We start from the raw sequence: 63641 nt of genomic DNA on the forward strand, positions 1-63641 counted from the left end.
CTTGTTAATTCCCTAAATTATCAGCAATATGTTAAAACTAATTTTTAAGTAAGCAGTAGTACATAAACATATGAAGGAGCACTATTTTAAAAGTGTTACCTGAGGATTTACAGAAAGATGTTCATTTCATTAGAATGTAACAAGTTAGAGATATGGAGTAAAAATCCAAAAGGTCAAATAGGTTTTAAGTAGCATAAAAAGCTGACATATTATTATCAGAAATTGTTTAAATTAAAGCAAGCTCCAAATGTGGTTTAAATGTAATTTTAGTGGATTTATTTACTTTTTATAATATATTTCCCAATACCCTCATCTTTCCTTTATTTTTGCAATAAGCTATAAGTGATCTTGCAACACTATTCTGACTGAATTTACTAATTTTTAAATTAAATTTGTACCTCTATATGCAATATTGGGATCAGATATATTTTAACTTAGTAAAATAAATGTGCAGTTTTTTTTTTTCTTCTTCTGGGCTTTTAAACAATGTAAGAAGTAAATAAATGATTTAGTCTTTAAAGAAGTTAAGAAAAAAACTTGCCTCCATACAAACTAGTATTTTTTTTTAACTTTTAACTTTTTTTCCCCAATTACTTCATCTATTCATTTTGTTTTTGGTAACTCATTCTTGAATCAATGTTAATTATTTATATATTTCCATATAATTCTTAATTATATCAATACTCCCAATTTTATTGCATAGATTTGAATGTAATAATCTTTTAAAATGTTTCTATCTTTGTTGCATTGGTATTCTATTAATTTGTTTTATTTACTGTTTTTCTTTCAATAAAAAATATTTTGAATACTTTTGTATTTTAAACTGTTTATTCAAAGAACTAGCTCTTGGATTGAGTTATGAAGTCTTTTTGCTCTGTTGACAAGTTAATCAACTTATTAAGTAGTTTATTATTAATAAAGTACTTAATTTGCTTATTAACTTGCTTTTATATTTATTAGTGCATGTTTCTATATCTTATAAGATAATGACCAGTGGAATGAATGGTCTCTTTGTATTGATGCTCTCTGTAAATGCATAAAGATTGTTTCAAACCACAAAATCCTTGCCATTCGCCATTAAACAGAAGTGTTCCTGTATCTTAGTAAACCATTTCTCATTTACATTCTTCTCACTGCATTCTTTTTTTTCTCTTTAAAAGATCCATTTTCATCATTTATCTTAGAAATGAGGAGCAGGGCACCAAGGTGACTCAGTCAGTTAAGCCTTCAACTTCAGCTCAAGTCATGATCTCATGGCTTTTGGGTTCGAGTCCCACGTCAGGGCTCTTTGCTCACAGCTCAGAGCCTGGAGCCTGCTTTGGATTCTGTGTGTGTGTCTCTCTCTGCCCCTCCCCAGCTTGCACTCGCTCTCTCTCTCTCTCTCAAAAACAAGTAAACATTAAAAATTTAAAAAAAAAACGAAATGAGGAGAAATAATACTGTCTTTACAGCCTGTAATCCTGTACTGGAGCTGTATATAAATATCACTCAAATTTTCTACATTTTATAATCTTTTTATCAATCATTTTACTCCAAATGGAGATTAAAAGGTGATTTTAGACACCTTACCTACCATTTACAAGCTTTTGTTCAAAGTGTGATCCTATTGATATTCATTTTAAGTTTTATAGGCATACATTTCCTGTGATTAATGTTTCTCTTTCTCTGTATACTAATTTTTATTTACTTAGATTTGAGCTTTCCATGGAGTTTACCATGTAAGTAAATGGATAATGAAGAGTAGGTTTTTTGCTGGCTTTCTTTGTTTGATTGCTTCATTCATACATGGTGTTTTTGTTTTTAATCAATTTCATTCAGATATAATTTACATAAAACTGAAGGTACACACTTGTAAGGTACAAACACAACATACCAAACTTTTGGCATGCAGCAAAAGTGATAGTAAGAGGGACGTTTAGTGGTAAATGTCTACTTTAAGAAAGAATAAAAATCTCAAATAAACAACCTAACTTTATACCTCAAGGAACTAGAACAAATGAAAGAGATAGAAGAGAAAGAGAACACAAGAGAAAGAAAAACAAACTAAGCCTAAAATTAGCAGAAGAAAGGAAACATCGAAGAGCAGAAATAAATGAAATAGAGACTAGTAAACACAATAGAAAAGGTCAGCAAAACTAAGCGTTGGTTTTTTGAAAAGAAAAGCAAAACTGACAAATCTTTAGCTAGACTAACTTGGTTTGATGAGTTTTGTCAAATGTTTATCACCCCATAAACACCTCCATCAAGATATACAACTTTTCCAAATTTTTCATCAACCAAAAAATTTCCAAAAATGACTTTAGATCTATTCCCAATTCCCCCTCACTCATCCACACTCATTACTGGCTTCAGGTAATCACTGATCATTTTCTGCAACTATTTACTAGTTTAGAAACTGCCCTAGAAAAACTATTTAAATAGAATCATGTACTCTTTTGTGACTGAACTATTTTCACCTATTTTAATGTTTTTGAGTCCCACCCAGGTTGCTGTATGTATCTGTGGATTGTTATTTTATATCATGGAATAACATTCTATTGTCTATGGACATTTGATTTTTTTCTAGGTTTGGATATTATAAATAAATTTAATATGAAAACTTCCAAGCAAGTCTTTTTTGTAAAGAAATATTTCATTTGGGGATAAACAGCTAGGAGAAAAATTGCAGGCTTATATGCTATCAATAATTGCAGAAGTGTTTTCTACATTGGTTAATTTTATAATTTTACAAATATAGCAACATAGGAGTTGTAGTTGCTCCAAATTCTCACCAATATTTGCTATTATCAAGCTTTTTACAAGTTAGCCACTCTAATGGTGTCTAATAGTATCTCATTACAATTTAATATGAAATTACCAGATGAATAATGATATTAAGTATCTTCTGATGACTTTCCTATATCTCCTTTTGTTAAGTATCTAACACTTCACGTTTTTAAAATGAGTTGCTTTTTTTGTTGAGTTCTAAGGGTTTATATAAATTCTGGATGCAAATATTTTGATAGATACATGTATTGTGAATATTTTCTTCCACCCTGTAACAATTTTATGCTTATAAAAATTTGTTTCATTTTTTATTCAAATTTTATTTAAATTCCGGTTAGTCAATATACAGTGCAATATTGGTTTCAGGAGTAGAATTCAGTGGTTCATCACTTACGTATAACAACCTGGGCTCATCATAACAAGTGCCCTCCTTAATACCCATCACCCATCTAATCACCCATCTAGTAGCCCATCCCCTATCCACCTCTCTCCATCAACCTTCTTTTCTCTATCATTAAGAGTCTCTTATGGTTTATTTCCTCTATTTTTCCCCTTTCCCATATGTTCATCTGTTTTCTTTCTTAAATCCCACATATGATTGAAACTATATGGTATTAGTCTTTCTCCAACTGACTTATTTGGCTTAACATAATACATCCTAACTCCATCCACATTGTTGCAAATGACAAGATTTCATTCTTTTCAATGGTTGAATAATATTCCAGTGTGTGTGTGTGTGTGTGTGTGTGTGTGTGTGTGTGTACCACATCTTCTTTGCATTCACAAGTCAATGGATATTTGGGATCTTCCCATTATTTGGATATTGCTGATAATGCTGCTATAAACATCTGGGTGTACGTACCCCTTCAAATCAGTATTTTTGTATCCTTTGGATAAGTAACTGGTAGTGCAATTACTGGATTGTAGGGTAGTTCTATTTTTAAGTTTTTGAGGAAACTCCATGCTGTTTCCCAGAGTGGCTGTACCGGTTTACATTCCCACCAACTGTGCAAGAGGGTTCCCCTTTCCCTACATCCTTGTCAACACCTGTTGTTTCTTGTGTTGTTGTTAACTTTAGCCATTCTCACAGGTATGACATGGTATCTCATTGTGGTTTTGATTTGTATATCCCTGATGATAAGTGATGTTGCACATCTTTTCATGTGTCAGTTAGCCATCCAGATATCTTCTTTGGAAAAATGTCTATTCATGCTATCTTCCCAATTCTTAACTGGATTATTTCTTGGGTGTTTGATAAGTTCTTTACAGATTGTGGATACTAACCCTTGTTCAGATATGTCATTTGCAGATATCTACTCCCATTCTGTACACTGTCTTTTAGCTTCGTTGATTGTTTCCTCACTGTGCAGAAGCTTTTTTTTCTTGATGAGGTCCCAATGGATCATTTTTGCTTTTGTTTCCCTTGCCTCTGGAGATGGGTCTAGTAAGAAGTTGTTATGGCTGACGTCAGAAAGGTTGCTGCCTATGTTATCCTCTAGGATTTTGATGGCTTCCTGTCTCACATTTGGGGTATCTCATCCATTTTGAATTTATTTTTGTGTATGGTGTAAGAAAGTAGTCCAGTTTCATTCTTCTGCATGTTGCTGTCCAGGTTTTCCAGCACCATTTGTTGAAGAGACTGTCTTTTTTTCCATTGAATATTCTCTCCTGCTTTGTGGAAGCTAAGTTGACCATATAGTTGTTGGTCCATTTCTTGGTTTTCTATTATATTCCATTGATTTATGTGTCTTTATCCTCATACCATATTATCTTGATGACTACAGCTTTGTAAGATATCAGATTATGATGAACAAGATACCTGTATATCTGTAAGATACCAGAATCATGATGCTCCAGCTTTCCTTTTCTTTTTCGGAGTTGCTTTGGCTATTTGGGGTCTTTTGTGGTTCCATACAAATTTTAGGATTGTTTGTTCTAGTTCTATGAAAAGTGCTGGTGGTATTTTGATAGGGATTGCATTAAATGTGTGGATTGCTTTGGGTAGTATAGACCTTTTAACAATATTTTTTCTTCCAATCTATGAGCATGGAATGTTTTTCCATTTCTTAGTGTCCTCTTCAATCATAAGTGTTCTATAGTTTTCAGAGTACAGATCTTTTACCTCTTTGGTTAGGTTTATTCCCAGTATCTTATGGATATTGGCACAATTGTTAATGGAGTCAAGTCCCTGATTTCTTTTTCTGCTGCTTCATTATTGGTGTATAGAAATGCAATAGATTTCTGTGTATTGATTTTATATTCTATGGCTCTGCTGAATTCATGTATTAGTTCTACCAATTTTTTGGTGGAGCCTTTTTGGTTTTTCCATAGAGTGTCATGTCATTTGCAAATAGTGAAAGTTTGGCTTCTTCTTTGCCCATATGGATGCCTTTTATTTTATTTTTTATAGTTGTTGTTTTCTGGTTGCTGGGGCTAAAGACTTCCAATACAATGTTAAATAGCAATGGTGAGAGTGGACATCCCTGTATTGTTCCTAATCACAGAGAAAAAGCTCAGTTTTTCCCCATTGAGGATGATATTAGCTGTGGGTCTTTCATAGATGACCTTTATGTTGTTGAGGTATGTTCCTTCTATCTTTACTCTATTGAGCATTTTTATCAAGAATGGATGCTGTATTTTGTCAAATGCTTTTCTGCATCTGTTGAGAGGATCATGTGGTTTTTATCCTTTCTTTCATTAATGTGGTGTATCACATTGATTGATTTACAGATATTAAACAACCTCTACAGCACAGGAATAAATCCCGCTTGATTGTGGTGAATAATTCTTTTAATGTTTTGTTGGATTGATTTGCTAGTATCCTGTTGAGAATTTTGTTCATAATAATTTGTTGTAAAAAGATTTTTGTTTTGCTGAATTTCAACTTATCTATTTTTTGTGCTTATTTTTTCTTCCAGTATTTTTTATATTTCAGCTTCTATATTTAGATCTATTACTTATTTTGAAATAAAATTGTTTATGATATACAGTAAGGGTTAATTTTCACATTTTTAATATCAATATTTAGTTATGTCTGTCCCATTTCTTTTAAAAGAATGTATCATTTCTCCCCTTCAATTACCATACTGCCAGGATTAAAAAACACTTGAACATATACATGTAAATTATTTCTAGGTTATTTTGTTCTATTGATTTATATATGTATTTATAAATGAATATGACTATTTTTAAATGTCTTTAACTTTATATTATATCATAAAATTTTTCTTATTATGTCCATTTATTATATTATTATTTTAATTAGAGTAATTTCCAGTTCTAAGATATCCATTTTCTTTCTTTATTTGTAATTTTATTTCCTCTGTTAAGTTTCCTGCTTCCTTATTAAAATCGTATTTTTCTTTAATTATGTGAGCATATTTTATAATAGCTTCTTTAAGGTGTTTGCTAATGCTACTATCTGGATTATTTCAATGTCAGTTTTTATTGAGTGCCATTTTTTTCTGAACTATAGCTACAACTTTCCAGTTTTTTGCATATCTGGGAAATCTTTATTATGTCCTGGACAATGTAGATAGTATGTTGCCAAAATTTTGGATTCTGTCATTCTCCTCTGCAGACTGCTGACTTTTGTAGTAGGCAATATAACTACTGAGTGATTACCCCGTCCTACTCTAGGCTTGCTTTGATGCTCTGTTAGGGCAGGTCTCTGGAAAACCTAAAATGTTTCTCAAACCTCTCTAACTAGATGCTACTCAAACTGTCTTTCTTGCGTATCTTGTAAGGATTTGACTTAGACTCTGTAAGCATGGATCTAGAGTAGGTCCTATTCTAGGATGTGATACTTGCTTCTTACAGGAGACTTTTCTGAAGTCTCAGCAGGGTGTCTAAAGAGTGTTAATGAGGTACTAGGTATTTCTGACACTCTTTGAATACATAATGACCCCCAACATCACTAGACCTCTTAGTATCTTTGTTCTGCTCTCAGCTTCACAGCAGCTATTCTTGGTGACCCTCAAATAGTCTTATTCTGTGCAGGTGCTACCCAGGTGAAGACACATGAAACCCAAACAGGTTTCTGGAAATTACCTTCTTTCTTCAATTCCCCTCTCTGCTGCATTGCTTCAGCTTCCATTCACACGTATCTATGCCTCCTCATCTCAGCAAAACTGCTAGGTTCTGATTGGATTCTAGCTCATTAGGCTGTAGTCAGTTATTTCTCCAAGGAAACAACTGGAACAATTTGGGGACTTATGTCTTGAGTTTCCCAGTTCTCTAGACTTGCAATCTTCTTTGCCTTTTCTTCTCTGGTTCCTGGATTTCTAAACTAGAAAATGAAAACTGTAATACTGATCGATTTCTAAGTTCTTTCCCAGTTCTAGTCTTCCATGAGTCTGGAATATAGAAGTTACTTTGTTTGCAATGTAACTTTTGTTTTCCATGTTTATCAGGCACTAAAGGATTTGTAAAGAAATATTGATATATTTTTATAATGATAAACTATTCACAAAGATATATAAACAGCTTATACAAATATAAACTAATACTAAAGGGATGTCTGGGTGGCTCAGTGGTTTAAGCAGCTGAATTCGACTCAGGTCATGATCTCAGTTTTTTAGCTTGAGCCCCATGTTGGCTCTGTGCTGAGAGCTCAGATTCAGATTCTGTGTCTCCCTGTCTCTTTGCCCCTCCCCTGCTAGTGTTCTATCTTTCTCAAAAAAAAAAAAAAAAGTAAAGGTTAAAAAAATTTTTTTAATTAATATTGAAGAGTAAGTTACTTTGGGTTTATAAGTCACTTATGTTACCAATATCTTTCAATATTTCAATCAATTATTCAAAAAACATTACATCTGAGAAGTTGAAGAATGTACTCCAGCTACTTGATTGCCCTTAGAATGAAATAGCAGAAGAATCTCCTCATAATCACGGCAATTCAGTCTCATTTATCCAAGAGTATAATTGTCAGAGGTGATTTTGCACCTGGATTCATACCTAATATTGGACTCACAATTAAGAAAACACTATCTAAATTATTCAAATTAATGAATTAACTAACTAGGTCAAAAAGCACCTTATAAGAAAAAATTTTTTTCTGTTTCTTTCTACATTAAAGGAAAAGGCCAAATCAAAAGTAGAGTCCTTCCTTAAATACAATTTAAATGGAAAAACACCTATTTAAATATATTTAAAATTGATTTACTCCTATATGTTAAAGTAAATACTTTTATGAAATAGCAATAATCAAGCACTGCAAATAATTGAAAGTCTGTTGAATGTGGGAGAAAATATTAGCAATTTCTGAGCATATTCAGTGATTAAATCAAAAATAGATTTGAAAGGAAAGGTTAAAATAGTTGTATTTTAATTTGGATAATAAAAATTGCTCTCTCTCTCTCAAGGGAATTGGCAAATTGGCATTTTGGTCAATTTCCACTTCATAATTTACTTTTTATTAATCATAATATTTAAGTAAAATATTACTCTATTCTGCAATTCAGTTCTAGATTTAATAATTATATATATATATATATATATATATGGTTTCCTTTATATATTGTAAGAGAGTTAACTATTAATTTATTCACTAGAAGACTGGGCAAAATAAATTGGATTACCTATTCCTGTGTGCCAAAATACTATTTAAAAGAAGTTGCCAAGTGTGGAAAACTGGGATAGCTTTCAAAGATACTAAGTCTTGGAAGACTTAAAAATCACCCTACTCTCCCTTCACAAAATGTTAAAACCCTTTCTTATCTGTAATAGAAATCAGCAGCAATGTTAAAAAAACAAACTAAACAAAAGAATAGAAAAATAGATTGATTTAACAGAGTAGAGAGCCCAGAGTAGGTACACACAAATAAGGTCAGCTGATCTTTGACAAATACAATGGAGACAAGATAGTTCTTTCAATAAATGGTGCTGGAATAACTGGACATCCACACATTAAAAAAATGAACGAAGACATAGAAAAATGTTAACTCAAAATGGATCACAGACCTAAATGTAAAACACAATTCTATAAAATTCCTAGATAATAATATAGGAGAAAATCTAGATGACATTGGGTTTGATGGTGACTTTTAGATACAACTCCAAAGGAATTATCCATTTAAAAAATAATTGATAAATTGAAATTAATGAAATTAAAAACTTCTATTCTGCAAAAGACATTATCAAGAGAATGAGAAAACAAGCCACAAACTGAGAGAAAATACTTACATAAGACATATCTGATAAAAGGACTGTTACCCAAAATACATGAAGAATTCTTTAAACTGAAGAATAAAAAAAATCCTTTAAAAAATAAGCAAGAGATATGAACAACAACTTACCAAAGAAGATAGGAGTATTTGAAGAGATGTCTGACATCATATGTTACTAAGGAATTGTAAGTTAACACAATGAGATACACTACACATCTAATAGAATGGTCAAAATCCAAAACACGACAACATCAAATGTTAGCAAATATATGGAGCAACAGGAACTCTCTTTCATGGTTAATGGGAATGCAAAATGATACAGCCATTTTGGGAGACAGTGTAGCAGTTTCTTAACTGAACTAAACATATTCTTACCATATACTATAACAATCGTACTCCTTGGTATTACCCTAATGAGTTAAAACTTATGTCCACACAAAAGCCTACATGTGAATGCTTATAGTAACTCACTTGATAAATGCCAAGATGTATAAACAACCAAGGCATCTTTTAGTAGGTGGATGGATAAAGCAACTGTTGTAGATGCAGACAATGGAATATTATTCAGTGCTAACAAGAAATGAACTATCAAGTTATAAAAAGACAGAGGATTGTTAAATGCATAATACTAAGTGAAATAAGCCAATCTGAAAAGAATACATAAGATTCCAATTATACAACATTCTGGAAAAGGTGAAAGTATGGAGACAGTAAAAATATCAGTGGGTGACAGGACATAGGGAAGAGGGAGGGATGAATAATAGACCACAAAAGATTTTTAAATCAGTGAAGCTACTATATGTGGTACTATAATGTTGGACACACATCATTGTACATTTATGAAAACCCGTAGAATGTACAACACCAAAATTGAACCCTACTGTGAACTATAGATCTGGATGATGATGCTATTCAATGTTGGTTCAATGACTGCAACAAGTGTGCCACTCTGGTACAGGATGTTGATGGTGGCAGCAGCTGTACAAGTGGGGAATAGAGGGTACATAGGAAATATGTACTTTCTGTTCAGCTTCTCTGCAAGACTGAAACTCCTCTAAAAATTGTCTCTGAACAACAACCTAATGTTAACTTCAAAAGAGTAAAAGTACACACTGAAAGATAATTAGGAAAGATAATTAGGAAAAATCTATCATAACTACAATTAATATGAGATATGTAATAGGAATGCAAACCTATCATGAATTACAGTTTTGTACCCATTTCTGATGTATTGGTTCCCCCCCCCCCATCAAGCAATTCTCAGACTCTAGCTGGTATTCTATAATTAATTCAATTATGTCACTGTCTACGAGGAGATATCATTAGATGGCAAGGGTTAAGGGTTCAGTCCTATAAGACTGCCTCCCATACACACACTTATGAAAATTCCAAGTCCAGATCATCACCTGTGCTTCTGACCGTCTGGTTTTAGATCCAAGTTTCCCAAATCCCCATTTTGGGTTTAATTTGCTAGACAGCAGAACTCAGAGAAACATTTTAATTGCTAGATTATTGGTTTATTATAAAAATACGTAACTCAAGAATAGCCAGATGGAAGAGATACATAGGGCAAGGTATGGGAAAGGGGTTACAAGCTCCCATGCCCTCTCCAAGAAAGCACCATTCTCCCCAAATCACCACATTATCACTAATCCAGAAGCTTTCCAAACACTGTCCTTTTGGGTTTTTGAGGAGGCTTCACTACATAAATGTGAGAAGTTAGTGAGATGATTCATTTTCAGAAATACCAAACAAAAACTGTGCTGTCCCCACTAGCACTCTGTCTGTCTGTCTCTCTCAAACATAAACATCAAAAAAAAAAAAAGAACAAAGAAAGGAAAAAAGCTGAGCTGTCTAGTTAACAATAGGTTTACAACCTATTGGAAGTATATACACACACACACACACACACACACACACACACCTGTCTCCCCCCCCCCCCCCATACACACAATGGAGTCCCAAACTCTGAGACACTTCATTTCCTGGTTATTCTTCCCCTCTCCATTTTGCAGGCTTATTTTTCACAGACTTTGCAATGAGCATACGCCAAAGAACTGAAGTCTCTGCATCATCTCAAGGAATGTACATTTGTTCCAATCAGACTACTTTTTGGCCTTGCATGGGCATAGGCAACTTCCAGGTACAGTAACCTTCTTTAGTACTCAGCCAGTAAGGAATCAGGGGAGGGACTTTGAGCTAGAAGATAAATTGCCTGCTCTAACTGCCCAGAGTTTGGTCAGACACCCACTCTTGCAAGAACATTGATTACAGCCTTGCTTCACTGTGCTCCCAGTCTCCGTGTCCCTCCTTTGATTGGGTCAGTGGGATTATTTCTCACAATAAACCTAATAGATTAAACCACTGGCCATTGATGATCAAATTCAATCTCCAATCCCTTTATTTTCCCAAAAGGTCTGGGAGTAGTTCTGAAAATTCCAACACTCTAATTACAAGGTTGACTCTATTGGCAATCAGCCCCCACCCTTAGATGCTTTTCAAAAGTTAGCCTAATTAACCTAATAAAAGGCACCTTAATGGCTCTCATCACAAGAATTTCCAAGGGTTTTAAGAGCTCTGTGACAGGAAAGGAGTTGAAGACCAAATATATATTTATAATTCACAATATTATGAGTCAAATGGGAAAAAAAATGTAACAGCAACTACTAAAAACATCTAATCAAATCTTAGATTCCAGTAATTGAAGATGTTTGTTCAGTATAAAAGTAGATAATAGTTACAATATAATTAGTGCTACCTAAACCACAATAGAGGTGTGTCACTTTGTTTCCACATTTCCACATGAATATGCCAAATGGATGGTATCAGAGTGAGAGAAGGAGGCAAAGTTAATTATAAAACTTGGGTGGAGTTGACACTTTAAGCTTTGTGTCACCAACAGCATTTTCCATTGTCAGAAAAAAGAGAAAAATGGAAGTGCCTCCTGGGATAAAAGATAATTGTAAAAGAGTCTTGGAATATGTATGTAATTAGCAATAGGTTACTCCAATTAGGATAGTGTCCAATGATAACAGGTAAACTCCCAGAGTAATGCAGCATAACAAAGATTTATATCATCTGCTTGTAAATGTCCAACATGGATGCTACTGGCTGTGTTCTACAGGGCCATTATCCTTTATGTGGTGTTTCTTAGATTCCGTCTTCCTTTGGCTCTGCCATTCACAGGTCTTTGCCTCCAGGTACATGAAAGAAGTGAGAACACCCAGGAGAAGAGGTTTTACAGCTAACAACCTAGAAGTGACTTATAGCATTGCTACCCATAATCCATTGGCCAGAATGAGTTATCTGACCTGGCTTAAATACCAGGAGGAGTGGGAGATGGAACTTTCCCATGTGCTTAGGAAATCAAAGACATGGGTTGGTTAAAACACAGCATTTTTGTCTGCTGTGGACGTGTCTCCATCACTATCCTTGGTAAACAATTCATTTTTATAGGAAAAATTTGGCTCCATATGGTGATTGGTTTCTGAAAGGGCGGGCCTACGCCAGCCGAATCCATCTTGTTCTGTGTCCTTCACCTTGACCACACCTCCTCCCCTTGAGTAAACCCTCCCTCACCGGCCGGACCCTTCCCCAGGACCCCTCCCCAGCCAATCGGCTGAGGCCACAGCCATTACCTCACCAACTGCCCCCAGGCCCCAATAAAACCTTTGTCCTTTTGAAACTCGTGCTCTTTCCCTGGTATCTCACCGCTGCGTCGGTGCAGGTAGGGGATTGAGCTCGAGCTAGCTCGAATAAAGGCTCTTTGTTTTTGCATCGGACTCGGCTCCCTGGTGGTCTTTGGGGATCACGAATTCTGGGCATAACAGTTTCTATTTTTTAAACCCCATTTATTGATATCACAACAGCACTTACATTAATGTATAAAACTTTCAAAAACTTTCATTTATCTCAGTTATCTGCACAATTACACTATTATGTTGTCATTTCAAAAAAAAATGTCCTTAAGCCATTTATAAACACATAGGAGTTACCACAAACTGACTTGTATTAATGTTTTTCAGGTAGTTAGGTAGGGGATTGTCCACTGCACAAATTCATCACTTTTTTGTTTGTTTTTAGTTATAGCACGCCTTATGAGATTTCTCTAGGGAATGTCTCTTTCACTAATCTGATACACGTTGAGATTTCTTCAGGTGATTTGGGCAATAATTATTTCTCCAATTGCTCTGGGGTTTGGCTGATCTTTCTTCCTAAACATTCCTATTTTCCCACTCAGAAGCATACGATGGGTTATAGAATTCTGTTAGAGTCATCTTCTGTCAAAACAAATGTGGATGTATTCCTTTCTTAGTAGAATTACTTTCTCTGTGGTCATTTGAATATTGGGGACTATTCACAGTTCATTTTCCCCCAGGATCTCCCTCATTAGTTTGTGTCACTTTTTTTCGGGTCTTTCCTCTTGTCTCTTCCCTCCAGCCTACACATTCTCTCACTTTCCCTCAGCCTGTTGACAGCTTTCTGCACTATGGCCCCCTGAGGTGTTGATGTCATGGCACAAGTGTATATTAAGATTTCTTATCACCTTGAATATTCATAATCTTTCAAATTCCTTCAACTCCAATTTCCAGTCTATGAAGATCTTTCAATTTTCTGGGGCTGCTCCAAATTAGATTATAAAGTAAAGCAAGATTTTACTCAGTATCCAAACACAGTATCCTGTATTTCCTTAACCACAATCTATATTTGTCATTTCCTCTTGATTGACTTTTTGCAGTTAAAGTGCTCAGTTCCATCCACCAGCCAGGCTGTGACTTACCTCCGGCAGGGCTTGGACTCTAAATAGTCACTTTCATCTGTTGTATGTTTTTTCTGCAAGGATCTTGGTAAATTATTCCAGGTGTGGTCTGTCTTTAAAAATAGATTTCAGATAGAGTGTAGAGACCACCTCTACCTACCAGGCTTCCACAGATGTCCTTACACAAAATAGCTCTATGAATTTAGTAAAACCGAGCACTAAACAGTTCGATCTGCAGGAAACAATTGTATTGGCCTTAAAGATACAGGTAGGTAAGACTCCTTTTCATATATGTGGACATCTGTAACAGAAGAAACCAGTAGCTACCATTTTTTCATGGCTTCATGGGAAACATACTAGATGGGGAATAGGGAGAGGAAAAAGAGACAAAAATGATGTATACACATGTGATGTTTCTACAGAAAAGCTCCTCCCAAATGATAAAGGGATTGGCAGACAGGTGGCAGGCAAAAATTCCCACAATACAACAGGCACAAGCCAGAGAAGCACTATTTATTGCTATCCACCTGACTTCAAGTTAATCAAGTCTGATGTGAATAAAATAAGATTATTACCTACAGATGTGATCCCAGGGCTAGCCAAGTTTAAATCATTTGCACGATCATGTAGCTATTGAGTGAACCCTGTTTTCTTACCTTCATTCCAGTACCTCTTTACTTGAGACACAGCGCTTCCCCACCTCTGAACCTTCTCTCCCAGCACACATTCCCCTGGCAGAGTGCAAACATAGGAGAGAAGGCTTTCATTCTTGAGGATTGGTTTCGAATTGCCTAGACCTGCAGCTGTATTAAAAATTGCATAGACATTCTGCCTCTATCCTTTACCCCATCCCTTTACGTCCTTATCTCAAGCTCTGTAGCAGGGCAACATTTAAAAACAGCAGAATATATGCAGAGAATGGTTCCCATGTCCAGGAACCCATTCCACTAAAACAGCGAGAGCAGGCAGGGACAAACATGTTCTGATCACTTCACTATAAAAATTAGATAACTTTTATCATTTTTTACCATCTGACAGAAGCTTAAAAATATTTTAAATATGCATGCATCCAATCAAAAACCAAAGACATTTCATATCCCTGCTAATCTGTAATAAGATGCATAATTACTACAAAGGTAGTGTTCATTCCCTAAACTCTCCTTGTTAGAACTTTTAGACATCTCCCCTTCTCCTTTATTAAAATACATCTCTTGGGTGTGTTCAGTGACTCTTCCATCAATCCTAAAAGTCTGTATTGGATACTCTGGCTTCCTGTAAAAATGTTTTCTCCTTGACTTTCCTTATTTCCTTCCCAAGGAGAATACAGATATTATAGCTCCCTGCATACATAGGAGTTCTCCAAATATACAATACTGTTGTTCTATGATTTATGAGAAGGGAGGAAAAAGCAGTAACATCGGTAGGAAGATTTTTTTAAAGTTCTAGAATTCCATTTCTGTATTAATTGAGGAGAATGAAAACACCATCAGAAGAAGATATAGGGTGGTGAATGACAGCAGGAAGGATCAGGAATATACTGAAACACAGATTGGCAGGGGGAGGGTAGGTAACATTTCTTCAGGTGAGCCCTGAACAGAATAAGTTTGTCACCAAATGTGGTTTAAATTGTCCTCTCTTGTTCAGTGCAATTAGACCTTTCTTGGGACATAAAATTTTTATTCAGATGGAAGACATAGGTAAAAAAAAAAAAATCATCCAGACAGGCTGCAATAATGAATTCCCTTTCTTTTCTGATGTAAAACTCCAGAAATGAATGGAATTCGAAATTTACACAGATGTTAATGGACATTTCTACCCCAGGAAGGCCCAAATTCCTTGTTGCAGCATGAAGAGTTTGCTGAGTTGTTTGGTTTTTTTTTAATAAGGGCACCCAGAAACTGCTCATTAGTCTTTTTGCCTCTTATATTCAATAAATAATTCATCCTTCAATATTGTGTCTATAAAAATAACAGAAGTCAATCAGAAGCAATGGCTTTTACAAGCCTTGGGAGGAAATTTGCAAAAAATTGCTTTGTGTCATGACTTCCTCACAAAACGGCATTAATCAGACAGACTACTGTGTTTCTTACAGTCTATTTATTGCTTAATTTTTTAAGCCCCAATAAAACTCTTATTCCGAACAGCAACTATTGAATAATAGATCCCCAAGTATAATCATTCTTACTGGTTGAAGGATGATTATTTTAATATTGTGGCTGTTGGCAGGTCCTTCTTAATCTCCAATCATGGTGGGATTTGTTTTGTTTAGTTTGTTTTTTTAGTCTGTGTCCCTCAAAATTGCACTTTGGCAATTATGTCTCATATCAGAAGAGAGATCACTGGATTTGAAACATGATAGGGATGTATAACATAAAATTCTAGTATCATGAATAATCATAGTTGACTAGCATTTTACCTATAAACTCCTTTCCTGGATGTAGGTTCACAACCCTCTGGGACCTTTCCTGATGTAATCTGAAACCAGCCCCCACACCTAGAAGGCGAGGAGAAACCATAGAAAGATACAGGCCACTCCAGACTGGTAGGTGACAATTTTAATGATAGCAAAGGGAACTTACCTATGAAGCTTGTCTTCTGTGGCAGTAAGACAAATGGATCCATGCACCCATCCTCCAAAACTTAAAAGCTTATAAAGACGCCCTAAGTGGGCTCAGCCACATATACCATGCAGGTGTTTTCAACATCACATCACCATCCTAAGGCCATGTCCCTGGAGCAGTCTCTGGGAGCAGGAAGGCAAGCAGAACCCATATTCTGAGGACAGGGGAGGAGGGGAGGAGCCTCTGAGTGCACAGGTTCAGCTCAGGGGTCAATTGGAGGTCACGTCTTTTTGATCACATTCCAAGCCACTGGTATTATAGTGCGTCTGAACTCTCCAAAGGAGAATTGTTTTTGTTTTCTTTCATGGTCTCTGATCAGGCCATTACGAGAAAGGTGAAATTTAATATGATGATTTTTTAAATCAACATTTCTTTTGAACTATAAGATTAATAATTCTAACATGGGGATTTTTCTTGGATTTTATAACCTACCTAAGCTCAGTTGGCATGACTAGGTTTATTGCAAGGCCAATAAATCAGTTGGCACCTCCCCAAAATAGTTGTTAAGGGTGGATATGCTCAGTATTGTGGAAACCTTCACATAAGGAAACATCACTCATCTACTTTGAGGAAATCTCTAAGAATAGGAAGCTAATTAAAAAGCAAGGCCTACTTCGTTGTTGAAGTGATTGGAAACGATGCTCACGTGCAATAGTTCTGAGGAAGAAACACTGTAGGCTGCCATAGCTGGCTGAGGTATCTGTGAGAGGTGATTCTTGAAAGCATTATAGGTTTGATTAGTCAGAGAGGAGGACCAGAAGTTTAGGGGGAAATGTAAAATGAGTAAAGACATCAAGTTGAGAGTTAATTGTCTTTAGTTGTGGGTGAGTAGAGGAGACAATTGAAGTTTTCTGGCTAATTCAGAAAGATCAGATATCATAGGGGTCCTTTGATTAGCGCACAGTGTTAAGTACCCAATCAGCTGTAATCTATACATGGTATCCACATTGATATAGAGACATTGATTATGATGCAATTGAAGTAAAATGTAATATGATGGGGTAGAAAGACTTGAGTTTTTATCGTGATTCTGTAACTACCTAGCTGTATAGTCTTGGAAAAGTTTATTAATTTCTCAGTACTTGAATTTCATTATCTATAAAATGGGACAGTTTAAAAAGGATATTCTATAACATATTCTACCTTCAAAAAAAGTAGCAAGTAATGAGTGCCAAGTTAGATGAGTACTTTTTAAAAGTTTTTTTGTTTAGTGTTTATTTTTGAGACTGAGAGAGACAGAGTGTCAGTGGCAGAGGGGCAGAGAAAGAGGGAGACACAGAATCTGAAACAGGCTCCAGGCTCTGAGCTTTCAGCACAGAGCCCGATGCGGCTTGAACTTCCGAACCATGAGATCATGACCTGAGCTGAAGTCAGACACTTAATCAACTGAGCCACCCAGGAGCCCCAAGTTAAATGACTATTTTAAGTGAAATAGCACGTTTTCAAATAAGTAACATCATTTTTAAAGAGTAATTCATGTGTCAAGTTTTTTTTCTTGAAGTCCTATCGATGACTGCTATCTGGTTTCCTGATAGGAAAACTTTCACATTTTCCCTCTCAGTCTACATTCTCTCTGTCTCTTCAAATTTAGTTATCCTCAGAAAGTTTCAGCCTATATTTTGGAGGATATTTTTAAATATATTCATCCATTCAAAAACAAATGGCTACTATGCACCAGTGACTGCTACATTCTGACAAAGTAGTGAATAAATCACATGTGGTTATATCATAGAGTGCACAGGCTTTTAAGTATGAGGAAGCAAGGCAAACTCAGATACACAAATAATACATATGAAACTAAAATTGGGAAAGTGCACCAAAACAATGGACAGAAAACCTGTAACTGACAATATGTGGGATGGATCTATTTAGAGACAGTGGTCAGGGAACATCTGAGTAGGTAAAATTTGAGCTGAGCCCTAAATATTGAGAGGGGCCAATCCGGTAAAGTATCAGGGAGAGGGAATTCCAGGCAGATGGACTGCATGTGTGAAGTTGGGAAAGACGTTGACACATAGAAAATGAAAAGTCCGTGTGGTATGAGTGCAGTAAGCAAATAGGAGAGTGATGTCAAGCAAGACTGACAAGTAGGCAGCATAAAGATCAAGGAGGAATTTATAGTCCATGTGGGTTAGATGGAACTCGTGTAGATTAAAGTGTTAGAAACCCAATTTAAACTAAGCAAAGTGATAAAAGAGAATGTATTAGCTTAAGTCACTGAAAATTCCAATGTGGAACTGCTGTGAAAGTACAGCATGATGTAGGAATGAAAGCAAGCAGTCATGAGAAACTCTCTCTCTTTTCCTCTCTCTCTCCCTCTCTCAGGTGAATTTTACCATCTCCTTTCTTCTCAACCACATTCTCCATTCATATGTAGTGGGAAAGATAGCCATCAGCAACTCTCCTCTTTCTTCTCCTGTGCTTTCTCAGAGAAATTAATCCTGTTTCCATACTCCCCTGCAAAGATTCTCATCGGTCAAGTTTGGTCACATGCATGTCCATAAACATTTATTGAGACCATGAAGCTGGTGTGTGCTGATTGAGCACACATGACTCAAATAGTGCTGGGCATAAAGTCAGCCCTGCTCCAATGATGCAGGCTGAGGTAAATTCCCAGAAAGAGAGAAAAAAAAAAATTACCGAAACTGTAGCAGATGTTCACATTACAGGAAGGAAATCAGACTGCATTGTAATGAGACAGAGAGACATAGAATGGTTTTAAGCAGGGAAATGTCATTTTTGAAATCAAGTTTTCAAATTTGGTTCATCGGTTTTGGTGTGAGAAAAAGATCTTGGAGGAGGCATGACTTCTATGCTGTAGATTGCCATAAAGTGTATTTGCATCACTGCAACCACGTGGAAGGCAGCAAAGCCCCCTACTTTCACAAGCAAATCATTCTTGATACCCAAAACATTTGGACACGTGATTTGAGAGGATTCTTTGGCTATTAGTCATAGAAGAAAGCTTTCCATGTGACCTAAAGGTTGTGGGAATATGACTGAGGTTACAGGAAAGCTTTTCAGTTTTTTCTTTAGTATTTCATACCATTGAGCCACTGGAATAAGTGAAGTGGTGGGTGGTAACTAAGCATCCAAGGAAAAACTCAAACAAGATTTGGGAGGTTTGAATCCAAGCCTCAGGAGAAATCCTCATACTTACTCTGCCCCTAACTAGTAAGGAATCTTGGGTAAGATGCTTAACCTCTGTAACCTCCTGTATGCTCAACCTCACAGGAATAAGGTGAGGATTAGATTAATACAAATTTGTCATGCTTAACACAGTGGGGACAGTGTAGACAATTAGCAAATGTTCCCCATTTTTATTATTTTTTAAATGATATGCTTGTACCTAATAATTCCCAGTCTTTTTCAGGGCTGGCAGATACGGATCCCATGTTATTTTTTTTCTGTGCCTCTGCACTGTTTTGTGTAAAAATGCAGATAACAGCATTTATTAACATGAAGTAAAAAGAAAGAAATTATTGTGAACTCAAAGAATGCATTGGAGATGTTGAAAATGCAGTAGAGTATTATTGCAAAATTCTTTGTGGAATTGATTATGACATCTGTTTCCTTTTAGAGTCCTTTTATTCCCCCCAAGTTCTAGCTCTCATATAATATACTACACATTGCAGACATGTTGAAATTGTACTATGTGGGATGAGATACTCTGTGTGTGACATAATGGGAAAACATTGGAATGCTCAGACTCTTACAGACTCCAATAGTTTTTATTCTGCCCTGTCCCACATTAGCTGTGAGATTCTGAAAAAATTATTTAACTGTTATGTTCATTAGTATCTTGATCTGTAATAAAAAGGGGGGAATATAGATGGTTAATATAATCTTTGTAGGATGGGTATGGGGATTAGTGATGTTTCTAAAGTCACTAACACAGAGTTAAGATTCAATAAATGATAGCTATTGATAGTAGGCATTGAAGAATTATAAGAACATGAGAAATGATCCTTTCAAGAATATTTCGATCTAGACAGAAAACAAGAACATATGCTCCTCTCTCTCCTACATCACCGAGGGGGAACTTCTGACATTAATCAGACCATTGGAGATCTGCTGACATCTGGTCTTACATAAAAATAAATACCACCATGCTTAGAGTTATTCATTAGTACCTGTAGCTATCAAGTAATAGGAACACTGTAATGATGTCCTCTGCTTAGTTAGCATTATCTCTGGGGACTTCAAAGTAATTTGCAGGTGGAAAATTAAATGATGCAGTTCAGGATAAAATTGAATTCCAAATAATTGTTAGAGAATTAAAATGCAATTGAACCAGAAATTCTAATCAGATATGAATCCGAGCATGTTCCTGCTGAACTGTGAGGAAAACAATTTATGCAAGACGATGTTATTTGTTCCTACAAGGGCTTCCATGACATGTATTTATATCCTCTCTCATTACAAGGATGTTGGAGTGGGGCAATGTGAAGAAAACGTGAAAGGGCTTTTCCGTGGACTAGTTCCATAAATCTTGGGGTAGTTGTTTTCCCTCTCTGGGGCTCCCATCTTACACAATATCCTTCACGCTTTATTCAATAGTAACAGTAAAATCCAAATCAAATCTCCAAAGTTCCATCTTGCTGTCACCTTGTAACAGACTCTGCTACTCTGGTGGGAATGGAAACTGTGATCAGAGTGAACAGATACAGACATCAGAAACATGTTCTCCTTTACTCTAAACAATGGAAAGAAATGCCTGAATACATGGAAGCCCTTTTACCACCCTTTATGAGACAGGGAAAACATCCAATTGAGCACTGTAGAAATGAAGGCTATTCAAACTCCATGGGGCAGAGTGCACTGAATGTTTGGAGAAATGTCTGACCCCACCCTCCTTCTCTTTGTCTCATTCATCCCTTATGTCAGAAAGCAGGACATCATGGCATCTGCAACTGTGGCTGGTCAGGTCCAAGGGCAAGGTACATTGTAGCTCCTCTCTCTTTGGTACCACTAATTCCAGTAGTGCTCACTTTCAACATGATACTTTGTCCCTAAGAGATATTGTTTTCTGATAAACAAAAACACTCTGTGAATTGTTATAGTTCTTATAGCTTAAAACATACACATTCCAAGAACTCCTTAAATATCAGGACGGAGCAACACAAAGGCTGTCCATTCTTTTTCCTTCTCAGAGGTTACCATAGATACAAAGATTGCAATGGCAACTGCTGGCAAATTCACCTAATTGCATTTAGGTAAGGGTAAAAAAAAGTGCAATTACTAACTTATAGACATGTGGTTTTATTGTGAAATAGTTAATTGCCCTCAATTATTAGCAAGCTTCTCTACGGTGCCATGTATTGTTTGCAAACAGCTTTCCCATTTATTTTTCATTACGCTTACAATAACTCTCAATGCTTTCTCAGAGAAAGAAATGTGTATGCTGTGTGTGTATGTAGAAGTGATGAAGGCACAGTTCAAGGTAAAAACTCTAAAAAATGAGATATAGAGATATAGAAAAAAATCACAAATTGCCAAATTCCTTCAATGGCTTTGACAATACACACACTGCTTATTCAGTTCAATTTTCTAGACATTTGTTGAACCCTCTACTGTAATGGTATGTGTAGCCCTGATCACCTCAATCTTGTCTCCCTTTTCTAAAAGTAATGAAAAAAATGATGATTCCAAGGATCACAAGGATTGGATTTTAACTCTTTCTTTGTCCCTTCCTTTTTCAGGACATCATTTTTCTCTGAAAAATATTTTCAGCCTCTGCCTGGTATGAATGAAGTATTTAAAATGCTGGAGTACCCACTATACATTGGGTAGTTTCTGCATCAGACCTCTACAATGTCCAACCCTTAGAGACTAGTTCCCTGAGATTTCCTTCAGTTTACTCTTTTGCAGTTTCCTCACATTACCCAAGAGTTAATTATATCCTTTTGTATCACAAGTAATTCAGCATTTTCTCCTGGTATTTACATTGTATGGATTTGTAGGTGGTTATCTTATCTTTAAGACCAATAGTCTTACTTCCCTGGACAAACAAGAACATATTCACCATAAGGCCAAGTCCAGAATGTACATAATTCAAGTCAAATTGACACTTAAAAAACAAATGGAATAACAAGGGAAGGATTAAAGAAATGATTTGGTGTCCCTAACAATTAAGATTTCCTTTTCATTGTGTTTTGTTTTGATTTCTTTTCACCTTAACAACTATTTTTAAACCCCTGCTACAGGAGATGTGTAAGATTACCATTTTTAAGTCTAATGATTTATGATCAAATTGCATAGAAAAAATAGGCACAAGAAATAAAGCAATATTGTATATAATTTAGGAACAAGAGCCCCATAGTATGGCCATGGTTCTTTGCTTTAAGGTTTGCTTTGGTAAATTGATTTTGCTGGGCTTAAACCTCAGAGTCTAACCCAGCTCAGCCACAGACCCAGTACCACCCTCAGTAGATAAATGGTACCTTCTCTCAAGAGCTTCACTGCCACCTATTTTTCTGGTCTTTTGTTAGTTTCCCCAACTTATCCAATCTTCTCATTCTTTGGCTCAGTTATTACCATGAAGTATAGCAGACACCAGGAATTTCTGGATTCTATCCCCTGTTAGGGACAATCATCGACAAATATGTTCATTTTAATTTAGTGTTTCCTAAGTCACATTCCTTCCGTTTTACTCCTACAGGTCTAATTTAGGTTCCTGTACTCTTTGTGTAGACTACAATAATAAACTCCTAACTCATCTCCTCACCTCCACATTCCACACAGTTCTTCACATTAACATAATCATCATACAGCGTGTGTGTGTGTGTGTGTGTGTGTGTGTACACAATAAAAGCAGTTTCCAATGATTCTTTGTTGCCTCCTGGACAAATTCCAAACCCACCCAACAGCATGACAGAATAAAATTTCTCTATTAAAATGCCTGTTGTCCAAATAATTCCTTACGCCTCTACCATACTTAATTGTTTGCCAAAATTTCACTCTTTATTCAAGACCCAGATCAAAGGTTTGCTTTAGAAAATCCTCTCTTGGCTTCACCTGGAAACTGATAACACTTTTCCACGGTTTTCTGTAAATGGTGTACTTGCCTCCAGAATAGCAACTGAGTAAACAAATGAATTAATGAATGAAAAGTCTGGGTGTACAGAGTCTCCACAACCACTTGCACCTCTAAAGTTCTAAAATTCTTTCTTTCTTTCTTTCTTTCTTTCTCTCTCTCTCTCTCTCTCTTTCTTTCTTTCTTTCTTTTGAGAATGGCAAGTATGTGTGGGTGGGGGGAGGAGGGTCAGAGGGAGAGGAAGAGAGAGAATCTTAAGCAGGCTCAGTGTTCAGCACAGAGCCTGACATGGGGCTTGATCTCACAACTTTGAAATCATGATCTGAGCTGAAATCAAGAGTCAAATGCTTAACCGACTGAGCCATCCAGGCACTCCTAAAGTTCTACAATTCTTAACATTATCCAGGTATTAGTGGGAAACCCGGACTAATAAGAAGGGAATAAGCAACATGCATGGGACAAAATATGCAAGTAGCATTTCTAATATTAATAATCATAATAAACATCATAGTCATCAACCCATTTTAAGCCTCACAAAAACCCTTGAGATAAGCAAAAATGGTGTTATTATTATCATACTGCCAAATTCAATGATAAGGCAACTAGTGTGAGGCACCTGCATCAGAATCACCTGGAATGGCTGATGAAATGTAATTTTGTGTTTTCCATCCTACATCTATTGAGTCAATTCTGGGAGGATGGGTCCACAGAATCTGCATTTGTATATTCTCTCTCCACCGACCTGATTTTCACGCATGCTAACATTTGAGAACTACTGCAGAAGGGTATTTGGCTCATTAGATTAACCAGATTTCATGCACATGTCTGAAATCTCTCCCACTTAGAAGAGAAATTTTATAGTTGACAGACACAGAAAGATTGTCCAGGGGAATCAGAAATTAAGTGTAGACAGAGAGCATGGAGGTTAAGAACAGGTGGTGGTCAAGAAATCAAGGATTATGTGATATATATGTGTGTGTGGTATAAATACACAATGGAATCTTACTCAGCCATCAGGAAGAATGAAACCATGTCATTTGCAACAACATGGATAGACCTAGAGGGTATAATGCTAAGTGAAATAAGTCAGTCATAGAAAGATAAATGCCATATGGTTTCACTCATATGTAGAATTTAAGGAACAAAACAAAGAAAAAAAGAGCCAAAAAACAAAAAACAAAAAACAAAAACAGACTCTTAACTGGTCTGTTAAAAAAACTGCTGGTTGCCAGAGGGGAGGTGGGTAAGAGGATGAAATAGATAAGAGGGTTAAATAGATAAGGAGGATTAAGAGTACAATTATCCCGAGGAAAACTGAGAAATGTATATAACTGTTGAATTACGATATTGTACACCTGAAGCTACTGTAACACCGTATGTTATACTTGAATTTTTTACAAAAAGGAAATTAGGAAGTCAAGGGTAGAATCCAAATTTGGCTGAGCAGATCTGAGGTCAATAGGCAAAGTAAGGAAGTTTATTACTCCAGAGTTAGTATTTTAATTATTTAAGTCATTTGCACTAATCTGTATTTGAGATTATTATCTTGTTTTTTCCATGTTAACATGACTTTTGCACTTAAAGGAGATTTCTAAGTGATGAAACTTCACTGATGTTTGAACTGGAATAGACTTAAGAATGGGCATATATGATAGTATAGAAATAAACATTAAGGCAAGTCATGTAAGGATACAATCCTCCCTGGGTCCACTTTGACCATATACCTAGAAAAAAATGGAAAATTAAATGGTTTATGCCACTATTATTTGCATGTGTTTTGGTGGGAGCTTCCTTGATGAAAACCACCTCTTTCTGAAAATAAATTTTTAACTAACCTTTAGTCAGAGAGAAAACTTATCCAATTGTTTACATGTGAGAAGTCAGTATAATACCCCATTCTACAATAGCTTGTCTGGATCAAAGCAATAAAGTCATGGATGGATTATGTGTCTAGGGCTTTTCTAGAAGAGAAAAATCCTTTCATATATTGAAACAATTTCCATGTCTTCTGCTCTTTGTCTAATTACTTCACAAGATAATATGAACCTCCCTTCAAATTGCAGCCTTCCAAAGATTTGGAATTAATTTAAGACAAAAGTCCTCCTCTTCTAGCCAAACACCTCTAAGTTCTTTCTTCCTTCCATGATATGGTTTGTTTGTAACTTAACCAGCCACATTGTTCTTTCCTGGACAGGCTTCATATTCTCTAATTAATTCAATGCTCTGGATGTGATTCAACCAAGGAAAAGAACAATGAAACTTGCATGCCCTCAATTCAAGTAGTCTAGTTCTCTCTTTGAAAACTAAAATAGTGTTCACTTCTTAGAAGCAGTTTTGGTATTACTGAAGAGTACAGGCTTTAAAAAAAAAAAAAAATGGAAGAGACCAAGATTTAATCCTGGCTTCACACTCTTATTAGCTCTATGCATTAGTCAGGTTGTTTAACATTTTTGAGCCACATTTATATTACTTATTTAATGAAACACTTTAATGAGAAATGCAGGATTATTTTGAGAGGATTAAGTGAGATAATTAGGTAATTAGCATAGAGTGAGTCTTTACCTTAACTAAAATCATCAAAAAAGAAATTTGAAGGCAGCCTGTCTCTGAACAATTGCCTAAAACTACTTTTGGATAGGAGAATGCATACTCTTAATTTAATTAAGGGATGTCTACCAAACCACTAGGTTGAGCAAACATAACATGAAACAGTTAAACTTTATATACGTTTCAATTTCTACATTTTTCCCACTTAAATGACACAGCTGTCTACTTAATGGTGTACTACAGGCTTGAGATTTCTAGCTTATGCACATTTGTTTTATTGTGTATGCTGAGACTGTACCATTTTTATACTGCGATACCTTTCTCAGAAACCATCCAAAGGAAAATGCCAAAATGTGGACACATATTCAAGAACGTTCAAAAGGAAAGGTGTACTAATTGGGATCTTGGATAAGCAGTATAAGTATGCTAGAAAGGCACTGTAGAAGAAGAATAAGAAAGCAGAAAAGGCTCAGCCTGGACCCTGCCCTTTTGCCCAGCGATCACACTCTCATACATAGGGACTTATGTGTTATCACCTACAAAATGGGGAAAACATTCCAGCTATCAAGTAGTCAACAAGATTAAATGTTAAATGATAAAGATAGAAACTAGTCAAAGTTATTTGTGACACATGGAAAAAACTCTTAATATCCTTATTAATGGAAAAAAATCACAAATTATTGGAGGAAAAGTTAGTGGAAAAAATAATCAAAGTATGTGAATAAGAAACTCACTAAGGAGGTAACTGATGAGCCCAAAATCTATGGCAAAATATATTTCTCTAATGCCATCTAAATATAAATATGAGTTATAATTTCAGTCATAGCACTGACAATAATATCAATAAAACTGATTTTACTGAGTATTAACCAATATGAAGGAAATCATAATTTTTAATACTCTGTTGTGTATAAGGAGATAGCCACTTTTAGGAGCACTTTGACAGTATCCAGTCATACTGCAAATACACTTATCCTACATTGCAGAAATTCTCCTTCTAGTTTTATTCTCGAGAGTAGTTTTTCTCAAAGTCTGGTCCCCAAGATCAGCAGAACAAGCATCAACAGGGACTTGTCAGAATGAGAATTCTGAGTTCCATTCTTTTTCTACTTAAATCCAAGGGAAGAGCCAGAAATCTGTTATAGCAGGTCCTGTAAGTAATGCTGATTCATGCTGGAGTTTGAGAACCATTGCCTTAGAGGAACCTCTAAACTGAGTACAGGGAGACATTTACAAAGATGCTGATTGCAGCATTGTTTGAAATAACACAAAGTTTAAGACAAAAAAATAAAACAAATTGAATGACCTATAGGCAGTGAGCAGATACACAAATGATGCTATATTCATACAACGGAATACTGTACAAATATGGCACAGTTTACAAAATACAATGTTGAGTGAAAAAAAGCAAAATGAAAAATTATACAAGGTATCCTAATAGTTCCACATGTATGTACATAATGTACTGAAAAATCTAATATATTATTCATATTCTCATCTATATTATTATAAAATTTTTAAATGGATAGGTAAAATATCCTTGAAATTATCTATCTAGTTATATCTGGGAATAATAATGGAATTACAAGAGATAGTGCTTTATTTTACATATATACAAATGTAAATACATATGGGTGAAAGGTAACAAAACATTGACAATTGATATAATAAAAATGTAGATGTTTATTATATTATTGTGTTTTTACATGATTTTGTTTAAGTTCTCCTGAAATTGATTGATTTATGTAAAAGGTGATCTTTGAGAACACATGAGGTGGAAGAGAGAAAAGCCATGATAATACTATCCCCCGAAGTTTCTTCTGTCTCCTTGTCTCCTCCAATTTCTCTAAACATACCTATAAGCTAATGAAATTCAACCACTTACTATTTATTGCCCCAACACATTCTGTTTACTTCTTTGCTGTTCTCATTTGTTTTTATAGACATCTTCTCTATCCCAAGTGATTAATGTCCTGTCCATCACAAGCAGGGCCCTCCATGAAGACTTTCCAAATCCCTGGACTGATGTTAATTTCTCCTCTTTGAAGTTCATCCTAATAAATGCTTTTAGTTCTTACTGTAGTATAAATAGCATCATTGTCATATATGTGAATTTTCTTAGCCCTATCATGTCTTCATCACATCTATTGTTCTGTACCCGTCTAGTTTCTACCGTGTAGTATATCAATTAACTACCAATTCATTAATTCAATGAGAATTTTTAATGTCTACTCCATGTCTGACACTGTGCTAGAGACTGGGAATGCAAAGATGAATAAGAAAATAGTTCTTATTATGAAGCAGATTATGAAGCTCATTGTTGTGAGCTTCATCTGGTTCTGTGTATTTAATTGACACAAACTTGGAGGAAGAGATTTATTTATTTATTTATTTATTTATTTATTTTTAGCTACTGAATTAGATGTACTGAATTGTCCTGGTCTTCTCAAGTTTAAAGCAAGAAATATGGTGTCATTACCTACCTCATGAGATAGAATTCAGCACTTTTTTTCTCTTGTTCTCACACTATCTCATATTAACAGGCTTTAATTATTCTCTTGAATATTCTACCTGTCAACTTCTTACTTGTCTCTTAGGCACTTAGAGTAGACAAATGAAAAACCTACTAGAATGTCTCCTCCATCTCTTCAAGGGTTGTTATCAGAAAATATCTTTTGGGGCACCTGGGTGGCTCAGTCGGTTGAGCCTCTGACTCCTGATTTTGTTTCAGGTCATGATCTCATCATTCGTGTGAATGTCAGTCTCTGCACAGGCAGCACAGAGCCTGCTTGGGATTCTCTCTTTCCCTCTCTCTCTGCCCTTCTCTCGATTGCGTACTCTCTCTCTCAAAATAAATAAATAAAAATTAAAAAAAATATTTTCTAATACTTTCACAACTCAATTGTAAGTGACCCTAGTGATGGAACTTTTGCTATTTCCATTATGAGGGCAGTTTACCAGTGTAGTATGGCCTCTGTATCCCAGCCAATTTTTACCCAATTCACTATTTCATCAAGGCTGCCTACCTGACAGACTTACATATTATTCTTTCATATGACATTGTATCAAAGGCTTTAAAAAAAAAACAGGGGTTTTGTTTTTAAGTAATCTCTACACCCAAGATGGGACTTGAATTCACAACCCTGAGATCAGGAGTTGCATGCTCTACTGATTGAGCCAGCCAGGGGTCCCTGAAATGCTTTTTAAAATTCCAACTCCATTACTTCTATTTTTTGGCCTTTTCAACTTTCACTATCAGTTTCTCAATAAAATATATGCAACTACTTTGGAGTAGAAGACTGAGGTAAATAGTCCCATGTTGGTTGTCCTGGTTGAATTTTGTGTTTTGAATACATCCGAAGCTTGAACATTATCACTAAATTCAGATATTCAATTTGCTCATAGCCTCAGAAAGCTAATAAATTTTAAATAAATTTAGAGTTTAAATTAAATTAGAGGAACTTGAAACATATTCTGCCACCATTACTATTGAAGTCCTATTAGTGCATGGGTTTGTTTTTGTATCTACCTCACCACCATCAATGCAAGAATTCACTGAATTCAGTCATTACCCCAAATTTTGTGATGTAGAAACCATATATTTTCTTGGTTTTATAGAGGAAACCATGATAAAAATTAGATATTTTACTTCCTTCATCCATATATACCCCGTAAAATTTCCTCTTAGATCTACTTACAGGCTCAGAATACTTTAAAATGTCTTAACCCTTGGAGTGATGATAACCATATAAAGTAAGTGCAAAATGAGGTGAAAGAATCCACCATGTCATGAATTTAAACACATTTGATATTTTTGTTTTTATTTTTTCACATTTTAAAGAATGACCATGGAAGAATCACATAATCTCTTTAAGTTTCTATTTCCTCATTAATATTTTTTATAGTGTGTGTTTTTATACTAATTATCTGGATACTTTAGACCTAACTGGGTTCATTATGAAATTTTACTTTTTTTTCTTTTCCTATAGCTTATAAGATGTAAGATGTGCTTTAAAAACAGCTTAATTCTTCATGCCATGAAACAGACAGGAGCAATTATAAACTCAGGTGAATTTCTGTTTAGATCTTTCAAATTAAGAACATAAGTATAGCAATTAATTAATTTCACCTTTCACATAAGGTGAAATTTGTTAAGGAATAACTTTTTCCTCTTCTCTGCCCTGAGAAGAAATATTTGTGCTTGCATATTCAAAAAGTAAGAACGTAAGTGGTTAAACACACATCCATAGATCCAGTTTTCTCCAGCAACTGAAGCTCTGATTTCAAGTATTAGCAGAGGACCAATGTGAAAGTATTTTCCCTGATCTGTCCTTATTTTCTGGTCCCTCTTTTATTTCTCCTATGAAATCAGAGAGTTAAAAGTTGAACATCTCTTTGTCTCTATCCAAATTGAAATTTCTATGTGTGACGATTGACTGATTTTCAAGTGTTGGAGAAGAATAGGTAATATTGCAATAAAGGGATTACCATAACTCAATCAAGTAATTCCTCTACACAAATTCTCCCAATATCTATGACACGCTCAAAACAGTAAGTGTAAATTACAGAACAGCACATAGCAAAGGTGTTAGATATAAATCAGAGATTCAAGATGAATACACAATAAATAAGTGAACCATGTAACATATAAACAAAACTAGATATTTATTTATGTGCCTTGGATTATAAATTAAGAATGGATTCAAAGAAGTGGAAGAATAACAAGAGCTGAAAGAGTAAGTAGGAGCTTCATAGAAATGGTGGTTCTTTATCTGACATTAAAGGGATGAGCTGACTTTAGAAAGAAAGAGGGACAATAGTAGAGACTAGTCAGTAGGACACAAACACGAATAAAATAGACCAAAATCTTATGTCAAAGGACCATATAGGTGCCATTAAGTAATAATATGACAAGTAATATATTATTACAGACACAAAGCCAAGCTCTCCACTTGCAGCTTTTTCTCACATTGTATAACATGCGTTGATTTGACTACTGATTGTAACAATAGGGAAAAAAATTACCTCATTGTCTGCATTCTAGTTACTTGTTTTTCACTGAGTCTGTCTTTCCTATAGACTACTGATATTTGCTCATCTTAGCACTGCTTAGATCCAAGAAGCTCCCTGCTTAAACTCTAAAATATTTCCTACACAATGATGCCCACAGTTCTAGTCCTCACAGCAGGCCCCTCAGCAATCTAGCTCTCATCTATGTTTCCCAGAATATCTCTCACTTCTCCCTAGATGTGCCTTGGTCTTCAGCCCAATCTGATTTTGCTTTTACTAGAACATATTTAGTTTGAAGTATTCACTTAAAATGTCTCTCCTATATCTTCAAAACTCCTCCAGTAACTTAACACTGGCTTTGGTTTCATTTGCTCTGTTCTTCAGATAATCCAGATGAAAATAATGGCTCACTCTTCAATGTACCTACATTTATTTATTGCATTGTTCTAAGATGTTAGCTTTGTATACTATACACTAGCCAATTCTATATATCTTAGCTTCCCCTGTGGTTCAGGTAGGAACCATACATCACAAATAGCCCACGACCAAACATTTAGTTATTGCTCAGCAAATGGATGTGAACTGAACTGAATCAAATAGAATATATTATGCATGAGCAAATGTCATGGCCCTTGGGATCCATTTATCTGCAAAAGGCAATTGTGAGGATAATTGCTAATTTTACAGAAGAATCCCAACAATGACTTGAAAACTCACTTTAACATATTCTGCCATGAATTTCTCAATAGACTGGAAAGGAAGAATATTATTACCCTATTTTACAGATAAGAAAACTGAAACTCAGAGAAGGTAAATGCTTTGTTGAAAGTCTTGCAATTAGGGAATTCCAAACCTAAGCTTAAAAATCAAAGTCTTCTCATTTTAAGACTTGAGTTCATTCTAATAAACCACTATGATACATGTATAGCAGATCTTGGCAAGTAGAAAATACATGTACAGTGGGATGGCTATAACCTATCTTTCTACTTCTCTTGTAAACCAGTAAGTCAGACCCATGTATTTAACGAATATTTGTTAATTTCCCTGCTGTGTGCTTGCACATGTGTGTCGCCCCCCTCCCCACACACATACATGGTCACTAGGATCCTCATAATTGCTAGAGATCCACAGCCCCCATGGAGTCTCCCATGACTCTGGAGGCTGGGAGAGAAACAGTGAATGTACTAGTCATCTGGATACCTCTCAAACATCCAAGGATTAGACTTCTGTTTTAAATTTACCTGTAAATGTTTGATGTCACATGAGACATAATCTCTGCTTACATGGTAATGAATCTAATGGGTTTAAATCACATACATTCAGTAGTTGGATTTGACTAAAAGAGAAGTAATCAATGCATGAAAATTTAACATAAAGCCAGAGAATTTTCACTGAGGCCTCAATAGAAACTAGACCCAATGTCTGTATGCTAGGCATTCCACAACTGTAGTGTCTTTTTTGACATTATGGATATTGATGAGCCCTCTAGGGTCAGAATCTCAACCTTGGAAAAATTGCTTATTCAAATGATCCTCAATCCTGAGGCTGCTGAGTGAAACACAACTCAGCCTCTCGGTGAATATTCCCTGGGCTTATCAGCCTGGATGGAAAACAGGGCAGATATGCTCAGCTTGCAGAACCTATGTCCCATTTAGATCAGTTTCTAGGTGGAAATAGGACCTAAATTATGTTTAATGATATAAACATTTGATGAGTGGGAATGCTGTAGCATTGGTCTCTAAATATATAAAGTAAAAAGAAATGCGGTCATGATTTAATTCCCTTGGTCTGTTTCTTGTGCTTACACATTTGTGTCCTTATAATTGACAGTTGAGTGTCTGTGATTTTAGTCCACATTTCATCTTTCCAAGCATCAGCACTAAGTTATCAATAGCAGTAAGCAAGCAAATACAGGATGGACTAGACATGGTTCTATGACTGAGATATAGTTTACAAGGACTTCTGGGGACAGTTAGTAAAAAAAAAAAAAAAAAAGAATATATATGAAGCAAACTTGAGTTCAGTCAAGTTCAGTAGGTAAAACCAGGTAAGTTGAGTTCAGTAGGTAAAACCAGGTAAGGGTTTAAGGTTGCTACTGAGACCATAAAAAATAAATATGACTCTGGAGATTCTGTTGGTATCTGAGAAGAGCCAGGCAGAAGAAACAAGAAGACACAAGGTATGAGTAGGTGTGCTGATGTTGAGTCAAGAGAAATATAACATAAATCAAGTATGGTAAAAATACCATGTATAAAGTTTGGGAGGAGTATGTGTCTAAAATATGAAAAGAAAATAATTAACCTATGGGAAATGAAGACAAGACAGGGAGACTTGTACAAGTATTGCTGATTCCTGGTGATTCACATGTACAGGTGCATATAAAAGCATACCTATGTCAGGGAAAATGGCCCCAACCAGGTCTTATCTACTCTTGACTGTGGTGTTGTGCACCCTTGGCATCTGAGGAAAATGAAAGTGTAGCTGAAAAGTGTGGGTTCTGCACACTTATAAGTTCTGCAAGGCAGCCTGAGAGCAAATTCAGATATGGAGCTGAAATCTTAATTGCTTTCAATCATTGATCATGTATAATTTGTCAAGCATTTTATATGCATTTTTTGAAGACCTGCAAGGTCTTCACTGCACCATTTTACAGATGAAAATGACAGTTCCAAGAATAAGTTGCTTAAAGCTAAAGAACCAATAACTGAGAAAAATAAGGTTCAAACCATGACCAGTCTGTTGGCATAGTCTATACCACTTTCCAGCAATGCCAAGCTGCCTCTTGCTCAGTCAGAATCCTAGCTAAATGATCAAGGGTCATTATCTGAAGTTGATGAGAATGGGAGTAAAGTAAAATGAAAACTTTAGAACTGCCAAGATGCTTACATCTAATATGGGGTTGCCAGCATAGCAAGATTAACCCCTTCAAAAGATAGTAAGATATAACAAAAAAATTTTACAAAGCTATGATGCTGATGACAAAGCAGGACACTAAGTATTAATAATATGAAAATTTTGCTTTAAAATACCAAGAAACAGCATCTCCTCAACAAATGTAACTAGAAATATGTGCACCAACATTTCAATAAATGCAACATAAATTTCTCCCCCCACGACAATAAAATGATTGACTAATTCATTCTTTTCCAGATTCTTTAGTATTCCAAGGGAATTATGCATATCTTTCTATTCTCTGGAATAAATTTCAACAAAATATGCATAATTTGAATTGCACGCTATCTGATCTGAAAATAAATAGGCTTGGCAGGAGACTACCTGAGCTCTGTTGCCAGTTGTACTTTTAACATATGATTCCAGCACTGCCAGGTTTTCCTTTCATCTTGCATAAGCAAATTGTCCTAAATTCACGGTTTAAAAATAGTATTTGGGTCCTCCACTTGTGTTAGAATGAGGCCCTCTTCAGAAAAAAACTCCGGTGTGTTAAAATTAGGCTCAAAGGGAGCAAATTTAGTAGCATTAAAGGAAGGCACTTCTGCAATGGCGTCAGTCTTGACAAAGACTGAAGGTATGATGGTTCCAAAAGGACAAGCTAGATGAACAGAGTTGCCAAGGGAAGGTTAGAATTTAAGACCGGAAGAAGAACAGAGTGAGAGAATCACAAAACTGGTAGTAAGATTCTAGAGTACTTTGCTCCAAACTAGTTTGACCTTGGGGAACTCATGTTACTTCTTAGACTAGCAGTTTTGAAACTTGGGGAATAATAGCAGGAACACACAATTCCTAAATCTCAGTGGCTTTAACCATAGCAGATTAGCAGTAAGCTCAACTCCACATCCTGGGAACCAGGATAACAAAGCAATACCTCCATCTGAAATATTGCTGAATACCAACCTGGGGGAAGGAAAAAGGAATCTGGCAGAGCATTCCTGCCTCTTCAGAATTCCACATAAAATGACAATATAACTTCTACACATTTAATTGGCTCAAATAAATCAAATGGACTCACCCAACTTAAAGTGTATGGGATAAGTGTAATCTTCTTATGCTGGTGAAGGAGTGGGAGCTTGGAAGCTGGGAAGAGTTATCAGTTATCTGTTTTTTTAAGTTTATTTATTTATTTTAAGAGATAGAGCAAGGGTGAGCAGGGGAGGGGAAGAGAGAGAGGGAGAAAGAGAGAGAATTTCAAGCAGGCTCTGCACTAACTGCAGAGCCCGATGTGGGACTCGAACTCACTGACTGGGAGATCATGACCTGAGCTGGAACCAACAGCCAGAGGCTTAACCGACTGAGCCATCCAGGGTTCCTAAGTTATAAGTTATAACATGTCCTGGGAACCCCACTCCTGAGAATGAAGATGTAGCATGAGATGTACGTGGTTGCCTTCCCATTTAAGAGGAACTCTGGCACCAACTACTATCACTGCCAGAAAGTAGAGTTATCTCCTGTAATCCTTCTGAAAACAGGTTGGTTTTAACTCAGTCAGTCCCTCTGGCCCCTAGGATGGTAGCACAAACCAGCAAAAACAACTGAATAGTTTAGATCACTGGATTAATTCATAAATACCTATTTCTACCACACCAAAAACAGACCCCAGTCATAATAAGAAAGGGACAAAGTCTCTTTTCCTAAGGGGAAGGAAAGTGCCAGCCCTGGGAGCTAAGGTGTCAGGAATTCAATGTGATAGAGGGCTGTGAAAAAGCAGCCTGAAATTCTGGAGTTGGAGGAAAGAGGCATGAGGCAGGACCATTCCTGAAATTAATTCTTACTACTATTATTGATAGTGTTGGTAATTATGATGATAATTATAATTTTATATCTGGAAGTTTTATGCATTTGCATTATTATCACACTTGACCTTGTTAAGAAACTGTGAGAGACAGACGTCACTTTTGTTTGGAACTCTTAGAGATGTTGAATCAGGCTCATTTGATTAATGTACAATACAGTTCCAAGAAATAATGTACTTCATACAGACAGCAAACAAAGAACTGAGACGTCCACTTGTCAAGGAGAGGATAGAAGGTGGGGAATTCTATGATTTTATAGCAACCACTCATGAAGATGTACTGTCACTGTGCCACTCCAAATTTATAAGCAACCCTGGAAAAAATATATGATATGAAATTTAACTTTCAGTTTCAACCTTTGTTTCCATTTGCCAACGATTGGAGATCTTTCTTTAAAGAGAAAGATAATTTTTCAGCCATCTACTGAGATTATATTTTATTGGGAAGAAACAAACAAACAAATAAATAAGACCACCTGGTATTTGAAACTCTACATCTGTTTCCTTCATTTTTTGGTGAAAGATCAAACCCAAAGGTGTAGGGAAACAGTATCAAACAACTTTCAATTTATTCAGTATATACAGAATAATATTCAGATGCTTTAGCAGATCATTCCTAGCCTTCCAAAATCTAGTCAAAACACACATTTTCACTCTGTCTCCGAAGCACTTAACCTCTGATCACAGTGGATTATTTGATAATTTTTGACAAGCTATGCACTTCCTTCTGTTTTACCCTTATTTTTCCTTGTATAAGTGCCTATCAATATCAAACTTTAAAAGTTTTAGCTTGAAGTTATTTCTGTAATACCAGTAGTCTTTTTGGTTTTAATTATTCTGTCCATTTTCTACAGTCCTTCTTACTTTATATCACTATTATAACATGCAACACATTCTGCCCTGTAGTTTAAGTCTTGTACAAATGTCTATTTTCTTTTTGTGGAGGCCTTGAGGGCAAGAACCATGTTTTATTGATCTCTTAATCCCATCAGTTGCAAATCTACAAGCATTTGTGTGTCTAATACTTTCCTTGATTTGAAAGAAATTCCCATTGCTCGTCCAGTATACCACTTGCCTCCAAAGTACCCTGCCACCACACAAATATTATTTGCTACTTTTGAAACATTCCTGGATCTTTAAAAGACCATACTGTTTAGATCTAGGTAACTGACAATTTCAAAATCTCAGAGCCCTGATTTAGCTTCTCAGAGATAAGAATTTCATGACTCATAATATCACCATGATAATTTTGCCAAATGCTTAACTTGAGGACAGTGCTTTAGTGCTGGGAGAACAATAGGGATCATCTAACCCACTAGGAGTCTACCCAACACAAAGCTGGCCTCTGTTTACCCTGGGATTCAGGGATGGTTGGAAAACATGTAAGGGTATTAAAAGGGCCCTGCTAGTGTTCTTTTTACATGATACCATAGAATCCAAAGACAGAAAAAAATCAAACCTATAAATTAAATCCAAAGGTAGTATGTCAGATATGGGGGGCAGTGTAGGAAGATCATTAGTACCACAAGATGAACTCACCCAGTTTAATGTCCACCTTATCCCCGGGCAAGTGCACATACAAAGTATGGTTATGGCTAGCTAGCAAAATGAAAACTGGAAGGCCCTGAAAAGGATTTTCTTAACTTGTCTACAGGAGAGGGAGAATCTATAGGACTCACCTAATTTGACACAAAATTAGGAGGCAGGGAATTCTCCGAATGTCCATGGAAGGACAGGATTAGATTGTGACCTCCAGGCTCTGGGAAGTACCACACTGCTTGCAGTGGCAGTAATGGTGGTCTAGGCCAATGGAGCAGCTTCAAACAGGAGGCATTTTTGTCTGCAGTGTGAGCACTGCCGGCAGAGCTGAGGCCGTGGCAAGAGGAAGCTCACTGTGACTTTAGGGAAGAATCCTTGGAGTCCCTGATGCTTCCAGAATATAACCACAGGAGAGCACCTGTCTGGTGAGCCGGAGCAAATGACCAGTGTTGAAAATATATAGCACACTTGTGTGCCTAAGAGTGATGCTCCTGGGAGCTCTCACAAACAGAAAATCATGTGGGGCTGGCATGGAGAGATGGGAGAAGAGCCCATAATTCTGGAACCAGGAGCATTAGAGGGAGAATGTCAACAACTACTGTTTCTGGCTGTGAGTATGATATTCATTGTCATCCCTAACTGGTTATGGCCAGAAAAATAATAGCATCTTAGAGATGAGGAAACTTGGGCCAAGCAAAATGAATTTTTACACTAGTGACTGAAAGCTGACATTTCATTTCCTAGTCTTTCTGCAATATATTCTAGAGCTCTTATTTCCCACCCTCACTTTCACAGGAAATCAAACACCCTTATGCTGCTCTTCATCTGGCTAGGGAATCTGACTTCTCATTCTCAGTAAGTAATGCATTTATTTCCAAACCTCTGACTCCACATCAAGCTAAATTATCCACCAGGCCATGCTCCTCCTTTGTGATAATGCAAAGGGTGATGCATAAGATATTCAGATAGTCTGAGCCATAAGGTACTGGAAGCCAACTATGCTTTGCCGGTGTGCAAACCCAGTTCTGTAGGACTCACTGGTAAAGCTATTATTTACCAAGCACCTCCCCAAAGTTTTGTTATCTATTAATTGAGGATGCTAGATTAACTAGATCTCTAACATCTGCAAGTTCTAAATTTTTATCCCTCGGATTCTGATTGAATCTTGAGATTTTGTCAGAGAGCCTTGCATGTTTGTTGCCACTCCTGGAAATTCCAGGACGGCAGAATGCTGCAGGATGGTGCATCTTGCACAGGAGAGGGGAACTCTCTGCCTCCAGCCACTTTAAGCTCACAGACCTAAACCCCCTCTGTTGATTTGTAAGTCTTATGTGACATAGCATGATATTGGTAACATTTTAATCTCTTGGAAGTTATTTCAAATCACAACCCAACAAAAGGGGCAGTCTCCTGTTCCCTCGGTGGGATTTCATTGCATCCCACTTTGCTTCCAGCATGCCCATGACAGATTGAGCCTTTTTACCTTCATAGCAAAGTGGGAGTTGTCAACTGAAAGCAGATGACAGTCATGTTCCAAAGGTCAGGCACAATTTCTGAGAGTATTTTGTGCTTAAGATTCAGGAGAGAAGGTCCTGCATACAGTTTCCTTTGAAATGTTTTTTTTTTTCATATTTGGGATTTCCTAAGAAATTGGATAAAAGTAAAAATTGAAGAGTCCAAATTGTGTTTTCAGCTACTTATGTCCCTTTGCCAATCTTCCCACTGGTGACTAATTAGGGACTTAGGCTCTGAATATACCCAACTGTCAAATTGTTAACTACATTTTTAAAAGGCATCCTAGAAGGAGATTGGGAATAAAGTAGCATATTGAGCAAACAATAAGGGGACTGACTCTTCTCCTCCACTATTAGATATCAGAAAATACAAATCACTTCGTAAAGAACATTAGGGAATCCTACACCCCAGATCTGCTTCTCTGAACTCCATGGCTTCAGGACTGCCACAAAAGGGTTCTGAGTGAAAAGGCAAAACTCACAAAGATCAAGTGTAACTTGAAGAAGTTTGCTTTTAACATCTGTGGGCCTCCTTTCTTTCATGTTTACATCTATTTAACAAATGTTGACTAAGTGCTCAAATGTATAAGACGTGGGAATAAGAAAGTGGGTCTTTGCTCTAATGGGGACTTCACTCTGGTGGCTGGAGACAGAAAATTAACAAGTAAATACTTTCTCAGGAGGAAATGAGACCTGTGGAGAAAAATAGGGAAGGTGTAGGTGGGGCAGGAGATGGAGCTCACAGAAAATTTCCCTGGTGAAAGGACACTGAGTATACATTGGGAGGAAATGCAGGAACAAAACACATTGGAATTTAGGGGGAGGGGGCAGGACTTATAAAGGTTGTGAGAGAGCAGGTGTTTAAAGTGCTTCTAACATATGGAGTAGCATGGTATTGGTAGAGACGGTGAGCTGTTTTCAATGGACAGATGTGCTTACAGACTGGTTGTGTGGGTATGAGAGAAGGGAAGAAATTTAAATGGCTGCATGATTTGGGATTGAGTAACAGGAAGAGTGGAAAGGCCATTCACTGAGAAGTAGAAAACTATAAGAGGTTTGCAGCTGACAGGGAGCTGATTCATTGGGAGTTCTGTTTTGGATGTGCTAAACTTGAGAGACCAAATTTAAACATCCAGGTAGAATTTCTATATAAAACAGAAGAAAATGCCAACTGAAAAAAAAATCTATCTTCTTGAGAAAATTTCTTGAGAAATTATTCACCATTCAAACGAATATGCTTTTAAAAATATTCTCTATAGCGTGGTATTGAAGAATGACTATGAAATTTAAAGATTAAAGACTTAAGCTCAAAGCCCTCTTTCTTCCACTTTGGACAAGTTATATAATGCCTCTGAGCCTTAGTGCCTTCATCTGTAAAATGGGCTTAAAAAATAACTATCCTAAATTATTTACAGGACTTTTTATTGAATATTTGATGTGTACCAAGTCTACCAAGTTACTTTATAAGTTAGTATCGCTTAAGAGTTGCTGGGAATAAAAAGTGCCTGCTGAGGTTCCATTTGGTTTTGGTTGGAGGTTTATTTGTATGTTTGCTTTTTAAACTTAATACATAACTGGGGCGTCTGGGTGGCTTAGTTGGTTAAGGATCAGACAAACTCAGGTCATGATCTCGCGGTTCATGAGTTCCAACACGGCCTCCAGCTCTGTCCTGGCAGCTCAGAGCCTGGAGTCTGCTTCCGGTTGTGTCTCCCTCTCTCCCTGCCTCCCCCCATGCTCATGCTTTGTCTCTGAAAAATGAATAAACCTTAAAAAAAATTTAAACTTATTACATAACCCCACCTGAAGTCTGTCAAGACAGAAACTTCCAGAGGTGGGCTTGTTAATCTTTCTAAAAAGTTAAGGTGCTCAGCTTTGTTTCTCCTAGGTTTAAAACTCCTTGCTCCAAATCTATCAAATACATATAGTATATTTTAAAAATTATGTCCCCTTATAAACAATTCTGTGGAGTCAAATCAGTATTAAAAAGGATTTAACACACAAAACTTTGTTCTGTTAAAAATTTTCTAATCGGTTTATCTTTGGATGACACGATCTATAACAACTCCACGGCCAAACCTGTAAGACAATTTTGAAGAGCTTGGGTTTACCTTCAGAATCTGCCATTCTTTCGCATGTTCTTTCCCTTTTCATTTGCCACCTCTCCCTCACAGATGGGAGCCCAGCACCTCTTGCCACATAACCTGAGTAATTTACGTTCACTCACCTCAGCTCTTAACATCTTACGTATCATGCGTCTTACGTATCTTAAGTAATGTCAAGTAATATGTCAGCATATTCCACAGCGAGCATCTGGAAGAGGTAACATTGAATTCTAAAGAATGAACAGGGAAAACAACAACAAAGTATTTCCAGCTAGATAGCTATTTAAAAAAGGCACTATTTTCTAACTTTTTGTACATGCAGCTTGGGAAGTAGTCTGTTTTACCTGCAGAGAAAAATAGATCTCAGTCAATCAGAAGATGCTGAGGGAACACGACAGCAGCTGAGGTCTCAAGTCAGCCTCTGAAGTCACCTGATTCTTTTATATCTCATCTGTCATGACTGCGTGAGGGCGATGAAGAAGCAGCTGGGGAGAAACCACTACAGAAAGAATAAAAGGCTCCCATGGACCAAATCTAAGTCTTGGTTTCAACATTGTTGCTTGAAATTTCTCTATTGTCTTTTTTTTTTTTTTCCTTTCTGGACTGTCCTTCATGAAAATGTGGAAGGATTGAATTGACCAGCGTTGTTAAGGAATTCAATGATATCCAATAGAACTAAGTTATCTTGGGTCATACAGAATCATAGGACGTTAAAATATTAAAATGGAATTGATTCCCTATGCTAATAACAAAGATTAGATTAAAACATTGCTATTGAAACCACCAGTCCTATTTCACTGTAGCACTGTTTCACACTGCCTCTTAATAATTTTTATTTAATACACACATTTCTTTGATAATTAACATGATAAAATTATGAAAATAATTTTTTATATTTTATAGCAAATTCATTATTACTTTTAAGCAAAAAATCTTGTCTATAGTTCATGGAATGACTAGTTTTTCTCTCAGTAGTAAAAAAGCCAACCAACATGCTATCTGCCTTTCCTTTTTTATTTTACTCAAAGTATTATAAGTATCAATAATAGTGAAATACTTCTTACTAGTTTATTCCTACAAAATGTACATACAGAAGGAGGTGACAATGTTTATACTCTTTCTCTCTGGTTAAACATGACTGTCCTTGTGGCTGCCTTTTGGGAATAATTAAACAGACCTTGTTGCCCATATACTTCAAAGGGAGGAGCAAATAGAGTAAGAAAAGTCTTGATAACAGTGTGGTATCTGGAAGTACCATAGTGAATATAAAATAACATATTGAGGAGATAGATCTCCCTCTCCCTCACTCTCTCTCCATCTATTAAGGGCTGAGTTGTGCTTTTTCCCCCAAATTCATATGCTAAATTCCTAACCCCCAGTACCTCAGAATGCAACCATTTGGAGATAGGCCCTTTAAAGAGGTAATTAAGGTAAATGAGGCCATATGGATGAGCCCTAATTCAATATGCCTGGTCTGCTTATAAGAGAAGAGAAGGACTGAGAGCAAACGCAAAGGCCAGGTGAAGACACTGGAAAAAGATGACCGTGTACAAGCCAAGAGAGGCCTTTGTAACAAACAACCCTATGGACACCTTAATCTTGGATCTAGTCTTTATAATTGTGAGAAAATAAATAGCTATTGTTTCAGCCACTCAATTTGTGCTATTTGTTATAGCAGCCCTAGCAAACTAATTCACCATCAGTCTTTTTTACATTCTTCAGAGTGCAAATCTATATACTGTCACCGTATAATTAAGTTGAATTGTTTGTCTCCATTATAATCATTTAAATAAAATTATTATGTAAAACAAATGATATTTAATGATGCTCATCTTTACAAATACTTCAGAAACATTTGCCTTAATATTATTCCCTTTACAGTGTTGGAAATGTAAGAAAGTAGAATATTTTGCTTTTGCTCCTAGTAAAATGTTTGATACAAAGCACCCAGGGTTCTGTATGTATATAGTAATACGCATGGATGAAGGCAGAGCTGAGTTAATATAACAATAGAGTAGGTTAACAAATAAAAATCTGATGCTTCAATTATGCCAAAATAAAGCATTTTTCTAATTTTATTTTTAAAAATTAAAATATTTTTCATGCAGGTGGTAATATCTCCTTGTTCCCTTGACCCCATGTAATCTCATCATTCATCCCATGTCATCATCATGATGGTTTGGAATTTTTCTAAATCATAATGCTTTTTCTGTTTTCTGTGTGTTTTGACTCTCTCTGTCCTGCCTTAAACCTAAACCCTCTCTGAAATTTTCTGTCCTTCCAGCCCTATGATTTTTTTCCCATCCCCTAATTTGCCTCCATTGGTAAAATACAGAAGTTAATTTCTGATAAATCACCAAACTCACAAATGTTAGAAAACAATATCTTTCCTACCATCTTCATGAATTCATTGTAAGGATTACATATTAAAGTGGATATAACAATATGATGTAATACAGAACTGTAAACTTCTAGAAACAGTTGAACTATTAACAGATATCAATACCTCTTTTAAGAGACTTTGCAGTTTAATTTACTAGATTTTCTTTATTGTTTCTTTGGATCCAAAGAAATTCTATGCACATTTTCTGAAAACCCATTTCCACACAGAATTAATCATTTTCACCACTATCCTTTTGTGCAATCTGGACATTTTGTTATGGAATTATTATCAGCCCTTTTTTAAAAAAAAATTTTTTTCCCAACGTTTTTATTTATTTTTGGGACAGAGAGAGACAGAACATGAACGGGGGAGGGGCAGAGAGAGAGGGAGACACAGAATCGGAAACAGGCTCCAGGCTCTGAGCCATCAGCCCAGAGCCTGACGCGGGGCTCGAACTCCCGGACCGCAAGATCGTGACCTGGCTGAAGTCGGACGCTCAACCGACTGTGCCACCCAGGCGCCCCTATCAGCCCTTTTTTAGAGAGGGAGAAATTGAGACACAGAAGTGTTTAATAATAAACAGTCCTCACACAGCTAATAAGAAATGAAGTCAAGATTCAGACCAAGGGAAACTAAATATGGAGCTCATGGTTTTTTTATTCATTAAGACAAAGAGATAATGAAGATATTTTATATAAAAGAGAAGTTGATGTAATAAAGCAACTCAATTCATATTTTACCAACATAAAATCAAGAACTATGAAATTTTACTTACTAGAGACTGAATAGAAATGTATGCTTTTTAAAAAAAATTTTTAATGTTTATTTATATTTGAGAGAGAGAGAGAGAGCATGAGTGGGAGAGAGACAGTGAAGCAAGCTCAGGCCCTGAGCTGTCAGCACAGAGCCTGACGTGGGGCTCAAACTCACAAGCTGTGAGATCATGACCTGAGCTGAAATTGGATGCTTAACCAAATGAACCGCCCAGGCACCCCTGAAATGTTTTTTTTAAACTAGGAACGTAGATAGTTAAACTAGTACATAGATAGTTAAGCCCATTAAATTTCTGTTAAGACATGATTTGGCCTCAAAATCCACCTCAGCATGTTTTTCCAAACAGGCATGACAGCATAGCAATGCTATTCAGGATGACATTGTGTTGTCACTTCTGGATCAAACTTTCAAACATGAATGTTCAGAGTAGACAGAAATTCTTAAAAACTTTTACTGGAAACACATATTGCTTCATTTTCTTCCACTGTTAATGAGAAAATATTCTGATGCTTGTTAAACACAGCAAGGAAGACTTTATTCCTTTATTCAAGATTATTGTGGGGCGCCTGGGTGACTCAGTCAGTTAAATGTCCAACTCTTGATTTGGGCTCAGATCATGATCTCGCAATTGTGGGATTGAGCCCTGTGTTGGGCTCTGTGTTTGCAGTGGGGACCCTGCTTGGGATTCTCTCTCCTTCCACCCCTCCTCCCACTCAAGCTCTCTGTCTCCCTCTCTCTCTCTCTCTTTCAAAAAAAATGTATTGGGGAGAGATATTGAACTCCAATCAGAATATAGCAAAGGTAACTGGAGATTTATAATCAATGAGCAGAGTACAGGGTCAGTGGATGGAAAATTACTAAGAGGGATTTCATTAGACATCAAGAATAGAGAGATTCTTCATTAATTGACTTGACAGAATTCTTGCTAAAGGTAGACCAAGGACTTAGATACCCAATATGGTGATGAAGAACATGATCATATATCAAGAGTGGGGGAAGGTATTTTCAATAAAATGACTTAGTAGGATTCTTTTTTTTTAATGTTTATTTATTTTTGAGAGACAGCAAGTAAGAAGGGGAGGGGCAGAGAGAGAGGAAGACACAAAATCTGAAACAGGCTCCAGGCTCTGAGGTGTCAGCACAGAGCCTGACACGGGGCTCAAATTCACGAGCTATGAGATCATGACCTGAGCCGAAGTCCAATGCTTAACCAGCTGAGCCCTCCTGGTGCCCCATGACTTAGTAGGATCATTTACTAAATCTTGGTTCAGCAGGCTAAAGTTGAGGCATAGACAAGAAGAAGGCTCCTAGAAGGTTGAATAAAGTTTGCTCAAGGACGGAGTCTTTGTTGTATGATCTGTGTTAAGGAAGGAAGGAAAGAAGGCAGGAAGGAATGAAGGAATGAAGGAAAGATAGAAGGAAGGAAGAATGAATGAATAAACCTAGGGAATTAATGCAACCATAATTTCCCACTATTTCACTGTTTGCCATACATCTCACATTATCATAGGAATTGGGAGAGAAGCAAAACATGTGATTCTGTGCTAGCTTAAAAGCAGGTGAGTGTGATGCTTGTACACACAATAAGGACTTTGTATTCAGGAGGTCCTAGGTTCCATCCCACCTCTGCCATTCTGTGGTTCAAAATTAGATGAGATGCTAAGATTTATCTTTATCATCAATAGAACTAAAGGAATATTATCTATATCTTGAGTTGTGCTGTATATTAAGTGAAAGGATATAAATTAGAAAATGCATTGTATTGTTTTAAATTTCAATCCAATAAATGTTTGTGTTACCTACTACCATCAACAAACTTAAAAAAAAATCTTTTGCTTAGATGAGCTTTGGCATTTCATTGAGTTATGTTCATGTGTCCTGTACAATCTCAGTGGTAAGATTTCAAATCACCAACAGTAAATTTTCTTTTTTTTTTCATCCATAGTAAATCTTCAAGTCAAATCTATATCCTACTTGATTTTAAATTGTCTTTCCTTGACTTCATATGATGTCCTAATAGGGAACACAGAATCACTTTAATGCTAGCTTAATACTAGAAATTAGGAGTGTAAATCTAATTCTAAGAAATAAATAATAAAACATAGTTTATCCGAAAACTAATTTGAAAAAATCTGGGATGCCTACTATATTAATATTCCTTCCCATATACAATAAATTACATCAGAAGGACAAAAATGTTTTTATATCTTGTAGTAATGTTTTTCTACTATTATTTCTTAACAATAGTGTTTTTATAATTTTTCCCATATACTAATTAATTAAATTTGATTTATCAGACACTTATGGTGGCTCAAACTTTAATTAAATAAATATTCATTGAATTTACTACATGCAACCTAGCTACTTTAGATATATAAAGATCAATGAAACACACAAAGCGTTATCTTATAATGGGAGAATAAACACAAGTTCCCAAATAGCTATTTAATATTGATACTGTAAAGAAGTAATATACAGCCATAAAAAGGAATAAGGACTAGCCCTATATGCAGCCAGAGAATAATATCCATGATATATTGTAGAGCATGCTTTTGTTCATATAACAGAGGAATATGAATATAGATACATATTTGTTTATATTAAAAATTAGAAAGATTAAACTGTAACTTTTAAAACTTATTATGTATGAGAACAGAGAAATGGTTGACTATAGACATAGAAGATGGGCTTCTGTTAATGTACTTTGCTTTGTAAATATATCTTTAGAAAAATATAGGGGTGCCTGGGTGACTCAGTCAGTTAAGTGTCTGACTCTGATTTGGCTCAGGTTGTGATCTCACAGTCTGTGGATTCAGGCCTGTGTCCAGCTCTGCACTGCCAGTGTGGAGCCTACTTGGGATTCTCTCTCTCTGTCCCTCTCTCTCTGCTTCTCCCCCACTCTCTCTTTCTCTGTCTCTCTCACACATGTGCTATAAAGAAAGAAAGAAAGGAAGAAAGAAAGAAAAATGTAAATATTTATTTTTTTAAGTTTATTTATTTTGAGAGAAAGACAGAGAGAGAAGAGTGAGAGAGAGAATCCCAAGCAGGCTCCACACTCTCAGCACAGAGCTGGACATGGGCCCAAACTCACACACTGTGAGATCATGACCTGAGCTGGATGCTTAACTGAACTGAGCCACCCAGACACCCTAAAAAATGCAAATATTTACATATTAAATCAAATATGTAAATATTTCATAGAACTATACAACAAAATTGAATTTAAAAATCAATTTGTTGGGGCACCTGGGTGGCTTAGTCGGTTGAGTGTCCAACTTTAGCTCAGGTCATGATCTCGCAGTTCATGGGTTCCAGCCTGGCGTCGGGCTCTGGAGAGCTCAGAGCTCACAGCTCAGAGCCTGGAGACTGCTTCGGATTCTGTGTCTCCCTCTCTCTCCCCCTCTCCCGCTCATGCCCTGTCTCTCTCTGCCTCTCATAAATAAAGAAACGCAGTAAAAAAAATTTAAAAAAATAAAAATAAATTTATTAAAAATAGAAATAAAAGTAAATAGGGGCACCTGGGTGTTTCCATCAGTTAAGTGTCTGACTCTTTATTTCGGCTCAGGTCATGATCTCATGGCTCATGAGATAAAGCCCCTTAGCTGACTCTGAGCTGACAGTGTGGAGTCGGCTTGGGATTCTCTCTCTCCCTCTCTCTCTGCCCCTCACTCACTCATGCTCTCTCTCTCAAAACTGATTAATTAATTAATTAATTTTAAAAAAGAAAATTGAAGAAAAAAGGAATGAAAGCAAATAAAAACTTTGCTTTAAGTAGTTGGTGGCACACTTACATAGGAACCATCTCAAAAGACCTTACAAAACAGTCATTGAACTATATATTCCTGGGAGATACATATTAAGAAAAAATTAACTGCCCCCAACCTATGTTAAATACTAATATTCAGAAATCATATTGCTGGTAGTGATGTTAGTAACATTATCCTTTTTTGTAAAATGTTGGTTATAAGTTGCTTGCCTCTTACACTTTTTTTTCTTAACAGATTTATTTAGGTATAATAAACTACACACATTTAAAGTGTAGGATTTGATAAATTTTGATACATGCATATACCACAAAACCATAATCACAAGCAAGAAAATGAACATATCCATCACCCCAAAAGTCTCCTCCTGTTCCTTTTTAATCTCTCACTCACACCTCTCCATACTCCCCCTTTCAATCCCAAGTGAATACTGATGTGCTTTTTATCATTACAGATTAGTTTGCATTTTCCAACATTTCCTATAAATGAAATCTACATTATATGCTCTATATATTTGGGGAGATTACCTGGCCTAAGTCAAAGTAATCATTGTTAAGATTCATATATGTTAATGCGTATATCTGTAGTTCATTTATTTTCATTGTTGAGTAGCTTTCCATTGTGTAGACATAACACAATTCATTAAGCATTCACTTGTTGATGAACATTAGGTTGAATATAGTTTTTGTCTATGACAAATAAAGCTGCTATGGGAACGCATGTACAAATCTTTGTGTAAATATATTCCTTCATTTCTCTTACTAAATACTCAGAAGTGTAATGACTGGGTTATAGGGTAGATGTATGTTTACTTTTAAGAGACTACTTGTTTCCCAAACTAGTTCTGCATTTTGCATCCCACCAGCAGTTTAGGAATGACCTAGTTCCTCTAAATCTTCACTAACACTTGACATGTTCAAACTTTTAAATTTCAACCATTGTAATAGATGTGCAGTCATATCTCATTGTGGTTTTAATTAGCATTTCCTTAATGACTAATTCCCTTGGAAAATCTCCTCAGTGTCTCTGGTTGCTTTTGACCATTAAAATATATTTGAACACTTAAATATAATGGCCAACTAACTCTTTTGACATACCTGTGCAACTTCATAACACAGTTGATATGATTTGCAAGAAAAATAAAATGGCAGTTCTAGCTGCATTCCATTTACAAAGCCATTTTTCCAAGTGTGTTAACACAGAACACCTCTAGATATAGACTGATGCTATAAATGATGGCTGATCCTCCAGTGGTGGACCTCATAGTTCCCAGTCACCTTAGCTGGTGTTTGATGAGAACATTGCAGATGTCAATGAGGTTTTTTTCTCCCACTTTCTAACAAGAAATAAGACTTCCATTCCCACACCATTTTTCTAACCAAATCAATCCAGTGCAAGGATATGGGAAAAATGAAAAAGACACAAAAGGCAGTAATATAAAATAGGTAATGAAAGAGATTAAAATGAGAAATAAGATGGGGGCATTTTATTTCTGGGTGGCTTAGTGGGTTAAGTGTCTCACTCTTGGTTTCCACTCAGGTCATATTTCATGGTTAATGAAGTTGACCCCTATGTCAGGCTCTGCACTGACAGCACAAAGCATGCTTAAGATTCCCTCCCCCACTCACATGCACGTGCCTGTGTTCTTCTCTCACAAAAAATAAATAAATAAATAAATAAATATTAAAAAAACAGATCATAAAAGAGAAAAAAAGAAGAGGAAATAAAGAACGGTGATAGAAAATACTGAAAAAGATAAATAAAATATGGAAAAGTGAATATAGGAAAAGTAAATGAATTTGGTCATATGCCCCTTTAAGGTTCTAGCAGAGCTAGTTGATGAAGTCTCCTTGAGGAGTGTGTGGTGTGGCACAGAGGGAGGAGTGTGGTAAGCCATGAAAATCTTTTATTTACTATCCATGTGCACTGGAGCCAAATGCCTAAGCTCCTTGAGTCTCAGGTTTTGCTTCTGTATAATAGGGATAATGATAATTGTACCAGATGATTGTTATGAAGGATTAAACAAAATAAAATAAGACACATTAAAGACCTTGGTGCAGAATCACTGATGATCCCTGTTCAATGCCAGGGGATCTATTCAGGAACCTTAAAGCTTAGAAAGATATAAGAGAAGTCTTATTACAGAGTCCATTGGCAGAAAGTTTGAGTTGAAATGGGTTGGGCAAAAGCAGCAATTTATTCATGTCTTACAAACATGGTCTTACAAACATCATACAGAGCTGGCACGAAAGAACAGACACCATCTCATACACCATGCTTCCTTCCAAATCACTTCTATTGAGTTACAACATCAGAACAAGTCAGTTACTGAGTTACACAGTTCTTCAAACATGGAGACCTCCCCTTTAGGGTGGTTGGATTGGCTAATCAGACAAACAATTAATTTACATGTTTAATACAGCGCAGGATTTGTAACAGAATTCAAGATATTCACACTGATATTGTAATACATTATAAAACAGTATAATTTTCAGAAGATGATGGGATCACATATGTCCCTGCCTGTTTCAATTCCTTTCTAGTTTTCCTTCTTTCTTTCCTTAAAAGCAGTTACAAAGAGTTATACTCAACTTTTCACACTCAAAAACACTTTAAATTTTAAAAACTAAAAACTATTTACAAATTATTCATTGTAATTTTAAAAGTATTTGTTGTTGGTTTTGTTGTTCTACTTAAAAAAATCTCCCTCCAACAACTATACTTTACTTGGTATAACCATTAACTTCTGGTTTCTGTGAAGGATACTTAGAGTTGACTTCTCACAACTGTTTAGAGCTCCAAAATATATTATATTCCATGGCCTATTTAACCAAATATACATACATAAAAAGGCCATTTTACTTCCCCAAACCATGCACTGACTACAATTCATTTCATGTTGCTTTCATAGAAATGCTGTGAGGTGACTTTCTGGTGTAATAAAGACAATGATCGGGGAATATTTTTTTTAATCCCAAAGTCATCTTAAAGCACAAAAAAGAGGTTGACTTCAATCTTTGTACATACGGAATGTAAAACATTTTCTTTACATTAGGCATAGTCATAAAAAGCATGTATAAGTTGTTTTGAAAATGCATTGTCAGAGAATTTACAAACACTGTGATATCAAACACATTCTCAAAAACTGCTAAAGTACGGACACAAAACCTGACTCAAAATGTAAATTTTTCAGTAGACTTTATTTCTAACTTGCATATTTAATAATTCAACTGTACCCAGTTTCACTCATACTCTCTAAAAAGTCAGATATAGTGACATTATCTCAAGTTCATTCTTTCAAGTAATCACAGGGCACCACTTTGCTCTAGCAGGTTTTTATTGAATTTCAGAGCCCTGGCACTGGAAAACCATACAAGACACAAGTCTATAAACTGTTCCACAGACAACAGCTCAAGGCAAATTAGCCTAGAAAAGATAGTGAAACATACTCTGTTGTGCTAATTTGACAGCCTAAATACATTTTGTGTGAACATGTGTAAATTATATTAGGCTCGCTGTGTAACTATAGTTTAGTCATTACTTTGTTGGTTTAAGTGATGCTTTCTATCCAGTAATGGAAAAAACTTAAATCTTGTTTGTTTCTTTCCAAATAGTAGCTTAGTCCTTTCTGGGAAAGAAGATGCTAAACAAAGACTTAGTTAGCCATGCCCTTTCTGCGTACAAGGGATAGACTTGAATGTACACTTGCATACTATACATATTTCCTTTCAGGAAGCTGCATTTCTAGCTGGATTTCTAACTGAAGTTTATTTCTTTACCACTAACTAATTCCACAACTTAACAAAGGTAAACAGGGCTTGCTTAGACCACACTGATGTTTGTGATAGTCAGTGGATAATTCAAGGCCATGGTTCTTATGTGAGATTATATTTTATAACATTTGACTCACATATAACCTTAAGAGAGAGAAAAATAATATTTCAGCCACAGTGTTCTCAACTCAGCCCTTTGATAAAATGATTTCTCAGCTTGTTCACTGTCCTTTCGAAAGAAAACCAAGATACTCCTTGTATAATAAAATTGTATCAAATAATTACAAACTAAAGAGAAAGGACCATATACTTTTATATGCAAGACGACCATTTTCACATGACATAATGGATGAAAACAAACCAGAGAACATTTCTTTAATATCTTTGGATTTAAAGAAAAAGTAATTTCCCCACCTGAAGAAAAATGGATGAATTTTCATAAGAGAAAGCATGCTTTTCATTTCTAAATCCTAAAAATCACATTTCTTTCTAGTGACATGAGATCACCACCTTCTAAACCACATCAATAGCTTGGGATTGCACTGTAATATTTATAAAATGCTTTGCTACTTTGGTAACCTGCAGCAGAGATTGAATATCTCATGAAAATCTACCCAACTTCTTTAATATCAGGGGAAATGATCATGATACACATTGACAGTTACTTTCGGGTTTGCTAATTCAATCCATTTCTAACCAAAAAAAAAAAAAAAGTAGCTTGTTGTCACAAGCTTGCAATCATGTATCAGAGAAAAAAAGAGAAAGGAAATTGTTCCTTGCCTAGTAAAAATCATTAAGTTCCAACTCATCATGTCTAGGATGCTACCCATCACAGAGCATATGCCACTTGGCAATTTGTCTCCTGGGATAGTCACAGATCTCTTTCCAGTGCTCTCCACCGGTTCCTTCTGCTGTTGCTCCCAGGACCAACCGCCCTATCACCTCATTTCTGGATCCCCTTTCAGAATCCAAAACCAGAAACTCAACACTTATCTCTTCAAGACCCTCACAAGGAATATCAAAGACAAACAGTTCATTGAACACTGCATTAGGGGTGCATTTCTTCACATGAGTCTTCTTTTTAGAGATTCTCTTTTTGGCATGGTACAGGTTCACTTTCACGTAGGGATCTGCAATGGTAAACAACAGACGTTACACTGGCAGAACCTGGCTGGAGAGTTGATTTCAATATAATGGTGCCCTTGGAGGTTACTGCGTGCCAATAAAATGAGATTGCAGTGAAAATGAGTCAGAACAAAGTGAAAACATGGATATAGCTTGGCTTCTCTATTGTCAACAAATTGACAATAAGAATGTGAATGCGAAGAGTAAACTGTTCTAAACCAGAGGATGAGAACAGAAGTGCAATGGCAGGAAGATGAGATAATATAGAGGAGAAGAAAACAAAATATTCCAGAGGCACACTCTGATTACTTGTAACTCATTCCAGAAAATAGGATAGAAGAAAAAAACATTAGACAAGATCTAACCTTTCTGAGTTGTATGACTTTGGATAAGCCTCTCTACCTCTCTGCTTTTCTGTTGAACAGGCATTTAGAATTCACAATGGCAATGTCCTTTTTGCTTTAAATTTTGTGCTTCTTTAATCACCTGCTGAGTTTGCTTCCTGTTTTTCAGAGTTGATCTTCCTTTAATATGTGGATTTTAGGATCATGCTACTTTTTCACACATTTAATTATATTCTTTTTGCCTCTTTCTGGTTGAAGCATATGAGTTCATTTCAGCTTCCTAATCTAAACATTTAAGACAATGTGTTCAACTGCCATTATTAAATAATAGCAATAATAATATTAAAAATAATAATACAACTAGGTGATATTTAATGAAGTATATCTTTCTAGTCCTCACAATCTCTCTCAAGGTAAGTATCATTACTTATTAGTTTGTGTAGAGATTATGAAACATAGCCAAGGTTATATGCTAAAATGGAAGGGTTAGGATTTGAACTCAGATCCTTTCAACCCATAGGTCATGTGTTCTTTTCACAATGTGATATGAGGAATTTTTTTAATAGTCACAAAAACTAAGAGCTAATTCTTCAAGAAGATACATAAGGAATTAAAGGAAAAATAATAAAAAGAACACCAGAAGAATAAGTGTAGGTTGGCTCATTAAAAACACTAAAATGAAGAACTCTTCTCCCAAACAATTGCTATATTTTTGGCAATGGCTTCTTACCTCTGCATTTATCACTGTTTTCTGCTTCAAACTCACTCAATCAGACATCTATCATGTATTAGCAATGGCTTAGTTGGTAGAACTATGTAGTTTTATTTTTCTTGCTAATGGCATTGAATCACATCGTTATTCCATAATGAGAAACAGGGAAAAACAATCACATCACTTGAAACTATGAGTAAAAGGCAAATCAAATTCACGTTAGATGCTATTTTGCCCAATGTACTGTTCACTGACACTGAATTTTTCAGAAGCATTCTTACCTGAAAGTCCAGACACATCAGATTTAGGCAGGTGTCGAGCTTTTAAAACAACCACAGTGAGAGTATTTGTAGTGGACTGATAGCAGAGAGAGATCAGTAACTCACCCCGTCCTGAAGACTTCTAAACAAAGAGAGATGTGGTATAAGTATTCTCATTATTTTCTTGGGTTTGAAATTTGTGCTTATAGCAACATTTTAAAGCAATATAATATTGCTAGTTTTATGTAATTTTCCTACTTATTTTTATTTTACTATGCTAAGGAATCTGAGTAACTGCAAGCTTTTGTGCAGTGCTACCACTTTCTAAAAACAGGTGGCTGCCATCTTGTGGTGGTTTTAGGTACTACAGGTTGTTAAAATTTGTAATGAGTCAGCCACACCCATTACTAGAAATGTTTAAAGATATTTAGAGTATAGCTTTTACAGAGGATTTTTTTTTTACTTTTGCTTTTTAACTAAATAATTACTTTTTGAAGTTACTAATAGTAATGAAAATTGTCTATTCATTTGAAAGGATCTGTATAGGGCAAAATGACTCATGTTAAGTTTGATTTGATTTCAATTTTTTAAAAAACACTAACATTACTGGAATTTGAATTCAGACTAACTGAAATTTATTCTGACTGCCACCACTCTCCTGACCCACAGGGCTGATGGAATTAAAATTCTCTATCCTCAGCCCCCACTCAAAGTCCTCATTTAATCCAAGGAATGAATTAAGTTTTGGAGGGAATTGACTCAATTTTTAATACTTTGTTTTTGAAGAGTATCATAAGATCCTTCTTTGTACACTACTTAGATTTTATTTGCACTTTAAAGACATTAGCTAAGATGACCAAGAACTCAAAGTACAAGTTTTAACTGATGAAACAAAATGAAAACTCAGAGCTGGATTATAACTAAGAATGATGGCTGGCCAGAGCTCCTAACTCTTCAGTCTATATGCACATGGGGTTATTATATGAATAAACAGTCCAAGTAGGAATAGATATTTATTCCTACTATGCTGCTAAACATCTGAGTGTCTCAAACAAGCTACTTAGCGTTTCTGAACTCTGACTTTTCATTAATTTCAACAAAGAAATAAAGGTGAGCTTTACAGTATTCTACAGAATCTTTCTAAAATATTATAGTTTAAATCAATTAAGTTCTATATTTAAAGGGGAAATAGTATTAATTTGATATCTTATAATAGTCTCAGAACTACCAAAGCAGTATACCTACAAAGGCAGAGTAACTCACTTCTTGTCATACAACGTAGTCATGGACATTTATAATTCAATATGATGTGATGTCTCCTCCTTGAAAAGCAATTCTATGAAAAGTCAATATAACTTCCAAATCCTCAGGACAAATTGATTTAATTTTATGTTTCAATTTCAATTTCAAATTCAATTATGAAACATCTTTGTTAACTTGCTTATAAGAAATATTTGCCTGCATTTTAGTTTAAGTGGCAGTCAAAATACTTAAGATAGAAATTAACAAAAATATTTATATAAGTATTCTTTAAATATCCACAAAGGATGCCTATTTATTTGATATAATTAAAATACTTTAAACATTTCAGCTGTGGGTTAAATTTTCTTTCATCTCCTCTATTCCCTTGATCCCCATTTGATTATGATTAATAATAATTAAACATGGTAAAGATGATATGTATAAAACTTATCATTTTAATGAAAACCCCCTAGATACAAAGAAGCTGAATAAAAGAATGTTTATAAATACTTTAAGCACTAAAAATGAATTACCCTAACATTTCTCTTGATGATCTCTCTGTTCATTAACATTTTTCCATCAGATAATTCAATTCCTGCAAGAGGAATAAGGACTTCTCCAATGATATCATCTCTTGAAAACCTGTCGAAACTCAAGATTGTGAAGTGCAAGGCCAACTCTTGGATCTGAGTATAGAGGATCCCATAGAATGTAAAGGTCTCATCAAAAGCTGGGTCCAAGGTCTTTCTCAGAACTCTGGTTTTCACTTTATGCTTCTTCTCTGGGAGGATCGTCATTTTGATATACGGGTCAGAGGTCATCGACTGCTCATCCATGGCTGGCAAGCCACGGGCTTCCTTGATATTTACCACAAATGCTTTCTTCTCAAAGTTGTACTCTAAGGAGAAGAAGAGGGTTCCCAACTTCTCCTGTTTCTCTTCTGAAGTAAGGGAAGTGCTGGACTTTAAGCTATCAGGGGAAACGGCTTCTTTCTCCCCTTCTGAAAAGAGCTTTGGGGTCACACTCTCCAGATCAGAAGGGCTACTAGCTTTGAGGTTTGTTTTGGGAAAATTGCCATTGAGATCTCTCTTCTCAAGGTCGAGATGTAATGAATTCTTTGGCACAGCTGGCTTATTCTTTACTTCATTTTTGTCATCTGCTCCAAACTTCTTCTTGCTACTTAGGTTTTCAGGATAAATATCAACTCCTTTTAGTACATGCACAAACTTATATGGAGGAGTCTTGTTAGACTTGGATGATTTTCTCTGACAGCAGATCCATGCAAACAGAGAGACTGTGAAGACCAGGCCAAATGCACTGAAGATCCCCACCACTGTGGGGATTTCATCTGAAAAATCAAATGACCAATAACATACATTAAAGGAGCAGAGTTGGAGACATGAGCCTATTTGAAAAGCATACTGGAGCTGGCAAATGCTGTAGGCTGCACAGATTGGATTACTTTCCAACTCTTCTGGGTATGAGTTATGTACACATTTCATGTCACCTTCAGGAATAAACACATCCACTGTGTGACATGCCGAAAAAAATACCGTATGACAGAAACTTCTTCATTTCAGTTTTTTTTTTTCATAAATAAAAAGAAAAGATGAAACAGGGCCTAGGTCGGGATGGGGGATGCTAAATGACCCTGACCTACCTTTGTTTTCTCAGATAACATGAGTCAACTACAGCATGGTAGGTCAGTACTAATTTCATTATGTTTTCTTGACATTTTGAGGCTTTCCAGAAGCATCAATTTTTACTGATTATGGAGCTCTAAATACACATTTTTGAAATACTGGGAGATTTTTTATTCTTAGTAGTTCTTTATTTATCCCGGATTCAAGAAGCAAACATCTAAGGGTTCAGTGGTTCCAATAATTTTAAGAAATGGAGGAACATTATCTGCTATTGTCACAAACTTATCAATAATTTCCATCCCAATTATGATAAGAGAAATGTTACATATATTAGGAAAAAAAGAACAAAAAAGATGAACAACAGGATATTAATATTATATAACTTTTAACACTACAAACTCCTTGGATACAGATTCATAATTTCTCAAACACTGAATTACCCAAAGAACAAATTAATTACACCTAAGTAGGATAAAAACAAAACAATGGTTATGAATGAATCATCGTTCCTTAACATGTAAAGAGTGAGAATAGATAATTTAGAGTTCAATTTTATCCATAACTGATTTTTTCTAGCATATTTCCACATGGCAAATGGTAATCAAATTGAATTTGGCATTCTTTCTTGAATGAGGGCACATTAAATTACTGACATTAGGTAATACTGATTATGCATGAAGCTTATCATGTGCCATATGTAAGCATATTTTTCCAACAAATGATTAGTAACAGTGTGTAAGTAAACGCAGTATTGCTATATCTGGACACAGTGCATCAATTGAGTCAATGTTTAATATAGTCATAGTGAATATAACTAATGTAGTATTATCTGCATTTAGTTTCATTCTTATCTATTTTTATCCCAAATAGTGAATAATAAAGTTAAAAGTCCCAGTTAGAAAAGGGTTAAGCCTTGTTTGAATAACCCCTGAAAGAACAATCTTTTGTTACTCCCCTCCCCCACCCCCCAAATCTTCTGCCTACCTACTTCATAATTTCAAAACTGAACTCAAAGAATATAAGAACCAGCAATGACAAATAAGAGAAGACATATATAACAATATTAAAAAACAATAATAAAAATTCTATAGTTTAATTATATCAAGAAACTGAATCATGTAGAGATGAAAAATAAACCTTTGAATTCCCCAAGTAGAAAACGCAGCAAATGCTACAGAAAAAGAATCAAACAAGAGCTAAAGATAATCAGCTAAACTTAGTATCAGCTTTTCAGTTTTTTTCTTCTATTCAAGTCTTTGTGTGTGGAGGGGGTGGGGGGGTGGCAGGGGAGAATCCACTCCTGGACTCTAATAATCCAAGGCCAGGGAGCAAAACCAAAGTCATGAACTAAGGCAATTCTTTAGCCAATGCTAGGAGAACAATAAAAGCAATAGAAAATGATCCTTCTTTTTTTTTTTTCTTAAACAGACCAATGGCCCAAGCTGAAACATATTTTTTACCAGCACAATCTCTGAAAATGCCTCAGTATTAGAAAATTTCTTATTTTCAAATCAGAAATTGGGAATACACATCATAATAATATAAATCAATCACCCAAATGGAAGCCTGTAAAGGAAACTCATTTCTGAATATAATGTCACAGATTGTCCCTATTTCATACGTAAGTCACAAGGCAAAATATTCACTAAATCATGGAAAGACTCACCTACTCCTTGTATGTTCTCTACCAATGAGATTTTAAGCTTCTGAGAGCAAAGACCTCAGTCATTTCACTCAGTTAAATAACAATTATCATGGACTCATAGATATCATTCCTTATTCACAAACTTCTATAAAATTTCTTGATTTTTTTGAATACTTGTGAAGTAAGTAAAACTCTACCTCTTATCTTTGGAATATAATGTGAACTAAAATACTACTTTTTAATTTGAAGTACATCTGTTTTTATTTACTGAAAGAGAGAAGGAGAGCAATGGTGCCAAAAATTTGGTATAGGAAAAGGGAAATTGAACTGGAAAATAGGAGTCCTAATTCTACTTTCCGAAAGCTTTTCATTAACTGTTTGACCTGAAATACGTCCCTCATCTCTCTGGGCTCTGGTTACCTCACCTGTGAAATGCAATGGGCCAAGCTAGTTCATTTCAAATACCACTCTAACACCCTAGCATCATAGGATTCTGTGTTTTTCACTAGCAACATATTTCAAGAATACAAGAAAAACATAGCAGAGAAAAACAACCTTATGGTACACTCTATAATAAAATATACATTCCAAACCCTCAACATATAAGTTGTTTTATACCGAGATCAAACCCTTATGTAATCACAGAAACATTGGCTTCTCCTGGTAAGTTAAATACAGATTTACTTACAAATAAAAATCACCTACAGAATTAATGAAACCAACTGCAAACAACAGACCCCCTTTCCTTTACTCAGCGCGTGCTGCAATTTACAGAGCTACCCGAACATTTAGGAACTTCTTGGATGTAAAATCTCCCTGGCAGACGGCAATTTTTTTGAGGAGAAAGATAGGGAGGAAGGGAGAAACAACAGATAAGCCACGATTGCCCCTTTACAGTTCTCATTTTCTTTTCAGATTAACTACCTAGGAGATCTATATCCAACATCCCATGGAAAAATAAAAATAACAACAACAACAACACAGCCCACCCCGGAGTATTCAAGAAACAACCGCAGTTACAAGTTGAGTAACTTGCTTACCAAATTCTTCCCGGCTGGTAGTGATCGGAGCCATTTTTTGCTGCGTGTTCTGTCCGAGGTGCTGAACGGAAAACTCCCTGGCTTGATTCACTTGCCTGGATCTGAAGCGCCGGCTTTCCCGAGTGCTGAAAACAACAGCGCAGAGCCCAGGGGACCTGCGCCTGGAACCGGGAGGAGGCAAAGGGGGGAGGGGGTGGTCCACTCGCCCTCGCACAGTGATTTGCCACCCCTGTTCCTGTTTTGGCTCTTCTGAGAAGCTCGTCTCTGAGACTCTAGACGTGGCTGAAACCCGAATTGACGCAATCCTGACGCTACAGGGTTGAAATCAGCACCTGCCCTCCTCCCCTCCGCCCTCCAATCCTCTCCTCTCCCTTTCCTTCTTTCTTCCTCCCGTCTCTCCTGAGGATTCAACACATACTCATCAATTATTTTAACTGTTGGACTACTGGAGATTAGCTTTGCTATTCTGTGGGGGCTCACAAGCACATGGAGATGAGCCCCCAAACTCATTCGTGTCAGTTCTTAATAGAAAATCTCCTGATCATCTAGATCAGTAAAAATGTGCCTGCGAGTTATCAGAATAATGCAATTTACAGAGATGATTTCGGGTAAGAGTGAGAAGAGAGAAATCTCTGCATCATATGAACACTGTGACATGCAAGAATATGTTTTATTGCTTTCTAAAATTTTCTTTGATATATTTTCGTTAGAAAAGATCCACCACACATTGATCCATTTGAAATAAGACAACAGTTTTCCCACTATAATCACTTATTTCCTAATAAATAGTCTAAACATTTTGCTGATGATGTTGCTCCATCTGTCTGTCAGCTCTCTCCCCTTTAATATCTGACATTTGACCAGTTAAAGTACTTAGGAACAGATGGGAATAATCCCTTCTGTATTCAGACTCACTCTCGGTTATGACTTTTGCATATAATGAGACTGCTCCTGGAATGACATTTCTGGTTAAAACCCCTGACTTCTAATAGGATTGTGCAAAATAGTTACAAGAATCAGAATGAAACTGAAAGTGAATGATATAATTATTGGTTATTTTCAAAGGAAAACATTTTTTTTTCTAAACTGATGATATTTCTGGGGTTGAGGAACTGGGCAATATATGGTGTCAGATTCTGATTAATTTTAATCAGAAGAGTGTGCCTTTTAAAAATGTTAAGAAATTTTCCAAAGGAGAGAACTCAGGCTGTAACTCCAACTATCAATTATTGCTCCACAAAGAATTCCTTTGCTCTGGAGCTTAGGAGCAAATGACATTTAATATATACTGGAATGGGGGAGGAAGGGGCATTGGGTGACTCTCAGAAAGCTACTATACAAGTGACAGGTTCCTGCACATTGGCGAGCAGTCGCTCTGAGTGTCAGGACTGTGTCTTGGGAAAAATTAGCTTCAGTCTTTTGCATCATGGAAAATTTTATGAACCAAAGTCCTTTTCTTTCCCTTTCTACTTGTTCCCACATAGTTGGCATTTTAAAATTCTTCCAACAGATTTTTTAAAACCTTATATTGTCATGCTGTGAAAACACACAAACCAATTTACTGTATTTAATTTTTTCTATTGGCAGAACCTGTATTTTGTGTCCTTATCTTTTCACTTCATTCAGATTACTTGCTTCCTCAGTTATGCTTGCACCTAGTGAGATTGTCCCTAGGAATAGACATTCATTAGATGAAAGAGACAGTGGTATTTATTTGCGATGCATACCATAGGTAAACAAAATATATAGTGTGAGGTTCACTAAAACGTGTTTCCTGGCTAAGTTATTGCTAACATATGGTTAAACTCATTTGTTGTAAACATAAGTACCTTATTTGTATGTTCTATATAAATTAGTATCTCATTAATTTTACCTTCAGGTGGCAAGATGCTGTCATCTAAAACCTGTCTAGATTGTTTAAACTCTGTTTCTATAGAACCCTATCTCACCCTGGGCTGTCTCATTTCTAAGGACACATTGTGATAAAATTACATCTTGCCCAGAGCTAATGCTATTGTGGATATAGTAACTGTTTCATTGCTTGCTTTAAAAGCAAACTGAAATAAATGTTATTAATTAAAATGTCAGAGGTTTCCCTCATTTTCTCTTGATGAATAGTATGTTATTTATTATCCAATCTCTTTAGACAGGTTCTACCAGCACCAGATGAGGAGTGAGAAACTGTTCCAACACAGAGGACAAACCTGAGTTTCTTATGATTGAAATTCATACCCTACCACATTATTACATTGTTCTCTTTAGATTCAGCAAACAAGTAATCAATTCGCTGACGTGAACAATACCATTCTAGCAGCATAGACTTGGGAGGAGGGGTTGTTGCTAGGTAACCACCTTTTTGCCACCCAAAACACACAGCCTCAAACAAGTTCCCACCCTGGGAAACGTAGACCATTCTGTACAAGTGGCAGTGTTTACTTCAGAATGATTCTTTGACTGTTGAAATGGTTCAGTATTTACCCTACTTTATTTCAGATTTCAATTACAAATATCTATACATACTTGAGAAAAAAACAGAACATTTCAGTTCAGTTTGGTTTTAAGAAATCCAGTTGAAGACTATTGATAATTCATTATCTGATTGTTTCCATCCATTTTATTCATTTAAAATAATTTTACTTAATACATAGATTGACAAAGTTTATTTATATAATTTATTAATTATATAGTTTAATCTATATTTATTCTGGTTTCTTAAAAATAGTATTGTTGGATGTGTTTAGGATCTTCTGTTAGGCAAAAGAAAATTTCAAAAGGTTTTGAAAATGTTACAGTGATCTTCAGCAATCTTTAGTAATGCACAGATTAGTAATACCAAGACATTTTACTGGTATGTGGGTGGAGTAGAGTGAAGTATCTGATAATGGATAATGGATAATTGTTGTAATGTTCCATATCATTCTATTAAGAATGCTGCTCTGATGTTAATGGAAAAGATTTCTATTACAAGCATACCCAACTCGAAACCTTCCAAGACAAATGCTTTCCCATTTGGTATCACAAAAATCCCTTTACTATGCACCATTTCTACATTTGTTTTTCTTCAACGTATTCAGCATTTACTCTGACAAACTAAATTAGGCTGTGATGGCTAATGAGTGAAAAACTCATTACCCCAACCACAAAAAAGCTTATCATCTTCCTCCCTTTCTTCTTTCATTCAACACACAATTATTAAACATGTACTAACTCTTAGGTTTTTGGTAAGTAGGGGGTTTATATTGGTCAAGATGATAAAAACAATACCTACCCTAATGGAGCTTATAGACTACAGGACAGACGGGCAGCTTTTCCTCTAGAACTGGTAAAAATAGATGATAATTATGTTTATATTTCATTTGCCTGCTACATGACCTACAAGATTGGTCAGCAGCACCACTTTCTTTCACCATACACAAAAAAAAAGTCCAAAATGGACTAAGTACCTAAATGGGAGACCTGAAACAATAAAAATTCTAGAAGAGAGCACAGGCAGTAATTTCTCTGACATTGGCCATGGGAACTTTTTTTCTTGGGCAAGGGAAACAAAAGCAAAAATAAATTATATCAAAATAAAAAGTTTCTGCACAGTGAAGGAACAATCAACAAAACTAAAAGGCAATCTATAGAATGGGAGAAGATATTTGCAATTGCATATCCAATAAAGGGTTAATATACAAAATATATAAAGAACTCATAAAACTCAACACCCAAAACCAAATAATCCAATTAAAAATGGGCAGAAGACATGAACAGACATTTCTGCAAAGACATATTGATGACCAACAGACACATGAAAAGGTACTCATCATCATTTACCATCAGGGAAATGGAATCAAAACTAAAATCAACAACATAAGAAACAACAGGTGTTGATGAGGGTATGGAGAAAAAGGAATCCTCTTGCACTGTTGGTGGGAATGCAAACTGGTGCAGCCACTGTGGAAAAAAAATACGGAGTTCCTCAAAAAGTTAAAAATAGAACTACCCTATGATCCAGCAATCACACTACTGATATTTACCCAAAGAATACAAAAACACTAATTCAAAGGGATACACACACCCTATGTTTATAGCAGCATTATTTACAATAGCTAAGATAAGGAAGCAACCCAAGGTTTCATCAAATGATGA

The 63641-nt window shown here is 35.9% G+C and overlaps 2 protein-coding genes across 4 annotated transcripts in view; both read right to left on the reverse strand.

The window, feature by feature from the left end:
• Positions 1–14374, reverse strand: part of RIT2 (Ras like without CAAX 2) — a 448366-nt gene extending 433992 nt beyond the window's left edge. Inside the window, exon 1 of the mRNA XM_047828329.1 lies at positions 14346–14374. The gene's annotated coding sequence lies outside the window, so the exon portion shown is untranslated. The remainder of the gene's footprint in view (positions 1–14345) is intronic.
• A 35530-nt stretch (positions 14375–49904) lies between these two features.
• On the reverse strand, positions 49905–59714 carry SYT4 (synaptotagmin 4). Of its 3 annotated transcripts, none has more exons than XM_047827985.1 (4): positions 59511–59714; positions 55722–56530; positions 53962–54082; positions 49905–52629 (listed from the first exon to the last, which is right to left on the reverse strand). In XM_047827985.1, exons 1-4 carry the CDS (start codon positions 59542–59544, stop codon positions 52322–52324), a joined length of 1272 nt encoding a protein of 423 aa, XP_047683941.1. In that variant the 5' UTR covers positions 59545–59714; the 3' UTR covers positions 49905–52321. The 3 variants fall into 3 exon arrangements, with proteins under 3 accessions (XP_047683941.1, XP_047683940.1, XP_047683939.1); XM_047827984.1 differs by having other exon boundaries at positions 53962–54079; positions 55716–56530; XM_047827983.1 differs by having other exon boundaries at positions 55716–56530.
• Positions 59715–63641: the final 3927 nt, after the last annotated feature.

Source organism: Prionailurus viverrinus, chromosome D3, assembly GCF_022837055.1.
Source record: "Prionailurus viverrinus isolate Anna chromosome D3, UM_Priviv_1.0, whole genome shotgun sequence".
Taxonomy (NCBI): domain Eukaryota; kingdom Metazoa; phylum Chordata; class Mammalia; order Carnivora; family Felidae; genus Prionailurus; species Prionailurus viverrinus.

Coding starts and splice junctions, on each gene's coding strand:
- SYT4 (XM_047827983.1), bottom strand. CDS start 59,544: ATGGCTCCGATCACTACCAGCCGGGAAGAATTTG. Junction 54,083..55,715: donor TCATCAAGAGAAATGTTAGG/GTAATTCATTTT, acceptor CTCTTTGTTTAG/AAGTCTTCAGGACGGGGTGA. Junction 52,630..53,961: donor TGATGTGTCTGGACTTTCAG/GTAAGAATGCTT, acceptor TTACCATTGCAG/ATCCCTACGTGAAAGTGAAC.